This window comes from Helianthus annuus, chromosome 7 (assembly GCF_002127325.2).
Source record: "Helianthus annuus cultivar XRQ/B chromosome 7, HanXRQr2.0-SUNRISE, whole genome shotgun sequence".
NCBI classification, from domain to species: domain Eukaryota; kingdom Viridiplantae; phylum Streptophyta; class Magnoliopsida; order Asterales; family Asteraceae; genus Helianthus; species Helianthus annuus.
Window position 1 is genome coordinate 50653021 of NC_035439.2, and position 72089 is coordinate 50725109.

At 40.7% G+C, this 72089-nt stretch overlaps 1 protein-coding gene and 1 long non-coding RNA gene across 4 annotated transcripts; one reads left to right on the forward strand and one right to left on the reverse strand.

Annotated features, from left to right (window-relative positions):
• The first annotated feature begins 27880 nt into the window (after positions 1-27880).
• LOC110928842 lies at positions 27881-29968 on the forward strand. Of its 3 annotated transcripts, none has more exons than XR_002586713.2 (3): positions 27881-28085; positions 28186-28654; positions 29910-29968. It is a non-coding gene; the product is annotated as an uncharacterized LOC110928842 (long non-coding RNA). The 3 variants fall into 3 exon arrangements; XR_002586711.2 differs by having other exon boundaries at positions 29899-29959; XR_002586712.2 differs by lacking the exon at positions 29910-29968 and having other exon boundaries at positions 28186-28838.
• A 19073-nt stretch (positions 29969-49041) lies between these two features.
• On the reverse strand, positions 49042-50661 carry LOC110931350. Its single transcript, XM_022174746.1, has 2 exons — positions 50475-50661; positions 49042-50141 (listed from the first exon to the last, which is right to left on the reverse strand). The coding sequence occupies exons 1-2, from the start codon at positions 50659-50661 to the stop codon at positions 49042-49044; spliced, it is 1287 nt and encodes a 428-aa protein (XP_022030438.1).
• Between the last annotated feature and the right edge of the window lie 21428 nt (positions 50662-72089).

Sequence of the window (72089 nt, forward strand, 5' to 3'; positions counted from 1 at the left end):
TATGCTGTCACCGCAACTATAGGCCGACTTGAGTAATTCGAAGCTGATTTGGACGAAACTCTAGCTTGAAGCCAAGCCATGACATCGTTCCACTTAGGATCAACCCTCTCCATATTCACCTTATCCCTAACCGCACACCAAACTTGAGAAGAGAACTTACATTCAAAGAATAGGTGATCATGAGAATCATTATTTGCAAAGCAAAGTAAACAGCTCATCATATTCATGTTCTTCCTTCTAGCTATATCCCATTGTAAAATTTTATCCTGAGTCAAAAGCTTCCGACGCATGATAAGCCACATAAGGAACGCATGCCGAGGGATACATTGAGAGAACCACACCACATTCACCCACTCCACTTCCGTCTCCCTAGACCTGATCGATTGCCACACACACACAGACGAATGCTCATTTAAATTGTTACCATCTTTCCAGAGAAATCTATCACTTGTATTCGGACTAAGCTGCAAGTGATCGAGTTGAATCAGGACCGGGAAAAGATCTCTCCAAAATATCACTGACCGAAGCATGAAGAGAGAACCCTGCCGAAGAGATAACTCTAGGTGATTAGAGATTTGATCTCTATAACGAACTCGTTAGCACTAGGGATCGTTTTAGAACTAGGGTTTTTCGTTTGTTCTTCCAATCGCCGCTCTAGATTTTGTTTCAGGAACCCTGATTTATTAAACTGGTAGTCGTTGATTGCGGTTAACTGAGATTAATTTAGCTAGATTGATGCTCAGGTTTAATCGATTAAGGGTTCAGGTTTCAAACTAGGGTTTTTAGGATTAGGGTTTTTCTGTTCTTTGTCTTCGTTCGTTGGTTGCGGCTCTAGGGTTTTGTGTTTTTCGGGTGCATGATTGTTTTTTGTCTGGTTTCACGTGAGAGTTGATTCATTTAGTTATGGAAGATCGTCCTAAGCCGAGTGGGAATGATTCTAATGACTTGCATGATCGTGGTAAGTCGTCTAATTCTGTACCGGAGGTGGAGGAGCTGTCAACACCTGGAACAGCTCCAGTTCGGGGTATTGGATTGCGTGTCACGAATATTGAAGGAAACCCTTTACTGCCGAGAAGGGGTTTGTATTCTACATCGAATGTTTCAATTTTGGAGGGATTGATGAGCATATCCAAGCCTGTGGAAAACCCGTTCACTGCTGGAGAAAGTTCGTTTATGTCCTACAAGGATGATATGGGTAAGTCTCAGGAGGAATCAAAGGGAGCTGGGTGCATGCAGGGCTCGGATACTAGTCAGAATGATGGGGATAAGGGTGTGAATGGGATGTCTTATGCTGAGCTAGTGGCCAAGCCAAATGGAAAGAACTTAAACTTTCGGTCTCTTGAAAGCCTTGATCAACAGGAGGGTTGTGATGTAGTTCTCCCAAAGGAATCAATTCGAATGGTTAAGGATAAGTTAGCTAACACAATTTATGGGTATTTTCTGGGAGACCGTATAGCCTATCCAGTTGTTGAGTATTTTGTGAAGAATCAATGGAAAAAGTTTGGGTTACAAAAAACGATGATGAACGCCAATGGATACTTTTTCTTTAAGTTTGCGGATCAGGAGGGTATGAGGGCTGTTCTAAAGTCGGGACCATGGATCATTAGATCGCAACCATTGTTCTTATGTGAATGGTCTCCTACATCTAAGTTAGAAAAAAAGGAAGTCAAGAGTGTTCAATTATGGGTCAAGATTCACGAGGTTCCTATTGCTGCATACACGGAGGATGGGTTGAGCTTGATAGCAACTGCAATTGGTGAGCCTAAACTACTTGATTCTTACACCACGTCAATGTGCATGGATTCATGGGGACGTAGTAGTTATGCTAGAGCTTTGGTTGAAGTTTCGGCTGAAAAGGATTTGAAAGAGGAAATCACAATGGCTATCCCGAATCTAGAGGGTGAGGGATATGTTAAACACACGATGTATGTTGAGTATGAGTGGAATCCTCTTAGGTGTTCACAATGTTGTGTGTTTGGGCATTCGAATGATATGTGTCCGAAGCAACCGAGAAATATGGCTAAACCGGTGAAGGATGATGGGAATCGGAATTATGGGAGTAAGCCGAAAAGTGTGGATCATGGACGTAGACCTGATAAAAAGCCGATAGTGGATGATGATGGGTACATGGGGGTGCCAACTAAGAAAGTGGCTAGGAAAACGGGTTATCCTATGAATAAACCAAAGCAAAAATTCGAGTATCGTCCTGTGGCGGCTAAACCGAAGGAGGTGGTGAAAAATGTGAAGCCTTCTAGTAATATATTTTCTAACAATATGTTTGATGCTTTGAGGGATGAAGGTGGGGAGCAAGGGCAGAGTAGTAGGGATGCAGAAGGTGATCAGGATGAGTCAGACGAGGAAGAGGTGCTTGAAGGTTATAATGAAACCGATGAGTTCATTCTGGAAGGTACTCGAAATACTACAAAAAAAGGGGCAAGCACTCCTTCTCGGTTAGTTTCCGATGGTTAGCTTAGCTACTTGGAATATAAGAGGGTTGAACCGTCCTCTTAAACAAAAAGAGGTTCGTCAAGTAGTTAAAGATAATAATCTGAGTCTGTGTGGTATTCTGGAGTCTCATGTGAATATGGTGAATCTTAGTAAAGTTTGTTCTTCCGTTTTTCGACGTTGGGATTGGACTTCTAATGGGGGTTGTTGTGATAAAGGTACGCGTATTATCATAGGGTGGGATCCGGATGTCTTTGAGGTCATGGTTCTGTTCCAATCGGATCAACTCATGCATCTTCAACTTCTTTTTAAACATGACAGGCGTATTCTATTTTGTACTATTGTTTATGCGGCTAACTATTACGTTACTCGGCGTGAGTTGTGGGCTCAATTATCTATGCATAAGCATGTAGTGGCCGATAAGTCTTGGGTGATTATGGGAGATTTTAACTCGGCATTGCACCTGGAAGACAAGTCTATGGGAGCGTCTTCATTGTCAACAGGTATGCGTGATTTTCAACAGTGTGTGGTAGATTTAGAAGTCATGGATATTAATCGATCGGGTCTCCATTTCACATGGAATCAAAAACCGAAAAAAGGGATTGGTTTGCTTAAAAAGATTGATCGTGTTATGGGTAACTCTCAGTTTATTACTGAATTCCCGAATTCGGTGGCGCTATTTCATCCGTATCGATTATCGGATCATGCTCCATGTATTCTCAAAATACAGAACCAGGTAAAAGTTAAGCATAAGCCGTTCAAATTTGCTAATTTTCTGGTGCACAAAACGGGTTTTATGAGTATTGTCAAGGAGAATTGGGAAACGACTGTTAGTGGGGTGCTTCAATTTCAGATTGTGAAAAAGTTGAGGCAATTAAAGTCTCCTTTGAGAGCCTTATTATTCAGTCAGGGTAACCTTCATAAGAAAGTGTTAGAGCTTCGTGGAAAACTTGATGATATTCAGCATGTTATTGACAATGACCCCATGAATGTGGAACTAAGAGCTCGGGAATCAAAGTTAACGGCTCAGTATCAGGAAGCATGTTTAGACGAGGAAAGATTTTTAAAGCAAAAGTCTAAGATGGAGTGGCTTAGGGCGGGTGATATGAATACGGCATATTTTCATTCGGCTCTGAAAAGTAGGAATCATTGGAATCGGATTCAAGTGATTTCGGATATGAATGGGACTATGTACGAGGGTGACGAGGTCAGCGCGGTTCTAGTGCAACATTATCAAAATTTTTTGGGCAGTCAAGATGACCTTTCTCTTCATCCTTCTCCTGAGTTGTTTTCTAAACATGTGAATTCAGCCGATGCTTTTCATATGGTTAGACCGGTTACAGTGGATGAGGTCAAAAAAGCTGTTTTTTCTATAGGTAATGACAAGGCTCCTGGCCCAGACGGATACACGGCCGCTTTCTTTAAAGCTGCTTGGCCGGTTATCGGGGATGATGTGTCCAACGCGATTATTGATTTTTTCGCTACAGGTAAGCTCCTTAGGGAGCTGAATCACACTCTAATTGCTCTAGTGCCAAAGAAGGTGACACCGATGATGGTGACGGATTACCGTCCTATTGCTTGCTGTAATGTTTTGTTTAAATGTGTTACTAAGATAATTGCTGATCGTGTAAAAGGGGTGCTTCATCAAGTGGTTAGTATAAACCAGTCGGCTTTTATTCCCGGAAGGAAGATTTCGGATAACATATTGTTGACCCAGGAACTGTTACATAATTATCATAGAAATGCAGGTCCCCCTAGATGCGCGTTTAAGGTGGACATCCAGAAAGCCTATGATACGGTTGACTGGAATTTCTTGAGGAGTGTGTTGATTGGGTTTGGTTTTGATCCTAAAATGGTGAAATGGATTATGACTTGTGTTTCGACAGCTTCGTACTCGATCTGTGTGAACGGAAATATTCATGGGTATTTTAAGGGAAAGAGGGGGCTTCGTCAAGGTGATCCTTTATCCCCTTATCTATTCACTCTTGTTATGGAAGTCTTGACATGTATTCTTCAGCATTCTACCAGAATCGGCGCGTCATTTAGATTTCATAATAAATGTGAAAGGCAACGGATCATCAATCTGTGTTTTGCAGATGACCTTTTTTTGTTTGCGAGAGGTGATATTAATTCGGTGAAATGTATTATGTCTTCTCTTGAAAAGTTCACTAAAATGTCTGGGTTGGTGCCGAGTATTCAGAAAAGTACGGGGTTCTTTTGTAACGTGCCTAACAGCGTTAAAGCTCACATCCTGAGTATCATGCCATTTGTGGAGGGGTCGCTACCAGTCAGATACTTGGGAGTTCCACTTATCTCTTCTAGGCTCTTATATAAAGACTGCAGTATCTTAGTGGAAAGGATGGATCAACGAATTATGAGTTGGAGAAATCGGTTTTTGTCGTTTGCTGGCCGTTTGCAGTTGATTAGTTCGGTGCTTTCTGCCATGCATGTGTATTGGGCTTCTGCCTTTATTCTTCCTTCTAGGGTCATTTTAGAGCTGGAAGCCAAAATGAGGAATTTTTTATGGTCTTCGGATGGTTCTTTTCAAAAGGGGAAGGCTAAAGTCTCTTGGAAATCAATTTGTGTTCCAAAGTTTGAAGGCGGTTTGGGGATTCGTCGGGTTGGTGAAGTCAATAAAGCTCTAATGACGTCGCACATTTGGAGCATATTGATCAAACGTCAATCGTTATGGGTTGATTGGATTTATTCATACAGGCTAAGAGGTAAGAATTTTTGGGTTTGCAAATCTGTGTCGAACTGTTGTTGGAGTTGGCGGAAGATGCTTCAGCTTAGGCCGGTCATTAGAAGTTTTATTTGGAACAAGTTAGGGGATGGGAATAGCACTTCGGCTTGGTATGATACGTGGTGTAATCTGGGTCCGCTAGGTAACATTCTGTCGCCGAGAACTATAACCTCAGCAGGTTTTAGTCTTAATGCCACGGTTAAAGATGTTTACCATGATGGTGTTTGGCGTTGGCCGGTTGCTTGGAGAGACTTGTTCCCAGTGCTTAATCAGATTGATAATATTCAGATTCACCCGAATCAGGTAGACAAACTGCTCTGGAAAGAAGGTAATGATTTTTTTGAGCATTCGTCTTCTCAAGTTTGGCATTCAATTCGGCAACGGGAACTAGAGGTCGACTGGGTGAACATAATTTGGTTCTCACAATGTATCCCCAAACATGCTTTTCTTATGTGGCTCGTCATCCGTCGTAAGCTCTTGACGCAAGATAAGATCCTACAATGGGACTTTTCGAGAAGAAAGAATATGAATATGATGTGTTGTCTCCTTTGCTATGCTAATATCGATTCACATGACCATCTATTCTTTGATTGTTCTTATTCGAAACGAGTATGGAGTTCGGTTCGTAGTAAGGGTGGTATGCCTAATGTTACTTCAGATTGGAGCTCTATTATTGACTGGATGGTTCATAGGTCCCGGTCTAAGTCTGCGTCCGTCTATATTAGCAGATTAGTCCTGGCAGCAACTACCTATTTTATTTGGCAGGAAAGGAATGCAAGACTTTTCAAGAACCAGACAAGACCGCCAGAGGTCTTATGTGGTGTGATTTTAGATACGGTTCGATATAAACTTATGGGAGCTAAGCTGAAGAACACATTGAGAGTTAAGGAGCTGCTTCGAGCTTGGGAGATATATGATACACGCGTTTTTGATGATGGCAGCTGATTTCGAGTAGAGTTTGAGATGGTTGGGATGTCTAGTCTTGTGGGCTACTTGTTTTGGTCTTGATGTAATTGTGTGTCTGGTTTACTTTCATGGTTTGTTCCATGTTTGAACTAGTATGGATTATCCATACTACTTGTTTTGTATTGTTTTTGTTGATATATAGAATCACCGGGGTAACCCTTTACCCAAAAAAAAAGAGATAACTCTAGGCGTTATGAAACTCGCCAGCGGACCACACTCACACCAACGATCATACCAAGCTGAAATCATCCTACCATCACCAAGTTTGGACCAAACATGATGTCTGATTAACGGACGTAATTGAAGGAGTTTCCTCCAGCTCCAGCAACATGATGAAGGAACTCTACACTCCCAAAAATTGGAACTCCTTAACCTGTTAGAATATATCCATTGAACCCAAAGGGACTCCCGCTTGGTAATAATGCTCCAGACATGAGACACCATGAGGGCTCTATTAACATCCTGAATCCTTCTCAAACCAAGGCCTCCTTCGTATTTCGGCTGACATATAGATTTCCACGAGACCTTTGTCTTTTCTTTTTGAAAGGATCCATCTTGAGACCACAAAAAAATCCTCATTCTGTTCTCTAGCTCCTTAACCACCCAGGTAGGCAGAATTAACACTGAAGCCCAAAAGATGTGCATAGAGGACAAAACTGATAAGATAAGCTGTAATCTACCCGCAAAAGATAGAAGCCTATTCTTCCAATTCATTATACGTTTCTCCAACCTTTCAACAAGAATACTGCAATCTTTGTAAAGCAGCCTGGACGAGATCAAGGGGACCCCAGATAACGGACCGGTAACTTGCCTTCACTAAAAGGAATAATTCCAAGAATAACCAATTTGACTTGCTGAGCAACATTACAAAAGAAGCTGGAACTCTTTTGAACACTTGGTATCAACCTAGACATACTAGTGAACTGAGAAAGAGCATTCATAATACAATTGGCCAAACCCACATCTCCTCTAGCAAAAAGGAATAAATCATCCGCGAAGCAAAGATTGATAATACGTTGGCGCTCACACTTGTTATGGAACCTGAAAGACGAATCAATAGAAGAAGCCTATTGCAAAATACACATCAAAACTTCCATAACCAAAGTAAATAAATAAGGAGATATTGGATCTCATTGTCGTAAGCCACGTTTGCCTTTGAAATAGCCATGAACACTACCATTCACGCAAATAGAGTATGACGGAGTAGACACACAGAGCATAATCCACTCTATCATCTTCTGGTTGAACCCAAAACCCAGTAACACGTTTTCAAGAAAATTCCAATCAACGGTATCATACGCCTTCTGGATATCAACTTTAAACGCACATCTTGGAGGACCATAATCTCTGTGATAATTGTCACACCCCAAAAATCCACCATGCGGAGTACCACCGCTTGGAGGCGTGACGTAACCAGGATCGAGCCACCAATCATATTGAACAACATATTAAGTAAATAAACCAACCATAATACAATTGGTGACCAAAAGCTAGTTAACCAAGTTTCAATTAAACAACGGAAGCATAAACGTAAATCCAAAAACACAAGTCCATAGTTCATAAGTTTAAAGTCTAAAGCGTAAGTTTAATAAGTTCAAAAGGAATTAAATATTAAATACGGAACAGAACAGTCCGTATCCCACAACGACTCCTTCCTCGTGTAAGCTCCAGCATTTAACGACCTATAAGGCATGTAACAACGAGTCAACAACAAAGTTAAGTGAGTTCACGGTTGGTTGCTTAGTTTTAAGTTGTTTCTGAAAACGTGGTTTGTCTTTCGTTGGCGTAACTGTCGTGGGGGTACCCTGTAGTTGAAAGCATGATTAACTAGTTCATTCTTTGTTACCCAAACCATATCCATGATCAGTGTGGGCTTCCCCATGTAAACCACTAGACCATACCATATCGACCACTAACGCAAATAAGTTGTGCCCTACATCAGTGTCTATCATCACTGACAGTTTGCCATAGTCCATTAGTACACGCCCCTCCGACTGGCACGGTGTGAGGTTTGTTAAACCTAATAGCGCTATTAACTAATGACCCGCTCGCCATTGGCCTCGGCGATTAAGTCGACATAAATTGAGGACTTCATGATAGAGTTTTGTCTAGTAAGTTTTAAAGTTGTTGTCCTACCCAAGGAAGACGAACGTACGTAGTTCTACCCAAGGAGAATACGCAGGATTAATATTGGCATCCTACCTATGGAGGATGGCCGTACATATCCTACCCAAGGAGGATATGTAGATTCCGTTTTAAATTCTTTTACCCATTCCCAACCGCCAGGAATCCCATGCCTTAGAAAGTGTGTTAACTCACCTTGGTTTGCTCGGTTAGATTAATTACTCAAGTAAATCAGGAAATCAAGCACGTCCTAATGAGGTACACATAACAATCAGTTTCTCATGCATAACACGTATCCTACGTACTGTTTATTTACTCATTACTTTCTACCACAAACCACATTATTTAAATGTCAAGACATATTATCAAGTTATATTATTTTACCCTAATATAATATAACCATCTCACAAATAAACAAGTATCCACATAAGTGTTCTAGTATAAGATATATATTCTAAATATATATTTATCAAATTTTATTTACGAAAATCAACCTCCGGTACTTGGTATTTGTAATAAAAATCATGGCGAAGTTTATTTAGAAAAATAGTGTTTAAAAATATATTTGTAAACATTTGTTAGAAAAATATTTCTAAGTGTCGTATTTCTAGAAAAATTTCGCCAGAGTTTCCTCTGTAAATGGAGGTATCCATGCTTTTAGCATATCATTTTCTTTTGTAAAAATCATTCAAACAATTTACCAACCAACAATATATCATCTTTATTCACTAATCTTGACAAAAATAAGCCTAAACCACAGACTCATGAACTTGAATGTTTGTAAAAATATGTAGTAAGTTACTAACATGCTTAGTAGGTCTTGTTATCTTTAAAAAATAAGCTTAGTTTTTTAAAAACTTTATTTTTAAAGAATATGCATTTTCACAACTTCTAGTCATGATTTCCAAAAATATTTCTTTGTGGAATTTTCATTCTACACAAGTGTTTATACACTTGTTTACTTACTAAAAATTTATTTAGTTCATACAAGATCCGAGTATTATCAAGACTAGTATTTTTCACTTGGTTCTTTCGAAAAACCACTTGTAGATCTTTAGATCTACAAATTTATAACCTTATTTTTCAAGAAAAATTATATTTACTCAAGTTTCAAGTTCATGGGTGGATGGTTTCATCACCCTTCATAACTCTAACATTTACATCTTACTAGTTCATGTTCTTAAACATGAACTAGTATGTCTAGATGATGATCCATCTTACTTTTACTAACAAACAACATGTAACAATCATAACAACACAAGATCCACATGATTTACCCATATATCTTCTCTTTATCCACCCCTTTAACACTTATGTTCAAGACTTTAGATTATGTTCATTAGTGTTTCCAATCATTTCATCATTCAACCATCTATTAGCCACTAAAATCAAGAACAAGATGATGTTTTAGAACACTTACTACTAGCGCAAGGCTAGGGGAGAAACAAGGCGTAAAAGTGGTGGATAAAAGAAAACTAGAGTGGTTCTTGAACTTCCGAGTGCACCGGGCTTGTTTGTAGGACTCCTTGCACCTTTGAGTGTATGAGAATCACTTGTATGGAGGTTGGATGGTGGTGATAGTGTGGTTGGTGGTGGCGGCCGTGGGGTATGGAAGGAGGAGAAGAAGAAGCTTGTTGGTGTTAAGTGTTGGAAGTGAGAGAATGGTGACCTTGTGTGTTTATTTATAATCCACTTATCTTCTTTATCCATCATATATTATGCCTCTTATGGCCCAACATTAACAAATATAATAATCAAAAGCATGCAATGGTAGGTCACCCCCATGGTGACCGTCAATTAGGGGGGGGGGGGGGTATAGGGTTGGGATGTAATGGAACTAGTTACATTCTAGTTAGTTTTAAAGTGCTTAGTTAGTGTATTAGTGTGTGTGTGTTATAATATAAGGTGTGTTAGGGTGTTCGGGGACCCTAACTAGCTCAGAAAAGTAAAAACAATGTGTTTGGCAATATTTTTATGTTCCGGGTAAAGTCCGGTTGTTCGGTTTGGCACTGTTCCGTTAAAGTGCTTAATTAATCCGTAAAGTGTCTTTTATATATATTTTTGTAAAACTTTTAACTTCTAACACTTAGGAAATCATAACGGACTATTTGGTAACTTTTCTGTACATTACTAGTATGTTAACAAGCGCATGTAAATATAACACAGAAATCAGAGAGCAGTTAAGCACTTTAATTATCATCAATAAATTGTACGGAATACATGGAATTTTGAGGGTTGTCACATTCTCCCCCTGTTAAGAAAATTTTGTCCCGAAATTTAGCTCGTGGTTACTGAGGAAGCTAGTTATGTTGCGTTGGTTTCCTGTTTTTCCTGGGGTGTCACATCATCGCCCCGTTGATTTGGAATTTCGTCCCGAAATTCTGCAGTAGCTTCAGCCTCAGTAGTGGTTGCACTTTTCTTAAACAGCTGGGGATACTTGAGTTTCATTTGGTCTTCTCATTCCCAGGTATACTCTGGGCCACGGCGGGAATCCCAACGAACTCGGACGAGAGGTATTCTGCTATGCTTGAGAATCTTAACATCTCGATCCGTAATCTCTGCTGGTTCCTCGACGAATCGCAGCTGGTCGTCGATAGTGAGCTCCTTGAGAGGAACTATGAGGGTCTCATCTGACAGACACTTCTTCAGATTTGACACGTGGAAAACATTGTGAACTCCGCTGAGTTCTTCAAGTAGATTCAACCTGTAGGCGACCTTGCCAATTTTCTCAATGATTTCGAACGGTCCGACATAACGTGGATTGAGCTTGCCTCGTTTGCCAAAATGGACTACACCTTTCCAAGGTGAGACTTTGAGTAGCACTCGATCCCCAACCTGGAACTCGAGTGGCTTTCTTCGCTTATCGGCATAGCTTTTCTAGCGGTCACGAGCTGCCGCCATTCGTTGTCGTATCTGAGCAATCTTCTCGGTTGTATCTATTACAAGTTCGGGGCCAGTGATTTGACTGTCACCAACTTCTGCCCAACAGAGAGGTGATCGGCACTTCCGTCTATACAATGCCTCAAACGGAGCGGCCTGGATGCTAGTGTGGTAGCTGTTGTTATACGAAAACTCCACTAGCGGAAGGTGCTTTTCGCAACCATTACCAAAATCGATTACACATGCCCTAAGCATGTCTTCAAGGGTCTGGATGGTGCGTTCAGATTGCCCATCCGTCTGTGGATGGTAAGCGGTGTTCATATCTAAACGTGAGCCAAAAGACTTGTGCATAGCTTGCCACAGTTCAGAGGTAAAACGCGCGTCATGATCAGAAATGATGGAGGTTGGCACTCCGTGCCTTGATACCACTTCTTTTAGGTAGATGTCTGCTAGAGTAGAAAACTTATCCGTTTCCTTGATAGCCAGAAAATGTGCAGACTTGGTCAGTCGATCCACGATCACCCAAATGGTATCATTTCCGCGTTGAGATCTGGGCAGGCCAGTAATGAAATCCATGGAAATTTGCTCCCATTTCCATTTAGGTATCTCTGGTTGTTGAAGTAGGCCTGATGGTTTCTGGTATTCGACCTTGACCCGAGCACAAGTCAAGCATTTACTGACGTAGGTTGCTATGCTGGCTTTCATACCAGGCCACCAGTATGTAGTCTTTAGGTCGTGGTACCTCTTATCTGAACCAGGATGTACTGAATAACTAGACTTATGTGCTTCATCCATCACAAGCTCACGTAGGTCTCCATACAGTGGAACCCAGATGCGTCCGTTAACATAGTAGGCGTCGTTTTCCTTTCGTTCTAGCCGCTGCCTCGATCCTCGTAAGGACTCAGCCCTGATGTTCTCTACTTTCAATGCTTCAACCTGAGCATCACAAATCTGAGCGGGAAGGTTAGATTGGATGGTAAGCTGTAACGCACGTACACGCTTAGGTATAGTATCCTTTCGACTGAGGGCATCGGCAACAACATTGGCCTTGCCCGGGTGGTACTTGATAGCGCATTCATAATCGTTCAAGAGCTCGACCCATCGGCGTTGACGCATGTTTAACTCCTTTTGCTTGAAGATATGCTCGAGACTCCTGTGATCGGTGTAAATGGTGCACTTGGTACCGTACAGGTAATGTCTCCATATCTTAAGCGCGTAAACAACTGCTGCCAATTCCAGGTCGTGAGTAGTGTAGTTCCTTTCGTGAACCTTAAGTTGGCGTGATGCGTAGGCAATGACCTTGTCACGTTGCATCAACACGCAACCAAGTCCTTGGATGGAAGCGTCGCAGTAAACCACAAAATCATATGTGCCTTTGGGCAATGAGAGGATAGGTGCGCTACAAAGTCTACCTTTCAAGTGTTGAAATGCGGACTCCTGTGCATCACCCCAACGATAGGTGGCACCCTTCTAAGACAATAAAGTGAGAGGTTGCGCAATCTTGGAGAAATCTTTGATAAACCTTCTTTAATATCCTGCCAAACCCAAGAATTGGCGGATTTCTGTTGGTGTGCGGGGTGCAGGCCAGTTCTTGATCGAGTCAACCTTGGATGGATCCACATGAATTACATCCTTGTTTACCACATGGCCTAGAAAGTGGACTTCGCGAAGCTAAAAGTCACATTTTGAAAACTTGGCATACAACTGCTCTTTTCGAAGAAGTTCCAGAATAAGCCTCAGATGTTGCTCGTGTTCTTCCTGACTCTTAGAATAGATCAGGATGTCGTCGATGAACACTATGACAAACTTATCCAGGTAAGGCTTGCACACTCGGTTCATGAGATCCATGAAGACCGCAGGTGCATTCGTTAATCCAAAAGGCATAACCAGAAACTCATAATGGCCGTAACGAGTTCGGAATGCTGTTTTGGAGACGTCTTCCTCTCGGACTCTCAACTGATGGTAGCCTGATCTCAAATCAATCTTAGAGTAATAACTCGACCCTTGCAATTGGTCGAACAAATCATCAATGCGTGGAAGAGGATAACGATTCTTCACGGTCACCTTGTTGAGTTCGCGGTAGTCAATACACATTCTGAAGGTACCGTCTTTCTTCTTCACAAATAATACTGGACCTCCCCAAGGCGAAGAGCTAGGACGTATGAAACCCTTTTCCAAGAGTTCTTGTAGTTGCGTGGACAATTCTTCAAGTTCTGATGGAGCTAGACGATAAGGTGCTCGAGCTATGGGCGCTACTCCAGGAACTAGTTCGATTTGAAATTCAACTTGGTGATGAGGTGGAAGACCAGGTAATTCCTCAGGAAATACCTCGGGAAAGTCGCGCACAATAGGAATGTCTTCTATCTTCTTTTCTTCTGAGGATGTATTAGAAACGAGGGCTAGAATAGCAGTGTGGCCCTTTCGCAACCACTTCTGGGCCTTAAGGAAGGAGATGATGCCGACAACAGCACCACTCTTGTCGCCACGAATTATGAGGGGTTCTTTACCAGAACGAGGGATACAGACAATCTTCTCGTTGCAAAGAATTTCCGCTTGATGTTGTGATAGCCAATCCATACCAATAATGACGTCGAAACTACCCAGAACGATGGGAATAAGATTGATAGAGAAGGTCTGACCAGCTAGGACGAGGTTACAGTCCTTAACTATGTGTGTGGCTTCAAGACTTTTACCGTTCGTTATTTCTACCGTGTGTTTGGTGTTCAGAAGCATTGGAGTGCGCTTAAGCATTTGGCTAACTTTTAAGGACACATAACTAGTATCGGCACCCGAATAAAACAAAACAGTAACAAAGAAGTCGTCCAGAAGAAACTTACCTATCACAACCGTTGGGATCGTTCCGTGCATCACCTTGACCAATCACGAAGGCACGACCTCGGGCGCCATTGCCATTATTGTTACCTCCGTTGTTGCCTCCGTTGTTGCCTCCATTGTTGTTCCTGTTTCCTTGGTTGTTCTTATTCTTTTTCAGCTGGGGGCAGTTCCTCTTAAAGTGGCCTTCAGTGCCACACTGAAAGCATCCTTTATTACCCTGCTGATGCTGCTGCTGGTGGTTCTGTGGAGCTTGTTGTTGTTGTTGGCGATTCTGATTCGTAGGACGTGGGCTCCTGCAATCTTTGGCTTCATGACCCAGCTTGTGACATCTCTGACAACAACCCTTGTTGCACTTCCCGCTGTGATGCTTGTTGCACCAATTGCACTTGGGGTGGTTTCCTCGGTATCCACCCTGTCCTTGACCACCAGTAGATTGCTGACCAGGACTCAGGTGGTCATCAGTCTTTCGCTGCTGAGACTGAACTGAAGTATAACCCTTGCCCGAATTTCCATCCCACTTGCGCTTATTATCATTAGGAGCATCAGAAGTAGTAGCGCTAATACGCTTGGGCAGCCTGTTTTGCTCAACTGCCTGATCAGTGAGACGAAGAGCCAACTTGACGACTTGCTGAATGGTGCCAAGATTAGCTGAGGTTACGTGGCTTTGAATTTCTGGCACCAAGCCCTTAAGGTACCGCTCGATACGCTTGAAAAGAGGATCCACCATAGTAGGACACAAGATGGCTAGCTCGTTTGACCTCTTCGTGAATGCCTCGATCTCAGACCCCTTCATCTTCAAATTGAAAAATTCCACCTCCAGCTTGTGGATGTCGTCACGACTGCAGTACTCTTCTTTGATCAGTTCTTTGAAACCGTTCCATGGGGTGGCATTAGCAACCGCCAACCCAAGCAGTTGAACCTGTGCCTTCCACCAGGTTAACGCAACACCTTTTGTTGGTGCACTTGTGTCTGTACTTTGTCTGTATTTTGTAATGTTATAAAACGATGTCTTTTGTTAGTCTTGTTTACGTCATTTGTTAGTTTGTATAAGTGTTTGAATGTAAGTTTGACCAAGTCAACCATCCTCCTGGTTTGACTTGGTCAAACAGTCAACACTCAGTTTGTAAGTTTGTTTGCGTCGAAGGATGTCATCGAAAGATTGATTATATCCTTCGATGACCTTGAAAGATAACCTTCGATGGATTCAAATGGACCTCGAAGGATATACCATCCTTCGAGGTATATGTGGATCCTTCGGAAGGTTTCTGGTCGATAGATGATCTTTCGACAGACATTCTGATCCTTCGACACAATCAATCTGTTATGGGATATATACCCATGTATGGTTCATTTCACAAGGAGACATCCGAAAGTAGTTAGACAGTGTATGTGAGTGAACCAAGTCTTGTAGAGAGCATTTTCAGTTTGGTCAAGGGCTGTAACCGTGTCCACTGAAATACAAGGGAAAACTTTGATATCTTGTGTGTCTACTCTTTCTCTTTGTAGCTTTTGTTCTCATCTAAACTATCGGTTTGCATTCTAGCTTGGATTCCGCACTTGCTAGAGTGTTAAACATAACAAGGATAAGGTTTAACCTCAACCTCCGAGGGACCTACAAGTGGTATCAGAGCCGTGGCTCTTTTCCTTGTTAAAAACCGAGTTTATACAAGACTTTGGAGTGTTTGGACAAAACTCACTTGGTTTAGCACCCGTTTTTAGTGTTTTTCTTGGATTTCTTGACGTAAAAACGTGTTCTAAACTAACCGGGTGTGTTAAAGGACGGGTTGGGTAACTTAAAAACTTGTTTTTAAGAACTTTGGTACTTTCCGGCCAAATTCCGGCTTACTCCGGTGACCGGGTTTTGTGGATAAGAACCTTCCATTTTAGGTAATATAATATTGGTCAAATCTGAGTTGGTAGAAAGGTAAGGTCTGAACATACCTTTCTGCCGAAAGTTTTTTTTTTGGGTAAAGGGTTACCCCGGTGAATCTATTAAAATGCAACCGCAATAAAGTACAAGTAGAGAGGATGTGTTCCACACTAGTTCATATACAGGACATGCCCCATATATGTAAAACAAAACAAATCCAAAGACCTATAAAACCCCAAAGACCTAGTCTACTATACATCATGACTCGACATCTAGTAGACAAACAATGCAAAACACAAACACATAATGTCAACCACCATCATCAAAAATAAAGTGGCCACAAAACCGCAGCCCCTTCAGCCGAAAAGCAGACAGTCTATCCATTCGAGAACTTGGAAGAAGAGGTGCTTGCCCCTGCTTTTGAAGAAAAAGGATGAGTACCCGATGTCATAAATGCACTAGTTTCGTTGTAGACTTCTTCAACCTCCTCCTCATCCGATTCCTGCTCGTCCCTTGAAGGTTTCTTCTCAACCCGACCCACGGTGGTACCTCCCTGATTACCAGCCACTCGACCCCCCATGTTACCATTACCATCGTCATCTTTAAGACTATCAAAGGGGTTCGACGTTGAAACCTGATTCGAATTTTTCACAGCCGCATTCGGTTTAGGTTTGACAACCGGACGATAGACTACCTTAGGTTTCTGATTTTTTATATGAAGCCCTTGAGTAGTAGCTTTCTTCTTTTTAGCAACCTATCACCTTTTCACCAACCTGTCACCTTTTGTCAACTGTGTCACTTCACATCGAAAGATATCCTTCGAAGTCGAAAGATCATCTTTCGATCAAGGATGTTCGACAGATATTCATCCTTCGAACATCCTTCAAAGTCTGTGAGTTATCTTTCGAGCCAAGGAATCTTTTCGAAGGATATATTGTTCGAGCTACTGTTACTATTCGAAAGATAAGGATCATTCGTCTTGGAGAATCTTTCGAAATTATTGTTCGAAATTCAACAGTGATCTTTCGAACACTGTTGATGCTTCGAACAAGTATTATCTTTCGATCCTTATCTGTTTAAGTTTCACAGTTTGTGTTTTTCAGGTCTTTCGATCAAGGATCTTTCGGCTGTTTGTTATCATTCAAGTTTTTTTTTTTTTTTTTTTTTTTTTTGGGTAAAGGGTTTTGTTATCATTCAAGTTTTTAACATAGTTTGTGAAAATTAGTTTTTCAAATTTTAAATCAATTTTCACTTAATATATTAATTTTCATAAAATGGGAACAAACGGTCAGTGGGATCCAACTGCGTGGACTACAACAACTTTAACCTCAACCTCCGAGGGACCTACACCTTCGAGTGTTCCAGTAGCATATTTCACCCTACGATCTTCAGGGCATTCACACATCTCGAAAACAGACTCGAGCTTCTCGAACTAGTGAAGAAGTCCTACAGCTCCTTCTGTGCCGCTGAAAGTACTAGGTCGGCAATCCATGAATGTCTTGAACGTGCACACAGGAGGCTGTGCAGATTGACCTCCGGCAGGAACAACTGCGAGTGCCTCAGCAACTCATTCGTTGATCAAAGCCGTCAGCTGGGCTTGAGTTAGGTTGATACGTCCTCCGCGTCCGTTCATGATCTTCACAACGAAGCAACGTAAATGAGAAAAGTGTTGCGAAAGTGCGTAAGTGTGGGACGACAGTAGAGAGTAAGCACACAAGGTTCAAATAGCAATTATCACGTTAACTAATGCACAGTGTAAACTATCTAACCAACAATATAACATAGATCATACCACCTATTGTGTCGAGTCTTGCACGTGGAGCGAAGCGTCGTTGTGGATCGTTGAGCACTGTACAGGTCTGGTTTTATCAAAAAGCTTTTCCCTTTTTAAAACCAAGTTCACTATAACCAATGGCTCTGATACCTATCTGTCACACCCCCAAAATCCACCATGCGGAGTACCACCGCTTGGAGGCGTGACGTGACCAGGATCGAGCCACCAATCATATTGAACAACATATTAAGTAAATAAACCAACCACAATACAATTGGTGACCAAAAGCTAGTTAACCAAGTTTCAATTAAACAGCGGAAGCATAAACGTAAATCCAAAAACATAAGTCCATAGTTCATAAGTTTAAAGTCTAAAGCGTAAGTTTAATAAGTTCAAAAGGAATTAAATATTAAATATGGAATAGAACAGTCCGTATCCCACAACGACTCCTTCCTCGTGTAAGCTCCAGCATTTAACGACCTGTAAGGCATGTAACAACGAGTCAACAACAAAGTTGAGTGAGTTCACGGTTGGTTGCTTAGTTTTAAGATGTTTCTGAAAACGTGGTTTGTATTTCGTTGGGGTAATTGCCGTGGGGGTTACCCCGTAGTTGAAAGCATGATTAACTAGTTCATTCTTTATTACCCAAACCATATCCATGATCAGTGGGGGCTTCCCCATGTAAACAACTAGACCATACCATATCGACCACTAACGCAAATAAGTTGTGCCCTACATCAGTGTCTATCATCACTGACAGTTTGCCATAGTTCATTAGTACCCGCCCGTCCGACTGGCACAGTGTGAGGTTTGTTAAACCTAATAGCGCTATTAACTAATGACCCGCTCGCCATTGGCCTCGGCGATTAAGTCGATTTAAATTGAGGGACTTCATGATAGAGTTTTGTCTAGTAAGTTTTAAGGTTGTTGTCCTACCCAAGGAGGACGAACGTACGTAGTTCTACCCAAGGAGAATACGCAGGATTAATACTGGCATCCTACCTATGGAGGATGGCCGTACATATCCTATCCAAGGAGGATATGTAGATTCCGTTTTAAATTCTTTTACCCATTCCCAACCACCGGGAATCCCATGCCTTAGAAAGTGTATGAACTCACCTTGGTTTGCTCGGTTAGATTAATTACTCATGTAAATCAGGAAATCAAGCACGTCCTAATGAGGTACACATAACAATCAGTTTCTCATGCATAACACGTATCCTACGTACTGTTTATTTACTCATTACTTTCTACCACAAACCACATTATTTAAATGTCAAGACATATTATCAAGTTATATTATTTTACCCTAATATAATATAACTATCTCACAAATAAACAAGTATACACACAAGTGTTCTAGTATAAGATATATAATCTAAATATATATTTATCAAATTTTATTTAGGAAAATCAACCTCTGGCACTTGGTATTTGTAATAAAAATCATGGCGATGTTTATTTAGAAAAATAATGTTTAAAAATATATTTGTAAACATTTGTTAGAAAAATATTTCTAAGTGTCGTATTTCTAGAAAAATTTCGCCAGAGTTTACTCTGTAAATGGAGGTGTCCATGCTTTTAGCATATCATTTTCTTTTGTAAAAATCCTTCAAACAATTTACCAACCAACAATATATCATCTTTATTCAATAATCTTGACAAAAATAAGCCTAAACCACAAACTCATGAACTTGAAAGTTTGTAAAAATGTGTAGTAAGTTACTAACATGCTTAGTAGGTCTTGTTACCTTTAAAAAATAAGATTAGTTTCTTAAAAACTTTATTTTTAAAGAATATGCATTTTCACAACTTCTAGTCATGATTTCCGAAAATATTTCTCTGTGGAATTTTCTTTCTACGCAAGTGTTTATACACTTGTTTACTTACTAAAAATATATTTAGTTCATACAAGATCCGGGTTTTATCAAGACTAGTATTTTTCACTTGGTTCTTTCGAAAAACCACTTGTAGATCTTTAGATCTACAAATTTATTGTGACAACTGGTACTTAACGGCTTCTAATTACGCGATTAACAAACGTTTAGCGATAATAAATAGTGTTTAAGACACGAATTACCTTGATCAGGTCTTTGGAGGCCTAGGAACGTCTGTACAACTTTACAGTACGCGTATGAAGATTCGCGTGGAATCTGCAACAACGAACTGATACCGTACAAAATACTGGCAACGCCGACAAATACGGATTTTCTACGAATAGTTTATATTTATGAATTTAATGTTGTGAATTTATTTCACTTCCATACGTCGCAAAACGCAAACAACAACGAGAAACGCGACTGCTGGGAACGCACCGACAACGAAACGGGAGCATCGGGCACGCGAACAACCTTTAAAACTTAAATTTTACGCTACATTTAGCTTCGTAATGAAATTTTAGTAGCTACAGTCGAACTGGATTGAAAAATGGATTAAAACGGCGAACGTCTCTTACGCGAAATTTTACCGTTAGCGACACACGGACGCGACAACGACAAATACCGACACTATAATACACGTTTTTAAATCTAAAAATTCTATTTTTCTTTGTTACGGTGGTTTCGGGTTTCGAAGACGGGTTCGTAGAGGATTTCGGGCCACTTAAACTCGGGAATTGGGCTTGCGGGCCTTGGGCCCAAGCCCAAAGCCCATCCTACCAACCCTTAGTATAAAAGGGAGTTTACCCCTTATTTGCTCTCATTTGGAACAAACAACACACACACACATGCTCTCAACTCTCTCTCTCTAGAAATAAGTCCGGCGAGAATTCCGGCCGACTCCCGGCGGAGCTCCGGCGACCGGCGACTTTCCGGCGGAGTTCCGGCAACCGACGATTTTCCGGTGAATTTTCCGGCGGCCGTTTTTCGGCCAAGAGTACACTTTTTCGACTATATCCGACGTTCCGGATCGCGTGGTGAGGTTAGTTTTAGCTAATTCTTAGCGGTTTAAGCTCTATGCCAACTCCGGCGAAATTCCGGTCAAATTCCGGCGAGTCCGTTTTGAACTTTTGACCTTGCAGATGCTTAGATCGGGACTTGAGGAGCATTTCTGCAAATTTTCAAGAAATTTTATTCTCCGGCGAAATTCCGACTTCTGACATGGTTTTGGCGAGGTTCCAACCGTCCGTTTTCGACGAAAATTATATTTTTGGGCTCCTAGTGACCCGTAGAGTCCATACGAAACACTTTCGTCTCGGGTGAAAATTTAAGTTCGGGACGCTCTCGGGCTCGGGTCAACGCGGTCAACAGGTCAAACACGGGTCAAGAGGCAGTTTTGGGTCATTTTTAGTGCCTCGGTTCAGTTTCGGGTCCGGTCAACCCTGGTCAACACGGGTCAAAGGTGGTCAAAGCTGGTCAAAGGTGGTCAAAGCTGGTCAAACTTGAGTGGTCGGCAAACGAATGCTTGGAGTGATAACTGGTGTTCTTGTAGCCCTCTTAGATCCTTTATATCTCCTCGGGCAATAGCCAATGCAGGTTTCAACCTTCGGTCTACTGTTGCGGATATTATTGATGATATCGGACAATGGAAATGGCCTCAAGCTTGGTTCGATCTTTTTCCGGTTCTTATAAACATTCCTTCTCCGCATCCTTTAGTTGATATGGCTGATCGGTGTAGTTGGAAAGATATGGAAGGGAACCTTTGTCATTTTCGGTCTTGGGATGTTTGGAACACTTTGCGGCATAGGGATGATAGGGTTGCTTGGGTCGACTCAATTTGGTTCAGCCAATGCATCCCGCGGCATTCATTTCATATGTGGTTAGTAATGACTAATAAATTAAAGACGCAAGACAGGATGGCTGCGTGGGAAGCGGGTAGTACTACTAATCTGATTCTTATGTGTTGCCCTCTTTGTTACCATGATCGTGATTCTAGAGACCACCTTTTCTTTCAATGCTCCTATGCCACGAAGGTTTGGGAAGCAGTAAGGAAAAGGGTCAACATGGAGAGTGTCAACAACACATGGTCCTCGGTTATGCAGTGGATGATTCAAAACGCAAATTCTAGAACTCTAGACCGGATTGTGGGTAAGATCCTTATTGCGGCTACTTCGTACTATGTATGGCAGGAGAGGAATAACCGGTTATTTTCTAGTGTCCAACGATCCCCTGAGATGCTCTCGCATGTTATTATCAGTACGGTTCGTTTGAAGATTATGGGATTCAAGCTTCGGAATGACCGGAAGCATCGTGACCTTTTGGAAACCTGGCAGATCTCGGTGAAGAGTTTGGATTGTGATCCGGGCTAGTGCTTGTCTTTGTTCGGCTAGCACGTTGTTAGAGACTTAGTTTTGTCGGGCTTTGTTTCTTTTTTTCGGGTTGTATGTTTTTGTCGTTTTGGTTGGTTCTTGGATATTCTAGTCTTGGTTTGCCTTGACTAGTAGTGTGTGTCAATGTCGTGGCACACCCTGTTTTATTTGGTTGGTGATTTATAAAATTTACCGGGGTAACCCTTTACCCAAAAAAAAAAAAAGCTGGTCAAACTCAGTCAACTGCTGGTCAACACGGGTCAAACGTGGTCAAAGCTGGTCAAAGCTGGTCAAACTCAGTCAACTGCTGGTCAACACAGTCAACTAAGTCAACACGAGGCTCGGTAAAATTTAAACGATGCGAATTTTGTTATATTATTTATATAAATACTAATTTAACGCGAAACCGAGCTCAAACCGAACCGACTAATGAAAACGACAAATATTATACGAGCTCGACCCGACTAGCGAATTGACACTTAGTGACTTGGTTTTAAATATTTAGTGTTTTGATATATTTCACGTAAATTGCATAATATGTGTTGAATTGATTGAATTTTGAAAAAATATATCGACACTTAGTTGTCGGGGTCGTCCAAAAACAGAGGAAGCTCTGTCCGATTTTCGTTAAAAACCCGGTTTGCGAAACTTATATTGTATTAAAGACGACACTTATCGAGATACTAGCTTTCTTATAAAATAAATGTAGAAGTATATTTATTTTAGCGTCGTCTTATAACATATGAAACGAGTTTATAACACTTTGACAAAAATGCATTACTAGTTACGAAAACCCGATACTTAATTAAAATAAATATAATTCTTTATATTTATTTCAAACGACCAAAACTCGGAAGCTTTTACAACATAACTATACTTAGTTATATTTCATTCAAACGTCGCTAATTCGTGGGATTTTACAAATATAATTGTTCATATTTATTTCAAACATAGTTACTTCGTGTTATTTTATAACATAAATATAATCGTTTATATTTATTTTAAAACGCCGACCTTAAACTCTCTTACAAACTAAATATAGTTTTTAAACTATTTCAAACGCTTAATATTCGGAAGTCATATAAATAAATATAATTGCCTATATTTATTTCAATTTTTTCGGATCCGAATATTCTTATAACAGGAATATATTTGTTATACTCGTTTTTGAACGTCAAGCTTTTGAATATATATATATATATATATACATACATATATATGTATATATCTATTTGTTTCCATCCTACGAAATTACAACGGTATACTACCATGTCATATACGACATTTCGAAAGAGTCATACTACTATTCACATACGCTTTCTACTTCACAACCAACACGACATCGCAGGTATATATTTATATTTGAATATATATAAATATATATATCTTAATCACTTGAAAACTAAGTCGATCTCGAGACTTCGTTTTATCCCGATTATAAACGGGATCAAATAACCATAGAATGGTTATTCTAAGCCAAAATAACAACACCCTCGTAGAGTCGTTTTCTTAATGACTCGGTAGAGCTCGGACACGTAGTTTAACTATGTTGTTAAACTAGAAACTGATAAGTTATTCCCTGTTAGGAATACTATAGATGCACGCTAGCTACTTCACGTTCTTGCAACGACACTACGGAATCACGTTAAGCTAGCTTTGCACAGGAATGTCAAGGTGAGTTCATAACCCCCACTTTTTCTAGTTTTACATTTTTACAAATGTTTTCGGGGGTGGAAAGACATGCAAGTTTTGCAAAAATAAACAACTTTTCGATGAACGAAAACTCATATTTCTAAACCGTGTTGCGAATGAATTTCAAGGAACTTAAATGGTTTACGAATGATTTCGATCAAACATACCGGTTTTACAAAACGCCTTCATATTTACGAAACGTGCATGATTTTCTAATGGGTACGGGCGACACAGTCGAGGTGATTCGACACAGTCGAGGTGATTCGACACAGTCGAGGGGATTCGACCCAGTCGAGGTGATTCGACACAGTCGAGGTGATTTGACACAGTCGAGGGTATTCGACACAGTCGAGGGGATTCGACAAAGTCGAGGTGATTCGACACTAAAAACCGTCTACACAGGTTGAGTACTTCCTATGTCGCCGCATACGTTAATGTCCTCGCGAAACATTAACGATCAACCTGTTCATATACGCTTTACATACCCATTTACAACACTAAAACCTTCATATATTCATAAGATTCATTTGATGGAAACTCACAAATACATCGATTTACAAACTTTGGTAACGCTTTTCAAACTATACCTAAGTAAGAGGACGCGCTGATCCTGCTTACAAAGGTGCGTTTGGGCTCGGCCCATTCTCTCTCGTGCAATGCACAAAGACTATTGTGGGCTAGACTCACAGTTTTTCATATATTATGCCGAGAAAATGATTTTTCTATATTTTCTCAACAACTTTAAAACCGGTTATCTAAAAGATTTATATTAAATCTTTTCAAAACAAACTATGAACTCGCTCAACTTTATGTTGATTTTTCGCATGTTTCTTTCTCAGGTTGCATTTTCAAAACTATGGAACGGTTGGAATAGGAGAACCCATGGGAATTCGAGTACTTAGCGGCGTTCATTTTCGAGAAGTCTTAGCTTATTTGCTTCCGTTGTGCAATGAAGATACCGGTCCAGTCACGCCAGCTCTGATATTTCGGGGTGTGACAGATTGGTATCATAGCTATAGGTTTCAGCGAATTAGGTTTCTGTAGAGATACCTAGGCTCTAACCACACTATACTCTGGGGTCTTAGATTGTTAAGACTTAAACACATACCGAACGCCTAAGACTCGAATATGGGTTCCAACCGTTGCCGAAAACAATGAGTCAATAATTTGGTTTTAAAAGTACTCAAGTGTTGTGATTGATACACGGTACACAGTAAGAAAAACCTGGAGGGTTTTGATAACACGCATATTGAACCTTTGGAAAACTCTTGATAAGAAACTTACATCGAAATTCATTAAACGTCCTCACGCAGGAACTGCAATTATTAACTTACGCAAACGCTATTATCTATATTGTCTATGCTATTTTAATTACCCCCGCAGGCAACCTACACATAACGAAATGCTAGTGCACGAGTATACATGAAACTCAAATTATACGTCGACGGATGTCGGAGTACATCACATTCTACGCAGAACGAAACATTAGTGCACAAGTATACGTGAAACTTAAGCTATACGTCAGCGGACGTCGGAGTACATCACACACGACTTTCGAGGCAGGGCCTTGGGGAAACCACAAATGGTCACGACAACAACGATGCTAAGCTCGTCAGCGGGAGAAACAACAACCGAAATGCGGTACATTGCCACGTGATCTTGAAAAGGACGCGAGTCACACTAAGGTACGTTAAAACAAGATTTCACAACAGTAGATACTTAGTCTGAAGAGACTTACAATGGTTGGCGCTGCAAAAGAAGTCGCACGTCTTCGCATTTCCCCCTATTTCACTTATGGCGATTACGCTATGTTCGAAATTCCAGGTAAAGTCCTTACATTTCTTTTGTTGAAATTTCGACTTCTTACATATATTGAGTAGATTTTTGCATTTCTACTCCCCCTAATGGCCATTGCATCACAAAGCTTTTATTTCATGATAGCGAACACTCATTTGCTTATTTCTTGACAAATTCGTACGCTACACATGCATTGTTTGTTACGCATGTGGTTTCACCTCGAATGTTTGTTTTGTCAACATCTCATATATTATTTCGCTATACTAAATCTTTATATTGTATTCTAGACGACTCGTATTATTGCAAAATGTTGACTCCTTGGTATCGAGTCAACGGATTTCTTGGAAAACTCATTTTCTTTTGAGTGACATACATGGTTTTTCATTGTGGCCATGTCTAAACTTTCTCATTGATACATGAATTCATTGTTGGATTATGTTTCAACCAAGTTCAATTGTTGAACTTGCTCGTAATATATATTCGATTCAAGATTCCATGTGATGGATTGAGGCCATCATATTCGAAATAATCCCAACAAGCACTTAATTTGCTTTGAACCATAACAGGCTTGTTTGGTCTTTGACTTCATTGAATCGTTCTTTGATCACGATCACCTTGTGGTGGCGTTCTTCACAAGTTTGAAGCTTGCGCTAATCTCATTGCTCACCTCATGTACGGATTTAATTATTTTTTTTATTGATATTAAATCCTCTTTGTTAATTGTCATATTAAAGCAGTCTTAATACAATCGTGTATTAAGATAATGGTACACAAGTTCATGTCATATTTCGGTGTACCTCTTAACGATTCTTTTAGCATCGATCGAACATTTTGTGATATTTATTGCTCTTCCATTTTCGATCGAAAAACATTATTTATTTGTTTCATTTTCAATTGAAAATCCTATGGGATTTGTTTGGGAACACCCACATTTATTTCGTTGAGCCTTCATTTGATTTAAAACACGGTGATACTTGTTCGATCACCGCTATTATTGAGTTGTTTTATTCACTTTGACACCTTGTGGTGTCAGTATAAACTTGTAGCTTGGGCTAATCATGATCGAGCGTTTCATGCAATACACGGTGATACTTGTTCGGTCACCGCTATCATCGAGTTACTTCATTCACTACGACACCCTGTGGCGTCAGTATAAACTTCTAGTTTATGCTAATCACGATCGGTCGTTCATGCGAAACTATATATGCGTTTCGTTTGACTCATCGTTTAAATGGTCTTAATGCAACTATGTATTAAGATGACGATACACCAGGTTCGGTTGTATTTCATTTTGGTGTATCCTTGCGACACGTTGATTTTATCTTATTCATTTAATGGTTCGGTAGTTGACAAATTATTTTGTGATTCTATTCATTTGAGCTTGTTGAATTCGAGTTTCAATCATACAACAACCAACGCAAGTTTTCATTGGTAGTGAATTCTATTGTTTCACAAAAAAAAAAAAAAAAATTGATTTGCATACTATGAACGTTCATTTGGAATTCTATTGGTTGAAAATCACCTTTTGTTGAACTCCGTAAACTTGGTCGCGTTGGTGATAGTATCACTACGCTTCGTTCACTTGACATCGATTTCTAGAACAAACTCATTGAGCCGTTGGGTTCTTGTTGATGCAAAATGTCCTTGCATTCACGTAATTTTAATAAGTCTTGATTCAATCAAGTTGTCACTCACTTTAGTATTATCCGGACTTACCTACGAAACGACACAACTCTGAGGAGATAACATAGCCTAAATTTCGAGGACGAAATTTCTGCAACAGGGGGAGAATGTGACAACTGGTACTTAACGGCTTCTAATTACGCGATTAACAAACGTTTAGCGATAATAAATAGTGTTTAAGACACGAATTACCTTGATCAGGTCTTTGGAGGCCTAGGAACGTCTGTACAACTTTACAGTACGCGTATGAAGATTCGCGTGGAATCTGCAACAACGAACTGATACCGTACAAAATACTGGCAACGCCGACAAATACGGATTTTCTACGAATAGTTTATATTTATGAATTTAATGTTGTGAATTTATTTCACTTCCATACGTCGCAAAACGCAAACAACAACGAGAAACGCGACTGCTGGGAACGCACCGACAACGAAACGGGAGCATCGGGCACGCGAACAACCTTTAAAACTTAAATTTTACGCTACATTTAGCTTCGTAATGAAATTTTAGTAGCTACAGTCGAACTGGATTGAAAAATGGATTAAAACGGCGAACGTCTCTTACGCGAAATTTTACCGTTAGCGACACACGGACGCGACAACGACAAATACCGACACTATAATACACGTTTTTAAATCTAAAAATTCTATTTTTCTTTGTTACGGTGGTTTCGGGTTTCGAAGACGGGTTCGTAGAGGATTTCGGGCCACTTAAACTCGGGAATTGGGCTTGCGGGCCTTGGGCCCAAGCCCAAAGCCCATCCTACCAACCCTTAGTATAAAGGGAGTTTACCCCTTATTTGCTCTCATTTGGAACAAACAACAGACACACACATGCTCTCAACTCTCTCTCACTAGAAATAAGTCCGGCGAGAATTCCGGCCGACTCCCGGCGGAGCTCCGGCGACCGGCGACTTTCCGGCGGAGTTCCGGCAACCGACGATTTTCCGGCGAATTTTCCGGCGGCCGTTTTTCGGCCAAGAGTACACTTTTTCGACTATATCCGACGTTCCGGATCGCGTGGTGAGGTTAGTTTTAGCTAATTCTTAGCGGTTTAAGCTCTATGCCAACTCCGGCGAAATTCCGGTCAAATTCCGGCGAGTCCGTTTTGAACTTTTGACCTTGCAGATGCTTAGATCGGGACTTGAGGAGCATTTCTGCAAATTTTCAAGAAATTTTATTCTCCGGCGAAATTCCGACTTCTGACATGGTTTTGGCGAGGTTCCAACCGTCCGTTTTCGACGAAAATTATATTTTTGGGCTCCTAGTGACCCGTAGAGTCCATACGAAACACTTTCGTCTCGGGTGAAAATTTAAGTTCGGGACGCTCTCGGGCTCGGGTCAACGCGGTCAACAGGTCAAACACGGGTCAAGAGGCAGTTTTGGGTCATTTTTAGTGCCTCGGTTCAGTTTCGGGTCCGGTCAACCCTGGTCAACACGGGTCAAAGGTGGTCAAAGCTGGTCAAAGGTGGTCAAAGCTGGTCAAACTCAGTCAACTGCTGGTCAACACGGGTCAAACGTGGTCAAAGCTGGTCAAAGCTGGTCAAACTCAGTCAACTGCTGGTCAACACAGTCAACTAAGTCAACACGAGGCTCGGTAAAATTTAAACGATGCGAATTTTGTTATATTATTTATATAAATACTAATTTAACGCGAAACCGAGCTCAAACCGAACCGACTAATGAAAACGACAAATATTATACGAGCTCGACCCGACTAGCGAATTGACACTTAGTGACTTGGTTTTAAATATTTAGTGTTTTGATATATTTCACGTAAATTGCATAATATGTGTTGAATTGATTGAATTTTGAAAAAATATATCGACACTTAGTTGTCGGGGTCGTCCAAAAACAGAGGAAGCTCTGTCCGATTTTCGTTAAAAACCCGGTTTGCGAAACTTATATTGTATTAAAGACGACACTTATCGAGATACTAGCTTTCTTATAAAATAAATGTAGAAGTATATTTATTTTAGCGTCGTCTTATAACATATGAAACGAGTTTATAACACTTTGACAAAAATGCATTACTAGTTACGAAAACCCGATACTTAATTAAAATAAATATAATTCTTTATATTTATTTCAAACGACCAAAACTCGGAAGCTTTTACAACATAACTATACTTAGTTATATTTCATTCAAACGTCGCTAATTCGTGGGATTTTACAAATATAATTGTTCATATTTATTTCAAACATAGTTACTTCGTGTTATTTTATAACATAAATATAATCGTTTATATTTATTTTAAAACGCCGACCTTAAACTCTCTTACAAACTAAATATAGTTTTTAAACTATTTCAAACGCTTAATATTCGGAAGTCATATAAATAAATATAATTGCCTATATTTATTTCAATTATTTCGGATCCGAATATTCTTATAACAGGAATATATTTGTTATACTCGTTTTTGAACGTCAAGCTTTTGAATATATATATATATATATATATACATACATATATATGTATATATCTATTTGTTTCCATCCTACGAAATTACAACGGTATACTACCATGTCATATACGACATTTCGAAAGAGTCATACTACTATTCACATACGCTTTCTACTTCACAACCAACACGACATCGCAGGTATATATTTATATTTGAATATATATAAATATATATATCTTAATCACTTGAAAACTAAGTCGATCTCGAGACTTCGTTTTATCCCGATTATAAACGGGATCAAATAACCATAGAATGGTTATTCTAAGCCAAAATAACAACACCCTCGTAGAGTCGTTTTCTTAATGACTCGGTAGAGCTCGGACACGTAGTTTAACTATGTTGTTAAACTAGAAACTGATAAGTTATTCCCTGTTAGGAATACTATAGATGCACGCTAGCTACTTCACGTTCTTGCAACGACACTACGGAATCACGTTAAGCTAGCTTTGCACAGGAATGTCAAGGTGAGTTCATAACCCCCACTTTTTCTAGTTTTACATTTTTACAAATGTTTTCGGGGGTGGAAAGACATGCAAGTTTTGCAAAAATAAACAACTTTTCGATGAACGAAAACTCATATTTCTAAACCGTGTTGCGAATGAATTTCAAGGAACTTAAATGGTTTACGAATGATTTCGATCAAACATACCGGTTTTACAAAATGCCTTCATATTTACGAAACGTGCATGATTTTCTAATGGGTACGGGCGACACAGTCGAGGTGATTCGACACAGTCGAGGTGATTCGACACAGTCGAGGGGATTCGACCCAGTCGAGGTGATTCGACACAGTCGAGGTGATTTGACACAGTCGAGGGTATTCGACACAGTCGAGGGGATTCGACACAGTCGAGGTGATTCGACACTAAAAACCGTCTACACAGGTTGAGTACTTCCTATGTCGCCGCATACGTTAATGTCCTCGCGAAACATTAACGATCAACCTGTTCATATACGCTTTACATACCCATTTACAACACTAAAACCTTCATATATTCATAAGATTCATTTGATGGAAACTCACAAATACATCGATTTACAAACTTTGGTAACGCTTTTCAAACTATACCTAAGTAAGAGGACGCGCTGATCCTGCTTACAAAGGTGCGTTTGGGCTCGGCCCATTCTCTCTCGTGCAATGCACAAAGACTATTGTGGGCTAGACTCACAGTTTTTCATATATTATGCCGAGAAAATGATTTTTCTATATTTTCTCAACAACTTTAAAACCGGTTATCTAAAAGATTTATATTAAATCTTTTCAAAACAAACTATGAACTCGCTCAACTTTATGTTGATTTTTCGCATGTTTCTTTCTCAGGTTGCATTTTCAAAACTATGGAACGGTTGGAATAGGAGAACCCATGGGAATTCGAGTACTTAGCGGCGTTCATTTTCGAGAAGTCTTAGCTTATTTGCTTCCGCTGTGCAATGAAGATACCGGTCCAGTCACGCCAGCTCTGATATTTCGGGGTGTGACATTTATAACCTTATTTTTCAAGAAAAATTATATTTACTCAAGTTTCAAGTTCATGGGTGGATGGTTTCATCATCCTTCATAACTCTAACATTTACATCTTACTAGTTCATGTTCTTAAACATGAACTAGTATCTCTAGATGATGATCCATCTTACTTTTACTAACAAACAACATGTAATAATCAAAACATCACAAGATCCACATGATTTACCCATATATCTTCTCTTTATCCACCCCTTTAACACTTATGTTCAAGACTTTAGATTATGTTCGTTAGTGTTTCTAATCATTTCATCATTCGACCATCTATTAACCACTAAAATCAAGAACAAGATGATGTTTTATAACACTTACTACTAGCACAAGGCTAGGGGAGAAACAAGGCGTAAAAGTGGTGGATAAAAGAAAACTAGAGTGGTTCTTGAACTTCCGAGTGCACCGGGCTTGTTTGTAGGACTCCTTGCACCTTTGAGTGTATGAGAATCACTTGTATGGAGGTTGGATGGTGGTGATAGTGTGGTTGGTGGTGGCGGTCGTGGGGTATGGAAGGAGGAGAAGAAGAAGCTTGTTGGTGTTAAGTGTTGGAAGTGAGAGAATGGTGACCTTGTGTGTTTATTTATAATCCACTTATTGTCACACCCCCAAAATCCACACGCGGAGTACCACCGCTTGGGAGCGTGACGTGACCAGGATCAAGCCATCAATCATATCAAACATAGCATTTAATAATAAAAGTCATTAAAGTAATTCATCAAGACATGATCGATGTCTCAAAACCAAGCATTGTTTAAGTAGCGGAAGCATTATTGTAAACCCAAGTTAAAAGTACTGAAATGTCATAAGTGTCTAACAAAGTAATAACGATCCTTGTCCACAACGACCGGCTCCTCCTTGTGCAAGCTCCATGTACCTAACGATCTGCAAGGCATGTAACAGAATGATCAACAAACTAGTTGAGCGAGTTCACAATAAGTAAGTGCGTAACAGTAAGTAAAGGGTGGCTCTACTGGGCCGTTAGTACGTTGTATAGGTGGGGGCTTCCCATGTTATGTGACCACTAGACTATTCGTATTAACTACTCGTATCATCCCTGTTCTTCTTCCGAGAACAGTAGCGCGTATGGGGTGTACGTAGGTCTTACGTACGTATCCTTCATAACCGAGGATAGGAGACGCGGGGGTGTACGTGGGTTTCACGTACGTATCCTTTGTACCGAGGATAGAAGTAAGTAATGCGTACACGTAGGTTTTACGTGCGTGCCTGACATCCGAGGCAGTGATTGGCATATGACCACGTAGGTGTTATCCTAACCTACGGAACCGTCCTGACATCCGAGGATCATGGTAGGTAATAGTCTAGGAAAGCATATGTACGTTCTTAGTCAATTGTAACCTTTATCCCATTCCCACGACCCGGGAATCCCATGCCTTAGTAGAAGTGTGAACTCACCTGGGTTTGCTCGGCAGACAGTATAATGCTCAAGTATACAAGTAAGGAATCAACCACGTCCTATCATGGTTACTATGCAAGTTAGGTTCGTATGTAGCACGTTTGTATCACGTATGGTATCAAGTATGATCATGGCAAATCACATAACCGTAACAGCAGTTCATATCAAGTAACGAGTCCAAGTAGTCGGCCCAATTAACATAAACAGTCCAATTAGCAACTATGTAAACAAGTCCAATAACATAACAGTCATAAGGTTGGGCCCGTGACAGTGTAGGCCCAAAACAGGGTACGTGCCAAGGAGGTCTCGAGTCGCAATCAGCGATCTCGAGTCGCAACCAGTGGTTACGAGTCACAGCCGGAGATTACGAGTCGCAACAGGAGGTTGCGAGTCGCAACTGGTGATTTCGGCTCATCATGGTCTGGTTACGAGTCGCAACGGGACTCGCAACCATTGTCTCGGCTTGTGCTGTTTGTGGTCTCGAGTGGGGTTCCGACTCGCAATGAGTGGTTCCGAGTCGCAACCGTGTGTGTAACTGGTTTCCATAATTCCTGCATTGACTTATCCGTGATTCTAGCAAACAACTTAGGCAGTTTCACAATTCAGATCAAATCAGTTTCAATTCCAAAATCAACCAAAAACATATCATCGATCAAACAGGACTTTTATCATGAATTTCATATGAACATTAATAATCCAAAATCAAGAACATTTATCAAAACACATCAACACATCCGATTCTAACATTCACAAAGCCAATCAATGAGCATCCATTAATCCGATTTAGTTAGCATATTAACCGGTTACAATCTGATTTAATCACGTATACATATAGCCGATTACAATCACCTATATCCGGTTCATGAGCAAGCCAATTTTATGAACACTAACTATCATTGATCAAATCTTAAAATCATCATGCAACATAAAGACTTCACAACCGGTAATCATACATAAATCAAGCAAACATACTAACCGATTACAAGTGAAGAAGGGTGATCCAAACAAGAGGAGGATCGGATGGTCTTGTGCCGTCGGGTCCTAAGCAAACCGAGAGAGAGATAGAAAGCAATAGGGTTTGTGTGTGTTATGAAAGTTGTAACAATGAGAGAAACCAAACCCTTACCAAGGATTTGTGTTTGCGAGTGGGGAGTGGGCCGAGCCCAACTCGGTTACCTCATGGGGTCCGATTTCAAAGTGTGGCCCAAAGGGCTTGTATGACCGGTTATAAGGTGTAATCGGGTTTTAGTGTGTGATTTGGGTTCGTGTACACACAACATACACACATAAGGCACGTAAATATCATAACATTCAATAGCATCAAAGTTTGTAAAATCATAACACGTTCACGTATGTTACACAATGATAGGTCTAAAGTTCGAGTTGTCACACTTATCTTCTTTATCCATCATATATTATGCCTCTTATGGCCCAACATTAACAAATATAATAATCAAAAGCAAGCAAGGGTAGGTCACCCCCATGGTGACCGTCAATAAGGGGGGGGGGGTATAGGGTTGGGATGTAATGGAACTAGTTACATTCTAGTTAGTTTTAAAGTGCATAGTTAGTGTATTAGTGTGTGTGTTATAATATAAGGTGTGTTAGGGTGTTCGGGGACCCTAACTAGCTCAGAAAAGTAAAAACAATGTGTTTGGCAATATTTTTATGTTTCGGGTAAAGTCCGGTTGTTCGGTTTGGCACTGTTCCGTTAAAGTGCTTAATTAATCCGTAAAATGTCTTTTATATATATTTTTGTAACACTTTTAATTTCTAACACTTAGGAAATCATAACGGACTATTTGGTAACTTTTCTGTACATTACTAGTATGTTAACAAGCACATGTAAATATAACACAGAAATCAGAGAGCAGTTAGGCACTTTAATTATCATCAATAAATTGTACGAAATACATGGAATTTTGAGGGTTGTCACAATAATTATCCATTAATTCCTGTGTAAGAAGAATGTTATCCGAAATTTTCCTACCCGGGACAAAAGCTGATTGATTAATACTGACAATCTTATTTAGGGCCACTTTCATACGATCAGACACAATTTTGCTTATACACTTGTAAATAACATTGCAGCAAGCTATAGGCCGAAAATCCCTAACCGAAGCAGGAGAATCCATAATAACATTAGAGACATCGGTTCCCACAATCGCCCATGTACTCTTGAAAAAAGCCGTTGTGAACCCATCAGGACCTGTAGGGATGGCAATAGGTCGGGTTTGGGACGGGTTTAGATAATCCCAAACCCAAACCCGGTTAGATAAGTGTCACACCCCCAAAATCCACACGCGGAGTACCACCGCTTGGAGGCGTGACTGACCAGTATCAAGCCACCAATCATATTGAACATGTAATTAATATTAAGTAAAATAAATGTAAACCATCCATCCAATACGATAGGTGTTCAAAACATAACCATAGTTTCAAAGTGTAGCGGAAGCATAGTAAATAATCCAACACTAGTTAATAGTTTTAAATGTCATAATAGTTCAACGTAGAAACCACGATCCTTGCCCACAACGACCCGCTTCTCCAGTGCAAGCTCCATGTACCTAACGATCTGCAAGGCATGTAACAGAATGATCAACAAACTAGTTGAGCGAGTTCACAGTAAGTAAGTGCGTAACAGTAAGTAACGGGTGGCTCTACTGGGCCGATAGTAAGTTATATAAGTGGGGGCTTCCCATGTTATGTGACCACTAGACTATTCGTATCAACTACTCGTATCATCCCTGTTCTTCTTCCGAGAACAGTAGCGCGTATGGGGTGTACGTAGGTTTTACGCACGTATCCTTCACAACCGAGGATAGGAGACGCGGGGGTGTACGTGGGATTCACGTACGTATCCTTTGTACCGAGGATAGAAGTAAGTAATGCGTACACGTAGGTTTTACGTGCGTGCCTGACATCCGAGGCAGTAATTGGCATATGACCACGTAGGTGTTATCCTAACCTACGGAACCGTCCTGACATCCGAGGATCATGGTAGGTGATAGTCTAGGAAAAGCATATGTACGTTCTTAGTCAATTGTAACCTTTATCCCATTCCCACGACCCGGGAATCCCATGCCTTAGTAGGAGTGTGAACTCACCTGGGTTTGCTCGGCAGACAATAAAATGCTCAAGTATACAGTAAGAGATCAACCACGTCCTATCATGGTTACTTATGCAAGTTAGGTTCGTACTCAACTATTGCACGTATAAGCTACACGTATGTATACACATATAATCATGGCAAGAATCACGTATGCATGTGAACTGGTAAGAGCATAGCATTAACATTCATGTGCGATCCAAAGTCTAAGCCCGAAATACAAACAGCCCAAATATCATGTCGGCCCAAACAGATAAGCAGTCCAATAACATAACAGTCATAAGTCCAAATCATTTGGCCCAAACGATTGGGCCCGTGATAGTGAAAGTCCAAAACAGTACACGTGCAAAGGTGGTCTTGAGTCGCAACCAGCGATCTCGAGTCGCAACCGGGTTATGAGTCGCAACAGCTGGTTACGAGTCGCAACAGGTGGTCTCGGTTCGTCATGGTCCGGTTACGAGTCGCAACGGGACTCGCAACCATGGTCTCGGCTTGTGCTGCTGGGTGTGAGGTTCCGAGTCGCAACTGGACTCGCAAACTCGGTCTCGACTCGCAATCCGTGTCGCAACAAGCTGTGTAACGGTTTCTTTATCAACAATTCAATCAGCTCCGGAAAATCAGCTAACAATTAGGCAGTTTCACAATTCAGATCAAACACAATCAATTTCCAAATCAAACAATAGTTAATCAGCGATCATGAGCATTCATATCCACTAAGAACAGTGAATTCATCTTCAAGCAAACATATAGTAATCGGTTATATATTATCTGTTTGGTTTCAACCATGCAGACCTATCATTCATCCTAACCGATTAACACATACATGGATCGATCAGAATTAACATCAACTTACAATCCGATTCATAAGCAATAATCATGTAACAAAAATCCCTAAATCATGCAAATCCGATTACTAACAACAACATATAAACACGTAACCAAACATTTGATACTAACCGAGATGTAAAACAAAAGACGGATCCGAGAACTTCAAGGGTGTGATCTCCGGTTCCGAGAGAGACGATTTCTGAGAGAGAGGGAGAGAGAGCTTGTGTGTGTGTTGCTTTGTGGTTGCCAAGATTGTAAAAACTAAAACCCTAAGATGTGTATGTGTATATATACGTAGAGTAGGTGTGGGCCGAAACCTCACTTGGGCCGGCTTGTGATCTCGAGTCCATTACATGGACCGAGTGGGTTTGCAAACAATAGTAAAGCCCAATTGATTTATGGATCGGGTGTAGTGTTGTGTGGTCCAATAACGCAACATTTAAACATTTAACCGTAACATTCATTCAATCAAACATATAATTTAGTTCACATATGCACATAGCGTTACACAAAGCAAGTCTAAAGTTCGAGTTGTCACATTATCCCCAACTAATTGGAAATTTCGTCCCGAAATTTGGTATGCACTCACTGAGGAAGCTAGGTAAGTTATAGCGTTCACTGGTTTTCCTGGGGTGTCACATCCTCCCCCCGTTGATCTGGAATTTCGTCCCGAAATTCCGAAGTAGTAGCTTCAGCCTCAGTAGTGGTAGCATTGGTTTCGAATAACTGGGGGTACTTTTCTGTCATCCTGTCTTCGCGTTCCCAGGTGTACTCTGGGCCACGTTTGGAGTTCCAACGAACTCGAACAAGAGGGATTCTCTTGTTTTTGAGGACCTTCACATCCCGGTCTGTGATTTCTACTGGTTCCTCGACGAACTGCAACCGCTCATCGATAGTGAGTTCCTTAAAAGGAATGATGAGGGTTTCATCCGATAAGCACTTCTTTAGGTTCGACACATGAAAGACATTGTGAACTGCTCCGAGTTCAGCTGGTAGGTTCAACTTGTAGGCTACCTTGCCAATCTTTTCTAAGATTTCGAATGGTCCGACGTACCGCGGATTCAGTTTGCCCCTTTTGCCAAAACGTACCACACCCTTCCAGGGTGAGACTTTCAATAATACCCGGTCCCCGACCTGAAATTCCAAAGGCTTTCTACGCTTGTCCGCGTAGGCTTTCTGACGGTCGCGTGCTGCCGCCATGCGTTGTCGTATATGTGCTATCTTTTCTGTGGCGTCCACTACAATCTCTGGACTCGTAATCTGACTATCCCCCACCTCTGCCCAACAGAGAGGTGACCGGCATTTACGTCCGTATAATGCCTCGAATGGAGCGGCTTGAATGCTGGTGTGATAACTGTTATTATACGAGAACTCCACCAAAGGGAGGTGCTTTTCCCAGCCGTTGCCGAAATCGATAACGCATGCCCTAAGCATGTCTTCAAGTGTTTGGATCGTTCGCTCAGACTGCCCATCCGTCTGAGGATGATATGCTGTGCTCATGTCTAATCGTGAGCCGAAAGATTTATGCATTGCTTGCCATAGCTCTGACGTGAATCGTGCATCGCGATCCGAAATAATAGAGGTGGGCACTCCGTGCCTCGAAACAACTTCCTTAAGGTAGACGTCTGCGAGAGTGGAGAACTTGTCCGTTTCCTTAATCGGCAGGAAGTGTGCAGACTTGGTGAGTCGATCAACTATGACCCATATTGTATCGTTCCCACGCTGAGATCTAGGTAAGCCTGTAACAAAATCCATGGAAATTTCCTCCCATTTCCATTGCGGTATCTTAGGCTGCTGAAGTAGACCAGCTGGTTTCTGGTATTCGACCTTGACTCTCGCACAGGTCAAACATTTTCCAACGTACGTAGCGATGTGGGCCTTCATGCTAGGCCACCAATAAGTAGTGCTGATGTCGTGGTACATTTTATCCGACCCTGGATGTACCGAATAGCGAGACTTGTGAGCTTCATCCATTACAAGCTCGCGTAAACCGCCATAGAGAGGGACCCAAATCCGGCCCGTTACATAGTAGGCGCCGTCTTCCTTTTGTTCCATTTGTTGTCGTGAGCCGCGTAAGGCTTCGGCCTTGACGTTTTCTGGTTTCAATGCTTCTACCTGAGCATTTCGTATCTGTGCTGGAAGGTTAGACTGAATCGTAAGCTGTAGCGCTCGCACGCACCGTGGTAGAGTGTCTTTCCGACTGAGGGCGTCAGCCACAACATTGGCCCTGCCTGGATGATACTTGATAGCGCATTCGTAGTCGTTAAGTAACTCGACCCATCGTCATTGACGCATGTTCAAATCCTTCTGCTTAAGGATATGCTCGAGACTCCTGTGATCGGTGTAAATCGTGCACCTGGTACCGTACAGATAGTGTCGCCATATCTTAAGCGCGAAAACAACAGCTCCCAGCTCTAGATCGTGCGTCGTGTAGTTTCGTTCGTGAACCTTGAGTTGCCGAGAAGCGTAGGCTATCACTTTATCACGTTGCATCAACACACATCCAAGACCCTGGATGGATGCATCACAATATACTACGAAGTCTTTTGTGCCTTCTGGCAATGAGAGAATAGGTGCGCTGCAAAGCCTATCCTTTAGATACTGAAAAGCAGTTTCCTGCGTGTTGCCCCAACGGTAGGTGACACCCTTCTGTGTCAGTAGCGTAAGTGGTTGCGCGATCTTTGAAAAGTCTTTAATAAACCGTCTGTAGTAGCCTGCCAAACCCAAGAATTGGCGTATTTCCGTTGGCGTTCGTGGTGCAGGCCAGTTTCTGATCGAATCTACCTTAGATGGATCGACGTGAATTCCATCCTTGTTTACCACGTGGCCTAAGAAGTGGACTTCACGAAGCCAGAAGTCGCATTTTGAAAGCTTGGCGTACAACTGTTCCTTCCGAAGGAGTTCCAAAATAAGGCGAAGATGCTGCTCGTGCTCCTCCTGACTCTTGGAGTAAATCAGGATGTCGTCGATGAAAACAATGACGAACTTGTCGAGATAGGGTTTGCACACCCTGTTCATAAGGTCCATGAATACTGCAGGTGCGTTCGTAAGTCCGAACGGCATAACCAAGAACTCATAGTGACCATAGCGAGTTCTGAATGCTGTCTTAGAGACGTCCTCCTCGCGGACTCTCAGTTGATGATATCCTGACCGTAGGTCGATCTTGGAATAGTAACACGACCCTTGCAACTGGTCGAATAAGTCGTCTATGCGTGGAAGAGGATAACGGTTCTTCACCGTCACCTTGTTCAGTTCCCTGTAGTCTATACACATCCTGAACGTACCGTCTTTCTTTTTCACAAAAAGCACTGGAGCTCCCCAAGGCGAAGAGCTTGGACGAATGAAGCCCTTTTCCAAGAGCTCTTGTAGCTGCTTTGACAATTCTTCCAATTCTGATGGAGGTAGACGATATGGTGCGCGAGCTATGGGTGCTGCTCCTGGAGCGAGCTCGATTTGAAATTCGACCTGACGATGAGGCGGTAAGCCAGGTAAGTCTTCAGGAAACACCTGAGGGTAATCACGTACAATTGGAATATCCTCCAATTTCTTTTCTTTTGCTGATGCGTCTGTAACGAGTGCCAGAATGGCAGTGTGACCCTTACGTAAGCATTTCTGAGCCTTCAAGAAGGAGATGATTCCGACCACTGCACCACTCTTGTCACCTTGAACTTCGAGAGGTTCCTGACTAGAACGAGGAATACGAATGATCTTCTCACGGCATAAGATTTCTGCCTGGTGTTGGGATAACCAATCCATCCCAATCACAACGTCGAAACTTCCCAAAACTATGGGAATAAGATCAATAGAGAAGGCTTGACCAGCTAGGATAAGATTACAACCCTGAACTACGTGCGTGGCTTCTAGACTTTTACCGTTAGCTAACTCTACTACGTGCTTGGTGGGTAAAAGTGTTGGTGCACGTTTTAGCAGTTGACACATTTTCACAGACATATAGCTTGTATCCGCACCCGAATCAAACAAAACAGTAACGTAAACATTGTCGAGGAGAAACTTACCCATAACAACGTTGGGATCGTTCACTGCGTCACCTCGACCTAGCACAAAAGCACGACCCCGAGCTTCGTTGCCGTTGTTATTTCCTCCGTTGTTGTTGCCGTTGCCCTGGTTGTTGTTGTTGTTGTTCTGGTTCCTGTTGAGCTGTGGGCAGTGTCTCTTGATGTGGCCTTCAGCACCACAATTGTAGCATCCCTTGTTGCCCTGTTGTTGGTTAGGCTGAGCGTGAGGCTGCTGCTGATTTTGGTTCGCAGGACGAAGGCTTCTACAGTCTTTGGCCTCGTGACCCATCTTGAGGCATCTTTGACAACGACCCTTGGTACACTGGCCGTTGTGGTGCCTGTTGCAGTTGTTGCACTTTGGAAGATTTCCGCGATATCCACCCTGCCTGTGGCTACCTGACGACTGCTGGTTAGGGCTTTGATAGTTGTCAGTCTTTCGCTGCTGATTCTGGGACTGAACCGAAACTGATGCTTTGCTTGAATCCCCCTCCCATTTCCTCTTATTGTCACTGAGGGTAACGGGAGTAGCTGAAGGAGGGACTGTAGCAGTAGCGCTGACACGCTTAGGCAGTTTATTCTGATCCACTGCCTGATCGGTGATGCGATGAGCGAGACGCTGGATTTCCTGGATGTTGTCGAGGTTAGCCGAGGTAACGTGGCTCTGGATTTCTGGTGCCAACCCCTTGAGATACATCTCGATGCGCTTGTATGGAGGGTCTACCATAGTTGGACACAGCACGGCCAGCTCGTTTGACCGCTTGGTATACGCTTCAATCTCCGACCCAACCATTTTCAGATTATACAGCTCGTCTTCTAGCTTGTGAATATCTTCACGCGTACAATACTCTCTCTTGATAAGTTCCTTAAAATCGTTCCAGGGTGTGGCGTTAGCAGCTGCCAACCCCAGAATTTGCACCTGCGCGTTCCACCAGGTTAGCGCGATTCCTTCTAAAGTGCCGGTGGCATATTTCACCCTGCGTGCCTCAGGGCATTCACACATTTCGAATACTGATTCTAGCTTCTCGAACCAGTGGAGGAGTCCAACCGCTCCTTCTGTGCCGCTGAACGTGCCGGGACGGCAGTCCATAAAGTTCTTGAATGTGCAGACAGGCTGCTGCGCGTGTTGACCTATTGTGTACGAATAGGACGAAGTTAAATACGAGAGTTAATGTAGGATCTAGAGATCCTAGTGTGTGCCTATACTGCAGGATATACTACCTGCTTGAGCTGCTGCAACTGCCGCAGCAACTTGGGCTTGAACAAGAGCCTCTAACTGGGCTTGTGTCATGTTAATTCTTCCAGCCATTGATCTTCATGTCAAAGGCGAAATAGGTGAGAAAAGTTCGCGAATAGTGCGATGACAGAAAAGTGTAAGCACGTAAGGGTTCTTAAGCAATAGCAAATAGTGAGCATTGTAGTCTAAGCATACCACGAGCAAAGTTCTAAGTAATTCTAGCAAGTAGGCAATAAACGTAAACCTTATTACCTAAAATGTCGAGTCTTGCACGTGGAGCGAAGCGTCGTTGTGGATCGTTGAGAGCACTGTTCTGGTTATAGTCTGGTTTTAATAAAAACTTTTTCCCGTATTAAAACCAAGTTCTCTATAACCAATGGCTCTGATACCAATCTGTCACACCCCCAAAATCCACACGCGGAGTACCACCGCTTGGAGGCGTGACTGACCAGGATCAAGCCACCAATCATATTGAACATGTAATTAATATTAAGTAAAATAAATGTAAACCATCCATCCAATACGATAGGTGTTCAAAACATAACCATAGTTTCAAAGTGTAGCGGAAGCATAGTAAATAATCCAACACTAGTTAATAGTTTTAAATGTCATAATAGTTCAACGTAGAAACCACGATCCTTGCCCACAACGACCCGCTTCTCCAGTGCAAGCTCCATGTACCTAACGATCTGCAAGGCATGTAACAGAATGATCAACAAACTAGTTGAGCGAGTTCACAGTAAGTAAGTGCGTAACAGTAAGTAACGGGTGGCTCTACTGGGCCGATAGTAAGTTATACAAGTGGGGGCTTCCCATGTTATGTGACCACTAGACTATTCGTATCAACTACTCGTATCATCCCTGTTCTTCTTCCGAGAACAGTAGCGCGTATGGGGTGTACGTAGGTTTTACGCACGTATCCTTCACAACCGAGGATAGGAGACGCGGGGGTGTACGTGGGTTTCACGTACGTATCCTTTGTACCGAGGATAGAAGTAAGTAATGCGTACATGTAGGTTTTACGTGCGTGCCTGACATCCGAGGCAGTAATTGGCATATGACCACGTAGGTGTTATCCTAACCTACGGAACCGTCTTGACATCCGAGGATCATGGTAGGTGATAGTCTAGGAAAAGCATATGTACGTTCTTAGTCAATTGTAACCTTTATCCCATTCCCACGACCCGGGAATCCCATGCCTTAGTAGGAGTGTGAACTCACCTGGGTTTGCTCGGCAGACAATAAAATGCTCAAGTATACAGTAAGAGATCAACCACGTCCTATCATGGTTACTTATGCAAGTTAGGTTCGTACTCAACTATTGCACGTATAAGCTACACGTATGTATACACATATAATCATGGCAAGAATCACGTATGCATGTGAACTGGTAAGAGCATAGCATTAACATTCATGTGCGATCCAAAGTCTAAGCCCGAAATACAAACAGCCCAAATATCATGTCGCCCCAAACAGATAAGCAGTCCAATAACATAACAGTCATAAGTCCAAATCATTTGGCCCAAACGATTGGGCCCGTGATAGTGAAAGTCCAAAACAGTACACGTGCAAAGGTGGTCTCGAGTCGCAACCAGCGATCTCGAGTCGCAACCGGGTTATGAGTCGCAACAGCTGGTTACGAGTCGCAACAGGTGGTCTCGGTTCGTCATGGTCCGGTTACGAGTCGCAACGGGACTCGCAACCATGGTCTCGGCTTGTGCTGCTGGGTGTGAGGTTCCGAGTCGCAACTGGACTCGCAAACTCGGTCTCGACTCGCAATCCGTGTCGCAACAAGCTGTGTAACGGTTTCTTTATCAACAATTCAATCAGCTCCGGAAAATCAGCTAACAATTAGGCAGTTTCACAATTCAGATCAAACACAATCAATTTCCAAATCAAACAATAGTTAATCAGCGATCATGAGCATTCATATCCACTAAGAGCAGTGAATTCATCTTCAAGCAAACATATAGTAATCGGTTATATATTATCTGTTTGGTTTCAATCATGCAGACCTATCATTCATCCTAACCGATTAACACATACATGGATCGATCAGAATTAACATCAACTTACAATCCGATTCATAAGCAATAATCATGTAACAAAAATCCCTAAATCATGCAAATCCGATTACTAACAACAACATATAAACACGTAACCAAACATTTGATACTAACCGAGATGTAAAACAAAAGACGGATCCGAGAACTTCAAGGGTGTGATCTTCGGTTCCGAGAGAGACGATTTCCGAGAGAGAGGGAGAGAGAGCTTGTGTGTGTGTTGCTTTGTGGTTGCCAAGATTGTAAAAACTAAAACCCTAAGATGTGTATGTGTATATATACGTAGAGTAGGTGTGGGCCGAAACCTCACTTGGGCCGGCTTGTGATCTCGAGTCCATTACATGGACCGAGTGGGTTTGCAAACAATAGTAAAGCCCAATTGATTTATGGATCGGGTGTAGTGTTGTGTGGTCCAATAACGCAACATTTAAACATTTAACCGTAACATTCATTCAATCAAACATATAATTTAGTTCACATATGCACATAGCGTTACACAAAGCAAGTCTAAAGTTCGAGTTGTCACAATAAGCTTGTCCCAAACCCGTCCCAAAACCCGTCGGGTTTCTAGCGGGTAAATACCCATCGGGTATCGGGTATACCCGCGGGTTTCGGTGTCACACCCTGGCTTTTGCCGAAGCGTGGTTTATTTGGTGTGACTTCTTAATATCATAGCAACAATCACAACAATGCTATATGATAAAAACGTAAGATATTCATCCATTAAAATAATTTAGAAAATGCATAACATATTGTCTTTAAAATATCAACCACTGAATACGTTACAAACCATGATTTGTTTAAAAGGAGTCCATAAGACTCGACGAAAGACTATTAACAAAACGAGGATTTGAGACATGCAACCCGTCCAGGAAGGAGTTACACCCCCCAAACCTATGACCCTGGATGACATCCCTATTTAGTACGCAGCTAACATGCATCACTTGCCAGATCCAATTAATTCCCTGAAATACATGTAGTTTGAAAAAGTCAACAAAAAGTTGAGCGAGTTCATGTGTATGTAAGTCTGTATAAATCGTTAAAGTGTGTCTGTGTAAATTGTTAAAATGTGTCTGTATAAATGTAGGTCTTTGGTATGTAGCAATAAGGAAAAACAGATCAATTAATGTGTAGCTAATACATTAATAAGTGACATGGCCTAGGAAGCAATCAAACCTGTATGCGTATTTCGTACCGGCCCTTCCGGCGGAACGACATAGTCACCACATGCAGCCACTCGCAGGCCCATGGATGGGGCTCGCAACACCCAATAGATCTATCACTCATGCCCCTCGGTCCTTATACAAGGATTAATGGTCTTACGATAATAGCCTACCCATTCACGTGATCTAGCAGTAAATTCCCTAGCTAATCATACCATGTATAAAAAGGTCTGTAAATGTCTGTAAAAGTCTGTAATAATTGTAACATGTATTTCACCCCCGAAGTATAAAACTGAAAACAGTTAAGAGAAAAGGGGGACATGAACTCACAGTATTGCGTCTTCGGTACTCGTAACCCAAATCTCTTCAGCAAACACGACTACCTACAATGGTCTAACGTCTATTAGAGGAACGGGTCGTGCCTTGTCTCAGTATTTATGTCTTTGAGTTACGTTTCTTATATTATTCCAAGTTATAATAATTATGTTTTAGCTTTGGAATAATTGTTTATACAATAATTCTGTATTAATACTTCTCAAGTATTTTAGCTTCGTGCTTCCGTCCCAAAGGTGGGGGTATTTATACATGTATTTTGTGATTAAGGTATTGACATTATACATTCCTAAGTCCCACTTTAGAAAAATATACAATAGCTTATTTGTCCGAAAATAACACATACATAATGTATATTTCCCTGTCTTCTAGAAAAATATATCATAACTTTCAAACTAATATATTTCTACTTGTTTCATAAATACGTTATATGTTGTGATAAATTTCATTTATCAAAATGTTATCCATCCAAAATATAATAGTAACGGTATTTTGTTACAAAAATTATGGCGAGTTTTATGTTTGCAAAACATAGTCGAAAATATACTAGTAAACTCTTGTCTAGAAAATATTTACTAAGTGTTAGGATTTTCGGAAAATTTCGCCATGGTCTCCTTTGTAAATGCAGGTGTCCATGCTTTAATAGCATATCATTTTCTTTTACATATACCCCGTAGATCATTTTCAACAATCAAACCGACATATAGACATACAAAGCATTACTTACTTTATTTCAGCTTCATTACCCAAAACTGGACTGTTTTCGAGGATTTTTATAAAATAGTTAACCTTTTCCAAAAATTCCCAAATTTTTACAGAATGATATCACGGTCCAGTTCATTACCAATATTTTATAGAAATTCATTTACCCAACTGCAATCAGATTTGTTACTTTCTGATTGCAGTTTACGGAATAATTCACTAAAAATTAACCGTAAGTCCGATTGACGAAATTCCAGTTGGAGGGTCATCGTGACAACGGTGACCATCTACTGTAAAATTCCATGAGTCGGTTTCACTCAGGTTTCAATTTATGACTCCGAATACAACACACTTTTTCTGCAGTAAAAATGCAGCTTGAGCTGCTGTCCAAAAACAGTTCCTTAAAAATAGTAAACGGTCTCGAAAAATTACGATTACAGTGCCATTTGTTTAGTTATTCCAAAGTACAAATTTTAGGCTTCAGAAAATCAGTTTTTCGATTTAAAATGGTCCAGTTACAGCCTGTTGAAGTTGGCTGAAAATACCAATCAGCATGCTGATTTATGGTTTAATCCCTTCGATGTTCTTGTGAATGGCATCATGCTACAACTTTTAACAACAAAATCAAGGGTTTAGCAAGGACTTACTACTAGCTTAAAGCTAGGGATGAATCTAGTGCAGGGATGAAGAGAAAAGATGGTGATAAAGACTTGAACAAAGCTTTCTTGAGAGCCCTTCAACTTGCAACTTCTACGAATGATCTTCAAGCTTCGAAATGGACTTGTAGTTGGAGAAGATGAATGTATGAAAGAGATGGAGGTGGGTTCGGTTATGTGGAGAAGAAAATAGGGAGAGAGAGTGAGTTAAATGGAGTTATGTTGGAGAGTGTGGAGTTGTAATGATCATCCCTAACCCCATTGGCCAATTTGGTAATCATGACCCTTATCCTTTGGCAACTAGATCAAGCATAATCACAAAAGAATATAGGTAATCTAAACAAAATACTTGGTCATCATTTGGCTGAAAATTCGGGTGGGGGGGGGGGTAAAATGTAAAATTTTGGTAACTAATAGGTAAATAATTAGGAGGTTAAGGGTATTTTCTATAATAGTGGGTGTATGTCATGTTTATATAGTGTGTGGGGATTTTTGTGACCGTAAATAATTAAGAATGATAAAATAATATTTCTGACAATATTTTGGTGTCCCCGGTAATGTCTGGTTGTTCGGTTACGTATCGTTCCGTTAAAGCGTTTAATTGTACCGCATAGTGTCTTTTATGCATCTTTTTGTAACGAATTTTAATTCCAACACTTAGGAAAGCGTTCAGGACCATTTAGTCGATTCTCTGTATAACACGAGTGTGTTAAGGGCTGAATTGTTTCTGAAAATGTAGAATTCTGTACTTAAAATGAGTTTTAGGCACTTTCCGGCACTCAAACTATCACCTAGTGACACAGTCTTGTGGTCCTCACTTCCCTACACTCCATACTGGTGTAGTACTCTATCCCTGGCTCATACTGGCCTCGATATAGTGTTTGTCTATGTGCTGGCATTGTCAGCATGTGTCTGAGTTATCCGCTCACTGTGCTTAGCTGTGCTTTGTGCATCAGGTTTGTCACTAAGAGTCTGTACGAAATAAATGGAGTGACTGTATGTAAAGTGATGCACATGTATGTATATAACATAAATCAGTAAGCAGTTTAAAGTGTCAGTTGTAATCAAGCACAGTCATTAAGCACATAATTAGAGTTAATTAATTTGTACAGCACCTGTAATTGTGAGGGTTGTCACATTCGGGTAAACCCGTTAATTTAAAAAGATTACTCGTAGGGTAAACTCATCTCAAAACTCATTGGGTATCTATCGGGTAACTATTAACCGGTTACATTTTGTATTGTCATTTTAAAAATATATATCAAATAACTATAATGTATACGGAATAGAATACCTATATGTATAAAAATGGATGTATCATATATATATATATATACATATCTAATAACATAAAAGAAATTATATCGGGTATACAATCGGGTAAACGGGTACACTTTATCGGGTAATTGGGTCGGGTAAACGGGTATATCACTAAATCCCAAACCCGTCCCAAACCTGCGAAAAAAATAAAAACTATTCCCAAACCTGTCCCAAACCCGATTAACCGACCCCAAACCCGTCCCAAATGTGTCGGGTTTTGGGTTTACCCAATGGGTTCGGGTTTGATTGCCATCCCTAAGGACCTGGGGCTTTATCAATACCTATGGCAAAAATAACTGTTTTGATCTCCTCCACTATGATAGGCCGAACCATGTTGTCAGCAACATTTTGATTAAGCGGATTTGTAAAGATCTCCGGAGATATACGTCCGCCGGAAGTATTAGAAGATATGATTGTTGAAACAGTCCGATTGAAGCTGCACTCGTTCAAGTACAAAGAGGTTCTTGATGGGGGGTGTTTAGTTTGATAGTTTTGTTGCTGGCCGTGTTCTTTTGTTTTCGGATTGTTCTTTATTTTTTTGGTTGTTGTGTTTGGGTTTTGTTTTGGATTGGTTGTCTTGACTTGTAGTGTGTGTCAGTGTTTTGGCACACCCTGTTCTTTCGTTTGGTGATTTATAAAATTTACCGGGGTAACCCTTTACCCAAAAAAAAAAAAGTACAAAGTAAATGAGCAGGTTTCAAGACTTTTGAAGACATGGAAGATATCATTGCTGGAGGAGTCCGACCACACCTAATATAATCTCTTAATAGTTTTTCTGATGTATAGTTGATAGGTGTTTGGTGCGTTGTTTTGCTTTTTAGCGTGTTTACTTTAGTGTGGCATGTCACACTATTGAACTAGATTGGTACTCTGCCAATCTACTTGTATCTGTTTTGGTTTATAGTAATACAATCACCGGGGTATACCCTTTACCCAAAAAAAAAGATCTCCGGAGATAGGGTCAAAGAAACTTCCCCCTCACAGCCTAAAAAATTCTCATAATGTTTAACAAAAGCATTCGGCACGTGCTCACCTTCGCAAAAAATCCCATTATTATCCGTAATACCATCAATACGACTTCTATGGTTTCTGGCTTTCAACGACATATGAAAAAAATTTGAATTAGCATCACCCGCTCTTAACCAGGTCACTTTAGATTTCTGCTTTAAAAACGTTCCTCATCCAGGCTCGCTTCTTGGAATTCACGAGTAGCATTAGCTTCCTCACTTCTAATGTTTTCGTCGAATGGGTGTTTCTCAACCTCCCGTTGAATTGCATCCAGCTTCCCGCGTAACTCATCTACCTTTTTATGCAAGTTACCCTGCTTGTATAAGAGAGATCTAAGAGTAGTCTTTAGTGCACGCAGCTTTTTAACCAAACGAAACTGGTGAACCCCCATGATGCTAAGGTCCCAGTTACTCTTCACAATATCCATAAATCCCGGTTTATGAACCAAGAAATTAGCAAACTTAAACGAGTTGGCTCTTTTCTTCTCCATCTTATTAATTTTAAGAATACAAGGGCAATGGTCGAAAACTCTATATGGTTGAAACAGAGCAACCGCTTTAGGAAATTTGCTAACAAACGGAATGTTACCCATGGCCCTATCGATTTTCTTCAGCAGCCCAACGCCTTTTTTCGGCTTTTGGTTCCATGTAAAATGGAAACCTATGCTTTTAATATCCGCCACTTCAATTTCGTTTACACACTCTTGAAAATCTCGCATACTAGTGGAAATACCTGAAGCTCCCATAGATTTATCTTCCAAATTCAAAGCAGAGTTGAAATTCCCCATAATCACCCACGGATTATTTGCCACCAGAATCTTGTGCCTAGCCAAATGACTCCACAACTCTCTTCTCGTAATGTAAGAATTAGAAGCATACACTATCGAATAGAAAATAACCTTTTTATCTCTCTTGAATATCATTTGAACATGAATAACCTGAGATGTTTGAGCTAAAACCATGATATCAAACACATCCGTATTCCATCCGATAATAATACGAGTACCTTTATCACATTGGCCCCCATTAGATGTCCACTCCCAATTACTAAAGACTGATCGGCAGACTTTATCCAGTTTACTAACTTCAACATGAGACTCAAGCACTGCACAAAAGCTAACACCATTTTCCCTAACCACCTGACGAACCTCCGTTTGTTTCAGAGGGCGGTTCAACCCCCTAATATTCCAAGTGGCTAGACAAACCATTGGCAACAATTGGAGAAGGACTGCTTGCCCCTTTTGTGTCATTCGGCTTCCTAGAATCACCCACCAGAAATTCATTCGTCTCATTATAAACTTCAATCACCTCCTCGTCATCAGAGTCATCAAAGTCTCCACTTTGCCCTTTACTACATTGCCCTACGTCCTCATCAACCATATTTAAAACATGAAACTGATTCGCCGACTTAAGGTTTGGACTAGCCGACTTAATGTTTGAATCAGGTTTATGCTTGTTACTAATCGGCCTATATTCAAATTTCGGCTTTGGTTTGGTAATCTGAATACCGGTTTCCTATCCACCTTTTTGCTTTGAACTTCCATATAGCCATCATCATCTACTCTAGGAGCCAACTTAGGTTGAGACATACCTTGATTGCCAGGTTGCCTAACATTTTTCTGATTAGCCGACGAAACAGCTTTCCTTGGATTTTTTAGGCACGAGTCATTAGAATGACCGAAAACACAACATGTCAAGCACCTGAGAGGGTTCCATTCATATTCTACATACATCGTTTCTTTAATAAACCCATCACCATTCGGATTTGGGATTGCCATAGTAATTTTCTCTTTTAGCTCTTTATGCGCCGAAACTTCAATGAGAGCTCAAGCAAAGCTACTTCGACCCCAGTTGTCCACACACATCGACGTTGTATATGAATCAAGGAGCTTTGGTTCACCAATTGCAGTCGCGATCATACTAAGGCCATCTTCCATATAAGCAGCAATCGGAACTTCATGGACTTTTACCCACACCTGAATTTTGTTAACCTCCTTCTTCTCCAGCTTGGTAGTTGGCATCCATTCCTGAAGAAAAAATGGTTGTGACCGAATAATCCACGGACCAGAAGTCAGAACATCCAACATACCCTTTTGATCTGCAAACTTAAAAAAGAAGAAGCCATTTGCATTCATCATTGATTTCTGTAATCCATACTTTTTCCAGTTGTTTTTCACAAAAAATTTGACGACAGGATATGCAATGCGGTCCCCCAAGAAGTAACCATACAACGTGTTTGCTAACTTATCCTGAACTACCCGAACCGATTCCACCGGAAGAACAATGTCACAATCATCATGATGCAGAGAACTAGCAAGAGACCTGAAGTTAACCCTTTGAGAATTCTGATTTTTCGCCAAATCTGCATAGGACAGCGGCTTGATCAGGTTGTCTTCACCATGTTTGCTGACGTCAGCCCTAGTCGGCTCATCCTGAACTTGATCAGGTTTTAAAATATCGACCATCACCAGCTCCGTGATCTTAATCAACTCATCAATGACATTGATTTTCTTTGGTTCAGATTGTGAGTTCTGAACAGTACCCCTACGAGGGAGGAAAGTATTAACGTCGATGTTCACCACTTTATTAGCAATACCCTTGCTCACGTTAGGAGGTTTCCCACGATCATGCAACACTCTACCATCAGGCTTGGGATGATCAGACAATCCAGCTTCAACTCCTCTCTCCATTAAACGAAGTGACAACCAAGCATGCACGAGAAAAACTTAATACGCCAAGAACCAACGAACAAGAAAACTGAAAAACCCTAATCCTTTAAACCCTAGTTTCAATCTTCAACCCTTGAGCGATTAAACCAGAGTATCAATATAGCTAAATTAATCTTAGTTAACCGCAATCAATACCAACCGGTTTAATAAATCAGGGTTTCGAATTGAAGAACTAAGGCGGCGATTGGAAAAGAAAACAAAAAAAACCCTAGTTTTGGATCGATCCCTAATGCTAACAAGTTCGTTATAGAATTTTGAAGAAACAAAACTCTAATCACAGACTGTTATGCATAAGATCACAAAGAAAAACATGGTTGGTAAACTGCTTGGTGAAAGATGTTGCTCTGGGCGATTCTTGGCGATTTGTGACTAACCCTAGCTTCTTGTTCATCTGATCTTATTCTTGATTGATCTGGGTTAGCAATTGTGGTGTTGTCGATCCTTCTGAGTAAGGTTTCTAGACTTCTACCGTGGTTTCTAATCTTTTGAAATCAGGTTTAGGGTTTGTTCGTTTCATCTTTTCTTGCTAGGGTTTGCTGCCGATTTCGCTTGGGTTGGTTCTTGTTCGTGTTGTGCTGATTCCTTTGCTTTTTGGTGTTGGTGGCGGATTAGGGTTTCTGATTTGCTGCTTTTTCTCACCAAGGTTTGGTTTTCAGTACTGGGGTTTTTGCACCTTGTCGGCTAAACTAGGGTTTATCCGATTTCGTTTTTTAGCCATTCTTACGTCTGCATGTAACTAGTTTCTTGTGATAATGAATTCTGAACCGCCTGACATTAATGATATTCTCGGGAAACCATCGTTGAATGCTGATGTTTATGGGAAGCCGCAATACATGGAGAATAATTCAGAATTAGGGTTGGGGGATTTAGGGTTTCGGTCATTCTCTGAAAAGATGCATGGGGATATTTTTATCTCTTCAAAAATTGATAAGCAGCCGAATCCAAAGGAATCCCGTAACAACTTGTCTTCCTTTTGGAGCAGTCTTGATGCCAAGTCAATAAACATTGATGGTAATCCGGTGATGCCAAGAAGGGGTCTCGTTCAAAAGGAACCACGAATGATTAACATCATTGACGAGCTGGAAAAGGTCTCAGTCCCCGTCCATGAGCCAAGTAGTTCTGAAGATCGGAATAAAGAGGCGGGAGCTGTAAAGATGACTTATGCGGATAGGGTTAAGAATGTGTCGATTGTGAAGAAGGAAGTTAATTTCAGGAAGATGGATTCAGGAGAGACAAAACCTGATGCAGATGTTGTTATCCCTCGAGAGGTAATTCGTAAAGTTCAAGAGAAGTTTGTTAATGTGTTATATGGTTACTTCTTGGGTAATCGGCTGCCGTTCCCTGTTGTTGAGTACTACGCCAAAAATGTTTGGGCAAAGTTTGGGTTTGCTAAGCTTATGATGAACGCTGATGGTTTCTTTTTCTTTAAATTCGACTCTAAGGAGGGTATGGCAAAAGTGTTGGAGGGTGGTCCTTGGTTGATTAGGAAGATGCCGTTGTTTCTTAATGTCTGGTCTCCGTCCGTTAGTCTTAAGAAGGAAGGGATCAAGTCGGTGCCGGTTTGGGTGAAGCTCCATAATGTGCCCATTGCTATTTATAGTGATGATGGTTTAAGCTTATTAGCTTCCAAGATAGGGGAACCAAAACGATTGGATGGTTATACGGCAGATATGTGCGCCGAGAACTGGGGAAGGAGTAGTTTTGCTAGGGCGTTGGTTGAAATTAATGCCGATCATGAACTAAAGGAGCGCATTGTTGTTGCCATCCCAAAGCTCGATGAGGAGGGATATATTAATGAAGTAATTAACGTGGAATATGAGTGGAAGCCTCAGAGATGCTCGATATGCTGCATATTCGGGCATAATGATCAAACGTGTGGGAAGAATGAGAATAGGAAGAATGACACTAAGAAAGCCAAACAAGTAGTTGTGGATGATGATGGGTTTACCGTGGATAAAAGGAAGGTGGCTCGAGTAGGAGTTGTTCCAAAGAAACAAAAGCAGAAATTTATATATAGGCCTAAGCCTAATAGATTGGAACCGAGCACATCAGGTACAAAGGACGCGAATGGTAACATGAAGAGGACGGACAATGTTAAAACTCGTAATGCCTTCGAAGCGTTATCGGATATGGATGACCAAGAGCTGAAAGATGGCAATGTGGTGAACAAGAACGGAACTAAGAATACTGGGCAACAGGCGGAGAGGGATGACGAGGTGGAGGAGACTATTCCGACGGAGACAGCAAATTTTATGAAGAATGATAGTCATAAGCAGGTTTCTGAGGGGGCAAGCACTCCCGGTCAAAGCGGTTTAAATGGATAGCTTCATGGCATGGAATATAAGGGGTTTGAACCAACCTCTGAAACAAAATGAGGTTCGTGTGATGTTGTCAGAAAATAAAGTTTCAGTTTGTGCGGTCTTAGAATCTCATGTGAATGCAACCAATCTGGCTAGTGTGTGTAACAAAGTGTTTAGACGATGGAGCTGGACTTCAAACGGAAGTTTATGCCAGCGGGGTGCTAGAATTATTCTTGGTTGGAATAATGAGCTGGTGGACGTCATGGTCTTAGCACAGAGTGAGCAGGTTATTCATACTCAAATTTGGTCCAAAGTTGATAATACGAGTGTTTTCTGTTCATTTGTTTACGCGATGAATAATTACCAACAACGTCGAGGCTTGTGGGAAGATTTGTGCCGTCATAGGCTTTTGTGTTTAGACAAAGCTTGGTATGTTATGGGGGACTTTAATTCAGCGTTGCACGCGGATGACTCGTCTTTTGGGATGTCTAGTCAATCGATAGGTATGCGTGATTTTTATGAATGTGTGCAACGGTCGGAGCTGGTTGATGTTAAAGGGCATGGAATTCACTACACGTGGAACCAGAAGCCGAGAGAAGGTATTGGTTTACTTAGGAAGATTGATCGAGTAATGTGCAATATGAAGGGTATGGACTTATATCCGGATGCTTATGTTTTCTTTCATCCGTCCCGGGTTTCTGATCACACTCCGTGTATCTTGAATCTGAATACGGTGAAATCCTCTTTCAAGCCAAAGCCGTTTAAATTCGCAAACTTTATAGTTTCTAAACCTGATTTCAAGGTTTGTGTCGAAAGGGAATGGGGAAAATCTATTGCGGGTTGTACTATGTTCTCGGTGACTAGTAAGTTGCGTAATCTGAAACCTGGGCTTAGAAAGATCCTGTTCCAACAAGGAAATCTGCATAAAAAAGTTATTCAGCTGCGCAAGGACCTAGATGAAGTTCAGAAACTGGTTGACTTGAACCCGTTAGATGTTGAGCTTCGACAAAGAGAACAACATTGCCTTCATGAGTTTAAAGTAGCGGCCTATGATGAGGAGTGCTTCTTGAAACAAAAATCAAAGGTGGAGTGGCTTTGTGCTGGGGACTCAAATACGGCTTTCTTCCATAATTCAGTCAAATGTAAAAATAACCGGAGCAAAATTCATTGCGTTCGGGATGTGGCAGGTATTCGGTTTGAAGGTGAAGAGGCGGTGGCTGCCCTTGTAAACCATTACGCATTGTTTTTGGGCACGGAGGATCAGGTTTCGAATATCTATAATTCAGATGTTTTCATTAATGTGGTAAACCAAAATGATGCGAATAAAATGGTGAGACAAGTTACTCGTGAAGAGGTGAAGGAGGCCATGTTCAGCATAAGTGAAACTAAAGCCCCGGGACCTGACGGGTATACTTCGGCGTTCTTTAAGCATGCTTGGGAAATAGTGGGTAATGAGATAACGGATGCGGTTTTGGAGTTTTTTGACAATGGTCAAATGCTGAAACAAGTTAATCATACTATTTTAGCTCTTATTCCAAAAGTGGAGACGCCGGACTCGGTTCTAGATTACCGACCTATATCGTGCTGCAACGTGCTTTATAAATGTATCAGTAAGATCATTACGGACAGATTAAAGGGCAGTTTGGACTCGCTGGTCAGCATTAATCAGTCTGCTTTCGTTCCCGGTAGGCGGATATCTGATAATATTCTTTTAACACAAGAACTAATGCACAACTATCACCTAAATAAAGGTCCTCCTAGATGTGCTTTCAAGATAGATATTCAAAAGGCATACGACACGGTGAGCTGGTCTTTTTTGGAGAGGATTCTTTCTCGATTCGGTTTGCATAGGAAAATGGTGAAGTGGATAATGACATGCGTTACTACGGCAACATATTCTTTGAGCATAAACGGCAACCTTCACGGGTTCTTTAAAGGGAAACGGGGTTTGCGTCAAGGGGATCCCATGTCTCCGTATTTGTTCACGCTTGTTATGGAGGTGCTTACGTTAGGTCTCCAAAAGGCTGCTAGTGCCAGCTCGTTGTTCCAATACCACGCTCAGTGTAAGAAACAAAAGATTATAAACGTATCGTTTGCTGATGATTTGTTCATATTTGTGCATGGAAGTACTTATTCGGTAAGTAAGATAAAGGCCGCTTTGGAGGAGTTCACGGAAATGTCGGGTATGGTCCCGAGCCTTGCTAAAAGCACGGTGTTTTTCTGTAATGTGCCGCAACATGTTCGACAGGAAATTCTTAATATTATGCCATTTCAAGAAGGGTCCTTGCCTGTTCGATATTTAGGGGTGCCGTTGATTTCGTCAAAGTTGACCGCTAGCCACTGTAGAGTCCTCGTTGACCGAATGGACAAAAAGATTAACAACTGGATGACAAAAACCCTTTCCTTTGCGGGTAGGCTTCAGCTTATCAACTCCGTACTTTCAGCAATGCATATTTACTGGGCTTCAGTTTTTATTATTCCGGCTAGTGTCATAAATGACCTGGAGAAACGTATGCGTCGCTTCCTCTGGAATGCGGGTAATGTTGGTAAGGTTAAAGCTAAAGTTGCGTGGAACGATGTATGTCTTCCGAAACAAGAGGGTGGCCTAGGCATCAGGCGGGTTGGGGATGTAAACAAAGCTCTAATCGCTAACCATATATGGAGCATTCTGGTCAAACGCAAGTCTTTATGGGTGCAATGGATCTATGATTATAAAGTAAAGGATCAGAATTTCTGGGAGATTCAATGTAGGGGTGGTATGAGTTGGGGATGGCGGAAGATTCTTTCCATTCGTAACATTGTTCGGCCTTTCATTTGGAAACTCATTCGGTCTGGTAGGCAAACTAACGCTTGGAGCGACAACTGGTGTCACTTGAGTCCTCTTAGGGCGATGATAACTCCAAGACAAATTGCAAATGCGGGTTTTAACCTCAGTTCTTCAGTTGCGGATTTACTTGACAGCAATGGCCAATGGAATTGGCCTCAAGCGTGGTATGACCTCTACCCAGTTTTGATCGGGTTGAGCATTGATATGCCTAATCCTCAGTTACGGGATCTTACGGTTTGGAGGGATTTAGAGGGCAACCAGCGACAGTTTTCATCGTTGGAAGTTTGGCACAACATTCGCACCCGAGATTCTCCTGTGAGCTGGGCGAATATGGTTTGGTTTAGCCAGTGTATCCCACGACATTCTTTTCACCTTTGGTTGGTCATAAAAAATAAGTTGCGAACTCAGGACCGGTTGCGTGTTTGGGAAGCGGGTAGTGAAACAAACTTAAGGCTCATGTGCTGCCCTCTTTGCCAGCATGATCGAGATTCTAGAGATCATCTGTTCTTCTCTTGTGATTTTGCTTCGCAGGTCTGGAGGGACGTAAGGGCTATGGTTGATATGGATACCGTTTCTGGATCTTGGGTTTCAATTTTGGAGTGGATGGAGCGGCACTCGAATTCTAATAGCCTAGAACGTGTGGTTTGTAAGTTGGTCATAGCGGCTGCGACGTATTTTATTTGGCAGGAACGCAATAATAGGCTCTTCAACAGAATTCATGGTTCGGTGAGTCAGGTTGCTGAGAAGATTAAAAATACTGTCCAACTTCGGTTGATGGATTTCAAGCTTCAAAAGCATACGGAGTACAACAGAGTTCAAATGAGGTGGCAGATCCCAGCTAGGGTGCTGATTGAAGACCCGGGTTAGAGGTTCTTGATGGGGGGTGTTTAGTTTGATAGTTTTGTTGCTGGCCGTGTTCTTTTGTTTTCGGGTTGTTCTTTATTTTTTTGGTTGTTGTGTTTGGGTTTTGTTTTGGATTGGTTGTCTTGACTTGTAGTGTGTGTCAGTGTTTTGGCACACCCTGTTCTTTCGTTTGGTGATTTATAAAATTTACCGGGGTAACCCTTTACCCAAAAAAAAAAAAAAGATCACAAAGAAAAACAAGGATTTCATGAGAAATCAAAATCGCCAAAAGAGAGAGAGCTAGGGATTTCTTCAATATTTCTATCAAGCATCAAACAAAACGACAGTAGATCGAAGGTCCTATGCCACTTGAACTCCAAAAACTCCTGGAGTTGTGTAGATAATTCTTGCATCTCGGATTGTGCAAGCCGATAGGGTGCCTTGGCTACAGGAGCGGCTCCTGGAACCAAGTCTATACGGAATTCGACTTGTCGTTGCGGAGGTAATCCTGGCAGATCTTCGGGAAAAACATCAGGGAATTCCTTTACCATAGGAATGTCTTCGAGTGTCAGCTCCTCAGCCTTCTTTTCTACAACATGTGCCAGGAAGGCGACGCATCCTTTCCTTAAGCACTTCTGTGCCTTCATACAACTGATGATTCGTGGAGGCGCGTCTCGTTTTTCCCCGCACACGATGAGCGTTTCATCATCTTTTTGGGTAAAGGGTTACCCCGGTGAATTTTATATATCAACAAAAAAAACAGGGTGTGACAAGAACCTGGCACACACTACTAGACTTGGCATACCAAGCCTAGACAATCGAAAGCAAAAACCACAGGCAAAACAGCCCAAAACAAAACTGAAAGAATAAACAAAACACAGCCACAACTATACTAGACACCCAAGAAACAGATTAACAACTATTAGCCTGGATCATTAACTTGGTTCTCTGAGGAGATCTTCCATTTCTCTAGTAATCTTCTGTTCACCGGATTGTTATCTTCTTTAAACCCCATTAATTTTAGCCGAACCGTATGAATAATCACTTGAGCTACCTGTTCAGGGGATCGGTTATTTTTGGAGAATAAACGATCGTTTCTCTCTTGCCAAACAAAGTACGAAGACGCCGTAATAAGAAGCTTGCAAATAACATGAACCAGCTACTTCGAAGTAGAGTGTTGCTCCATCCATGACATAATCGAACTCCAAGCATCATTAACACTATCCAGATCCGCCATTGTCTTCACAGTGTTCCAAATATTAGACGCAAACGAACATTGAAAGAAAAGGTGATCACGCGAGTCCCGATTGTACCTACAAAGAGGACAACACATTAACCTTAAATTAGTTTCACTTCCTGCTTCCCAAACCGCCAATCTGTCTTGAGTCTTTAGCTTATTTCTGAACACAAGCCACATGTGAAACGAATGCCGCGGGATACATTTAGCAAACCACACCATGTTCGCCCACAAAACCATACTATCCCGATTATGGATTGTATCCCAAACTATTCCGGAACTGAAGCTACATGTGTTACCTTCCAGATCTTTCCAAATCAGCCTATCCTCCATATTATTATCTAGAATCGGAACAGATAGGTTAATCAACACCGGGTACAAGTCATTCCATGCTTGAGGCCATTTCCATTGAGACTGTTCATCAATCAGATCTGAGACACAAGACTGGAGATTAAATCCAGTGTTGGCGATGTGTCTTGGAGTAATAAAAGATCTGAGCGGGCTCAAGTCACACCAATTATCACTCCACGCGTTTGTTTGAGACCCACTCCTAATAGAAAACCAAATATGAGGACGCACCAGATCGCGAATAGATAGGATTTTCCTCCATCCCCAGCTCATATTGCCACGATTCGGGATATCCCAAAACGACTTTCCTTTCAGCTTATGTGAGTGGATCCAATCGACCCATAATGATTTCCGTTTGGTGATAATACTCCAAATATGGTTGGTAATTAGAGCTTTGTTAACATCAGCAATACTCCGAATACCTAACCCACCTTCATTTTTTGGTAAACAAACGTCTTTCCAAGCCACTTTCGCTCGCACTCGACCTTCAGTTCCTGCATTCCACAGGAATCTGCGGATTCTTTTCTCAAGGTCATTAATAATACGAGCTGGAATTATAAAGACAGGCGCCCAGTATATGTACATAGAGGAAAGAACTGAATTTATAAGTTGCAACCTACCTGCAAAAGACAGAGATTTATTCAACCAGCTTGCTATTTTATGCTCCATACGGTCGACAAGGATCTTACAATCCTTAAAATTCAGCTTAGTAGTAATAAGAGGAACCCCAAGATACCGAACGGGGAGAATACCTTGTTGGAAAGGCATCAAATTAAGGATCTCCTGACGAACCGATTGAGAGATGTTACAAAAGAACACCGTGCTTTTCGCAGGGCTTGGAACCAACCCGGAAATACGAGTGAACACTTCAAGGGCATCCTTAACCTTCTTAACCGACCTAATGTCACCATTAACAAAAATAAATAAATCATCAGCGAATGAAACATTAATGATTTTCTGCTTCTCACAATGAGCATGATACTTAAAAGACGTGATGGCAGCCCGTTGAAGCAGTAAAGAGAGCACCTCCATGATTAGCGTGAATAAGTAAGGCGACATAGGATCCCCTTGACGCAGGCCACGTTTTCCTTGAAAATCGCCATGGATATCACCATTAATACTAACCGAATAAGAAGCAGTAGTTACACAGGTCATGATCCACCTAACCATCTTACGATGAAAGCCAAAACGATGAAGAACATCCTCCAAAAAACCCCAATTCACTGTATCATAGGCTTTATGGATATCAATTTTAAAAGCACATCTTGGGGGACCTCTATTGAGATGATAATTGTGCATGAGCTCCTGGGTGAGAAGAATATTATCAGATATTTTCCTACCCGGCACAAAAGCAGACTGATTTAAACCCACAAGCGTACCCAGGCTACCCTTTATTCTCTCCGTGATAATCTTACTTATGCACTTGTACAAAACATTGCAATAGGAAATAGGACGGTAGTCCAAAACTGAGTCCGCAGTTTCTTTCTTTGGAATCAACGCCAGAATCGTGTGGTTTATTTGTTTCAAGATTTGACCATTATCAAAGAAATCCAACACCGCATTAGTAACCTCCTCACCCACTATATCCCAAGCATGTTTAAAGAAAGATGATGTGTAACCATCAGGGCCCGGGGCTTTATTCTCACCGATACTAAACATGGCCTGCTTAATCTCCTCACGAGTAACCTGACGAACCATGAAATCCGCAGCATTAGAAGAAAGAGTATTGACAAAAACATCCTCCAAGTTAACCGTATCTACCGGGTATTCTACTCCCAAGAAAGTTGCGTAATGAGACACTAACGCATCCACTACACCATCTCCTTCATGACGGGTACCCGAAGCATCCAAAATACTATGAATTTTGCACCTCACATTCCTGTTTTTCACCATGTTATGAAAGAAACTGGTATTTGAATCACAGGCACATAACCATTCCACCTTAGATTTCTGTTTTAAAAAAAACTCCTCATCATAAGCAGCTGATTGAAACTCATGAAGACATTGAATCTCTGTTTGGCGTAAACTAGCATCCAGCGGGTTCTTATCAATCAGATTCTGGATATCATCCAACCTTTTTCTCAACTCAGCCACCTTTGCATGGAGATTACCCTGATCAAATAAAATTCTTCTCATATGCGGCTTTAAGTTCTTTAGTTTCTTCATAACAGAAAACATGTGAACTCCATCAATAATCTTCGTCCATTCCTGGACATCATACTTCCTGAAATCCGGTTTGGCGGTGATAAAGTTAGGAAATTTGAAAGATTTTGCACGTTTCGCCAAGTTGGTAGCCATTTTTAAGATGCAAGGAGAGTGATCTGACACTCTATACGGTTGATACATGGCATAAGCATCCGGGAATATCTCAAGGAATTTAATATTACCCATAACCCGATCAATCTTCTTAAGGAGACCCACACCATTTTTTGGTTTTTGAGTCCAAGTATAATAAGTATAATGAAGGCCATGCCCCTTGATATCAATAAGCTCGAAATTCTGAATGCAATCATTGAACTCCCGCATGCTGATTGTTTGTTTCGATGGGCCATATAGCGAGTCCTCAAGATAAAGAGTCGTGTTGAAGTCCCCCATAACAAACCAAGGCTTATCATGACACAGGTTATTATGCTTAGATAAATCATCCCATAGAGCCCTACGGTTTTCAGCATACACAAACGAGCCAAAAAGAACTTTCTTATCAGCTTTGAAAATCAATTGAACACGTATAACTTGGTCCGATTGAGCCAAAACCATTTGGTCTACCGAATCCGTATCCCAACCCAAAATAATTCTAGTGTCCCGACTACACTGACCACCATTAGAAGTCCAATTCCATTTTCTGAACACATTTTTACATACTTTAACCAGTTTCGTAACTTCCACATGTGACTCAAGGATAGCACAAATTTTTAAATTATTTTCAGCTACAAGTAAACGAACCTCACTTTGTTTCAGGGGTCGGTTCAAACCCCTAATGTTCCAAGCCATGATGCTATCCATTAATGCCGATGTGACCAGGAGTGCTTGCCCCCTCAGATTGTGTTTCATGATTCTCATTCCTCATAAAGTTTGACATTTCCGTTGGAATTACCTCCGCCACTTCATCATCCACCCGATTAGATTTCCTCTTGTCTTCATTCAAAATAACCTTCTGATCTTTGATTTCTCCCACCCCCTCTTCATCCGTATTCGCTAGAGCATCAAAATTATTCTTTACTTGCACATTAGCTGATGTAGTATATGATCCGGTATCCGTCTTCGTTCCCGATGTACCTGGCTGCTGACTTTTATTCTTGGGTCTATAAATAAATTTCAGTTTTTGTTTCTTACCCAGCTTAGCAAGTCTCCTTCTATCCATAGCAAAACCCTCCTCGTCAACCACTACCTGCTTCAGCTTAGCATTAGTATTTTTTGCACAGTTATGGTCATCATGACCAAAAATACAGCATAACGAACATCTTTGTGGCTTCCATTCGTACTCAACATCAACTTATTCCATAATATAGCCCTCCTCATCAAGTTTCGGAATAGCAATCGAAATATGCTCCTTGAGATCATTATCAGCATTAATCTCAATCATGGCTCTAGCAAAACTACTTCGGCCCCAGTTTTTAGCACACATGTCAGCAGTGAAACTATCTAGACGTTTTGGCACACCAATCTTAGATGCCAGTAAGCTCAAACCATCAACCATATACACTGCAATAGGAACGTTATGTAATTTCACCCATACAGGGACTACTTTAATACCGTCCTTTCTTAGAGTAGCCGATGGAGTCCACACATTTAGAAGCAACGGAATTTTTCTGATTAACCAGGGGCCCCCTTCCAGAACTTTCTGCATACCTTCCTGAGAGTCAAACTTATAGAAAAGGAAGCCATTGGAATTCATCATAATCTTTTCAAACCCAAACTTCGACCATACACTTTTAGCATAGTACTCTACCACAGGAAATGGTAGCCGATTACCTAAGAAATAGCCGTACAAGACATTATCAAATCTCTCCTGAACTTTTTTAACAACCTCCCTAGGTATAACAACATCAGCACCTTCTCGGGTCTCCAATGACTCCATAAGTCGAAAATTAATCTCTCTTTTGTTTCGTACAGTGGACTTAAGTTTTTCAGCGTAAGAGATAGGCATCGGTTTTACCTGATTCTGCTCATCCTTGCCATCGTTCGAAATATTCACCAGAGGAACCGGGACGGTCACTTTCTCCAATTCATCAATAACGTTGATCGCTTTCTGCTCTTGCTGAATAACTCCACGACGAGGCATGACTGGGTAACCATCAATATTCATCGGTTTGCTAAATAATGATGATGTGATAACTCGTATTTTAGAACCTATTTTTGTACTAAGTGTAACATGTTTGAACACTGTATGATTATGTGAACCTTGTGTGATAATCTGATATGTTGATTTAATGAATGATTAATGGAATGATATGTGTTTTTACATGTGAATGTGTATGTACTCATATGATCCGAACCGCACAACACATGTCCAATCACAAAAGCCCATTCGGGCCACACTCTTTGTATCCGAACCTAGGGCAGCCCAAGAAAAGGGTTCGGCCCACTCCTTTTACACGAATACAATGTGACAACTGGTAATTAACGGCTTCTAATTACGCGATTAGCAAACGTTTCAGGCGGTATTAAATAGTGATTAAGGCACGAATTAACTTAATTAGGCTTTTGGAATGCCTAGGAACGCTTATCTGACGTTACAGTGCGCGTATGGTGATTTTCGGGAAATCAGCTATGCGGTAAACGAATACGGACTGACACCGGACGAAATACTGACAACGCCGACAAATACAAATTTTGTATATATATTTTTTATACATATGGGTTTGGTCTTGCGAATTTATTGTGCTTTCGAACGCACGCGACTAATATCAACTACCAACATCATTTTGTGAATTTTTGATCCTAAAATAGTACATGTTATATTTTCAGCTCTTATGCTTTATAAACTGAAAACCGCTTGAATTCCCACGTGTGCCATTCTTTTTTTTTTCTTTTTCCTGAAGAATGCATTTTCTAAAACAAAACCGCATTGATCCGATATCGCGTTTCGACAAACCGGATATGTATAATTATAATTTTACTTTTATACATTCTACCTCTTTTTTTTTTTTACCAAGTGTTGCTAGATTTTTATCTTAGTGCAAATCATATAAAAATAAATAAATACCATGGGTTTGGGTTTAGTTTTATTTTATATCAGAGCCATTTATTAAACTCCAAATCTTACCCACAAAAATTTAAGATCCAAAATCTCATATTGTGTTTCATAACTCACAATCCCTTCCTCATGCGTACTTAGATTTCACATTCTAATTAATTCATAATATTAAAACATCTTAACCATGTTGTTTCCATTTATAATACACAAGAGGTTTGTTTAATTAAAAGTTGTGATAAACCTTCGCTTTTACTCCCTTGCATTTTAGGCTCCTAGATACTTCACACAACATTTTTTTTTTTGAAATTCCACACATGTTTAGTACTTGACACTAGAATATTATATTGAGAAAACCATGATGTCTTTAAATTATGAAAATCCAAAGTCCTTTTCCTCTTTGATGGCTCTGACCGACATGTTCAATCAAGAAAAGCAAGACCAACACTCAATCATCAAAAACCATGTCCACACTCAAGACTTTCATATTTGGGTTTCTTTTTATTTAAACAATTGTAACCTACAACTACTTTCCCCCTTTAACACCTCCCACAATCAAGCAGAGCCTTCAATCTTCCAAACACCTCTCATCCTCTCTTTCTAATAAACCGACCAACCACCACCATGGGCGACAGAGCCACGGTGGTGGCGTGGCGTGGCGGCGACGGGAACCACATCAAGTCGGGCAGACACAAGAGAACGAGAGAGAGACGTCGGAGGGGGGGGGGTAACGACGGACGACAGTGGAGTTCCGCCGCTGATGTTGATGTCGGAGATGATGGAGACGGCGGCGGCAGTGGGATTCCACGGCGGAAGCGCCGCCGTTCACGGCGGTGGTTCTTTTTTGTTTCCGACGGATCTTATGGTAAAGCCTTCAAGTCCCTGTTCTTTTTATTCTCTGATGAAGATTTTTTTTTTACGATGATGATAATGATGAATCGTTGTGGAGGATGACGATGATTTACTGCTGTAGATGATGTTGTTTTGAATCGGGTTCAGACCACGCTAGCTAACCGGTCAGATTTTATTCGGGTCAACAACGGTTTGCTCGGTTCGGTTTCGCAGTCAACTCAGTGCAGATTGGTCCGGTTCACGTCAGTTATGTTTCGGGTTCACGTTCGGGTTCCGGTTCAGCAAGTTTAATTTTTGTTTTGATTCGAGTGTTACTAGAAATCAGTCGGGTTTTAGTTCTCGGGAAGATCTTTCAGCTGCGTTTCGAGTCAAACCCAGTTGACTCGGTCAACCCCCGAGTCGACTCGGGTCAACTCGGTCCAACCCGGTCAACCTAGTTGACTCGGTCAACTCAGTCAACATGGTCGGCGAAACGACGCCAAAGAATTGGTAAAGATTTAGCGGCGCGTGTTAATTATGTTATATAGTTTTCGTTACTTACATAAACTCGAGCTCGAACCGAATTATTTAACGACTATTTACGTTTTCCTGGTACAATTGACGTAATTTAATATTTTGTGATTGACTTGTGTGGAATTTTGAAAAATAGCGACAACTTGTGTTGTCGGGGGCGTCCAAAAACAGAGTAAACTCTGCCCATTTTTCGAGAAAATCCGAAAGCAAAGCGTGTTTTGTTGTAAAACGACAACTATCGATATCCATCGATTTTCATAAAAATAAATATGGTTATATATTTATTTTCGAACACAAAAACTCGACCATTTTCTTCTTAAATAAATATAACTTTCATATTTTTTTCAAACGCCTAAACGGCAAATACCATATTTTGATAACTATTATACGAGGTGCAATATATAATACGAGTTTGTTATATATTATTTTCATATAAGTATTCGCTACATAAACGCACGACTTCTAGAGACGACCAACGAAATACTATCGATATATTTATATGTTTTATATAAATATGTATATACTTTAAATCTCACGAAAACTAAGTATTTCCCAAAACTTAGTGATTATTACCGACATTAAACGAGACTTAACAAGTATAAATTACTCGTTTCCGCTAAGCTAACGACTTACCGTCGAATCGTTCGGTTAATGATTCGGTAGAGCTCGGTGACACGTAGTTAGTTACCGCTTTTATTTAGAAGCTTATAAGATATTCCTTGATTAGGAGTGCTTTAGTTACACGCTAGCGAGTTCACATTTTTGGAAGGACATCACGGAATCACGTTAAGCTAGCTTTGCACAGGAATGTCAAGGTGAGTTCATAACCCCCACTTTTTACTGTTTTACATTTTTATAAATGTTTTCGGGGGTGGAAAGACATGCAAGTTTTGCAAAAATAAACAACTTTTCGTTGAACGAAAACTCATATTTCTAAACCATATTGCGAATGGATTTCAAGGAACTCAAATGATTTACGAACGGTTTATACTAAACATACCGGTTTTACAAAACAAACGCGTATTTTCACAAACGTGCATGATTTTCATGACTAGTGACATGAATGTCCTAGTTACTACAACGGGACTGGGTTGTTCTGCGTACGAACAACGAGACAACCCAATGGGTTTATGTCCCCCTTTTTCTTTTGAAATACATATTAACTAGGGTATGATTAAGCTATGGAATGAACTCTTGGATCACGTGCGAATAGGCGCTAACTTAGGCACCATTAATCCTTTTAAGGACCACGGAACAGGGGGTAGATCTATCGGGTACGGGCGAGCCCCACTCACGGTCCTTGTGCGGCCACTTAGAGTGCTTTTGTGTCCCTGTTGAAGTGAATCGACACTTAAATCGTCTACTGGGTTGAGTGCTTCCTATGTCGGCACACATATTAATGTCTTAGCTACACATTAATGATCAACATGTTCATAGACGCATTACATACCTACTTATAAACTGAACTTTCAAATGTTTTTAAGATTCATTTGATGTAAACTCACAAATACATGGATTTACAAACTTTGATAATGTTTTCAACTTATGTACAAGTAAGAGGACATGTTGGTCCTGCTTACAAATACACTTTTGGGCTCGGCCCATTCTCTCTCGTGCAATGCACGAATACTCTTGTGGACTAGACCCACAGTTTTCGTATAACATGCTGAGAAAATGATTTTACTAAATTTTCTCCACAACTTTTAAACCGGTAAACAAAAAGATTTGTTTAAAATATTTTCAAAACAAACTATGAACTCGCTCAACTTTATGTTGATTTTTCGCATGTTTCTTTCTCAGGTTACATTTTCAAAACTATGGAACGGTTGGAATAGGAGAACCCATGGAAATTCGAGTACTTAGCACGCGTTCAATTTCTAGAAGTCTTAGCTTATTTGCTTCCGCTGTGCAATGAAGATACCGGTCCAGTCACGCCAAGCTCTGATATTTCGGGGTGTGACAGATTGGTATCAGAGCTATAGGTTTCAGCGAATTAGGTTTCGGTAGAGATACCTAGGCTCTAACCTCACTTTCCTTCTGGGGACTTAGATTATTAAGACTTGAACACATACAGAACGCCTAGCAATCGAATATGGGTTCCAACCGTTGCCAAAAACAATGAATCAACAATTTTGGTTTTAAGCATACACAAGTGTTGTGTTATGCACGTTACACGAAACAATTACACACAAAAATCAAAACTTTGAGAGTTTTGGATAACATATATTTAGGACTTTGAAAACCTATGTCGAAACTTATTAAAGGTCCACACTTAGAAATTGTGACTAACGACTCGGGCAAACGCCATTATCTATATTGTCTATGCTATCTTACTTACCCGAGCAGGTAACCTACGCAGAACGAAACACTAGCGCACGAGAATACATGAAACTCAAATTATACGTCAACGGATGTCGGAGCACATCACATTCTACGCGAAACGAAGCGCTAGTGCACAAGTATACATGAAACTTAAACTATACGTTAGCGGACGTCGAAGTATATCACACACGACTTTCGAGGCAGGGCCTTTGGAAAACATGATTGGGCATGACAACAACGATGCTAATCCCGTCAGCGGGAGAACTACGGGTCGAAATGCGGCAAATAGCCACGCGATCATACAAGCGACATGATTCACGCTGAGGTACGTTTAAACAAGATTTCACAACGATCGATACTTAGTCTAAAGAGACTCCCAACTATTGACGCTGCAAAAGAAGTCACATGTCTTCGTATCCCCCTATTTCACTATGGTGATTACGCTATGTTCGAAATTCCAGGTAAAGTCCTTAAATTTCTTTTATTGAAATTCTGGCTTTTGCATATAGTGAGTAGATTTTTGCATTTCTACTCCCCCTAATGGTCATTGCGTCACAGAGATTTTCTTTCATAATAGCGAATACTAATTTGCTTCATTCTTGACAAAGTCATATGTTACACATGCGTTATTTGTTATGCATGTGGCTTCACTCGAAATTGTTGCTTTATCAACGTTCAATATTGTTTCGCTATGTCGATTATTGCATTGTGATTTGGATGATTTCATTGTTGCAAAGCGTTGACTTCTTGATATCGAGTCAACGAAACTTGTTGAAGCTCATTTCCTTTTCAAGCTACATACATGGTTTTTCGTTGTGGCTATGTCGAAACTTCCTTATTGATACATGAATTTATTGTTGGATTATGTTTCAACCAAGTTCAATTGATTGAACTTGCTCATAATATATATTCGATTCAAGATTCCATATGATGGATCATATTCGAAATAATCCCAACAAGCACTTCATTTGCTTTGAACCATAACAGGCTTGTTTGGTCTTCGACTTCATTGAATCGTTTCTTTGATCACGATCACCTTGTGGTGGCGTATTTCACAAGTTTGAAGCTTGCACTAATCTCGTTGCTCACGTCATGCACGGATTTAATTATTTATTTGTTTATTGATATTAAATCCGCTTGTTCGATTTATTGTATTAAATCAGTCTTAATGCAATTGTGTGTTAAGATAATGGTACCCAAGTTCGTGTTAAATATTCCGGTGTACCTCTTAATGGTTCTTTCACCATCGAGTGAACATTTTGTGATATTTATTGCTTTTCATCTTCGCTCGAAAACATTGTTTACTTGTTTTGTTTTCAATTGAAAATTCTATGAGAATTGTTATTCAGGTTTACTTCGTTGAATCTCTCACTTGATTTCAAAACACGGTGATACTTGTTCGGTCACCACTATTGTTGAATTATTTCATTCACTACGACACCTTGTGGCGTCGGTATAAACTTGTAGCTTGTGCTAATCATGATCAATTGTTTAACACAAAACTATATATGCTCTTCGTTTAACACATCATTTAAACAGTCTTAATGCAACTATGTATTAAGACGATGATACACCAGGTTCGGTTGTATTTCATTTCGGTGTATCCTTGCAACTCAATAATGTGAACACGTTGATTTTATTCATTTACTGGTTCGATAGTTGACAATTCATTTTTATGATTCTATTTAGTTGAGCTTGTTGAATTCGAGTTTCAATCATACAATAAACAACGCAAGATTCCGTTGGTAGTAAATTCTGTCATTTCAAATATTGAGTTGCATATTGTGAACATTCATTTGGAATTCCATTGGTTGAATATCCTCCTTTGTTGAACCCAGTAAACCTAGTCACATTGGTGATAGTATCATAACATCTCGTTCACTTGAATTCGATTTCTAGAACAAACTCAGTTAAACCGTTGGTTCATATTGATGCAAAATGTTCTTGCAATCACGTAATCTAAACAAGTTTTGGTTCGATTACACGGTCATTCACTTTAGTATTATTCGGACTTACCTAGGAACGTCACAACTTTAAGGAGATAACATGGTCTAAATTTCGAGGACGAAATTTTTGCAACAGGGGGAGAATGTGACAACCGGTAATTAACGGCTTCTAATTACGCGATTAGCAAACGTTTCAGGCGGTATTAAATAGTGATTAAGGCACGAATTAACTTAATTAGGCTTTTGGAATGCCTAGGAACGCTTATCTGACGTTACAGTGCGTGTATGGTGATTTTCGGGAAATCAGCTATGCGGTAAACGAATACGGACTGACACCGGACGAAATACTGACAACGCCGACAAATACAAATTTTGTATATATATTTTTTATACATATGGGTTTGGTCTTGCGAATTTATTGTGCTTTCGAACGCACGCGACTAATATCAACTACCAACATCATTTTGTGAATTTTTGATCCTAAAATAGTACATGTTATATTTTCAGCTCTTATGCTTTATAAACTGAAAACCGCTTGAATTCCCACGTGTGTCATTCTTTTTTTTTCTTTTTCCTGAAGAATGCATTTTCTAAAACAAAACCGCATTGATCCGATATCGCGTTTCGACAAAACGGATATGTATAATTATAATTTTACTTTTATACATTCTAACTCTTTTTTTTTACCAAGTGTTGCTAGATTTTTATCCTAGTGCAAATCATATAAAAATAAATAAATACCATGGGTTTGGGTTTAGTTTGATTTTATATCAGAGCCATTTATTAAACTCCAAATCTTACCCACAAAGATTTAAGATCCAAAATCTCATATTGTGTTTCATAACTCACAATCCCTTCCTCATGCGTACTTAGATTTCACATTCTAATTAATTCATAATATTAAAACATCTTAACAATGTTGTTTCCATTTATAATACACAAGAGGTTTGTTTAATTAAAAGTTGTGATAAACCTTCGCTTTTACTCCCTTGCATTTTAGGCTCCTAGATACTTCACACAACATTTTTTTTTTTGAAATTCCACACATGTTTAGTACTTGACACTAGAATATTATATTGAGAAAACCATGATGTCTTTAAATTATGAAAATCCAAAGTCCTTTTCCTCTTTGATGGCTCTGACAGACATGTTCAATCAAGAAAAGCAAGACCAACACTCAATCATCAAAAACCATGTCCACACTTGTGACACCTGTGTCACCGCGGCCATCAAACAAATACCAAGCCGATGAAATATTGTATTTCATACTTGGGATCTTGTATAAATATGTGTATGTTTTGCACATATCAATTATTGTTCAATTTCAAACTCTACATTGCTTTCTAGAGCATTATACGCAAACTGGTGCGTAAACGTACTCAGTTTAATGCGACAAATACTCTGGAACATCAACATATACTCAACATACCTTAAATAACCTTTACATAACTTAGAAATAAGTTTTGAAGGCTTGGGTATAGCAAAAACAAGTTAATTCGCTTACAGGGACTAAACTTGACAAACTGCGAAAGTATGCCAATTTGAACTGTAACGAACATTCCGGAACATGTTCATAAGTTAAACATACCCTAAATATCCTCTACATAGCTTAGAAATAGGCTTTGAGGTGTTTGGTATGCTAAAACAAACTTTTGGATCATTCAGGGACTAAAAGTGTCAAAAAGTGCACAAGTTTGCACTTTCGCGCATAACTTACGTTCTGAATACATCCGGACATCCAAAAATTTATGTAAGCATCCTTATATTATGCCTTAGTGTTGGGCATGAGAAAAATCCATTCGTCGCGTCATTTGGATCGTCTTTCGCGCTTATGCGCATTCCGTCGTAATTAAGCGAACATCGCAATCGTACGGCCAAACGAACCGACATCCGGAATATTTTTGAGCATATTTCATGTCCCCTACACTTTAACTTCATCTTAGAGCCTTGAAATGAGGTTAACGGGGCTTAAACGTGCCAAAAATGGGCCAAAATACGTGTTTCTAAAGTGCAGGGACCAAAATTGTAAAATCTGATCTGGGAACCTTAGGCGGGGCGCGTAAGGATTTACCAAATCCTTACGCGGGGCGCGTGA

Bases quoted from the DNA above. Each gene is read 5' to 3' on its own strand.
- LOC110931350 (XM_022174746.1), bottom strand. From the start codon at position 50,661: ATGGCAATCCCAAATCCGAATGGTGATGGGTTTATTAAAGAAACGATG. The intron at 50,142-50,474 runs GTATGTCTCAAC...GGGTGATTCTAG, and splicing joins TAGGCAACCTGGCAATCAAG to GAAGCCGAATGACACAAAAG.